Source organism: Rattus norvegicus, chromosome 8 (assembly GCF_021556685.1).
Source record: "Rattus norvegicus strain SHRSP/BbbUtx chromosome 8, alternate assembly SHRSP_T2T, whole genome shotgun sequence".
Lineage (NCBI taxonomy): Eukaryota > Metazoa > Chordata > Mammalia > Rodentia > Muridae > Rattus > Rattus norvegicus.
Window position 1 is genome coordinate 77,975,824 of NC_141541.1, and position 72,089 is coordinate 78,047,912.

Here is a 72,089-nt window from a genome sequence, read left to right on the forward strand (position 1 = left end):
TGTTCAGCAGCTAAAGTTCCATCATCAGGAGCCTGTGGCGGGGGCACTGAGCACTCCCTGTGCGTGCGGTCCAGCAGGAAATTTCCATCTGACTTTCTTTCTTCTTCACCAAAAATCTCTGCTACCACCTCATTTGCCATATGGAGATTGTGATTTAAAACTCCTTCAGAGGCTTTGGGAGAGAAGCAACATGGTCTCCCATGAATCTGGACTGTTTTCTTCTTCTTCTTCTTCTTCTTCTTCTTCTTCTTCTTCTTCTTCTTCTTCTTCTTCTTCTTCTTCTTCTTCTTCTTCTTCTTCTTCCTCCTCCTTCTCCTCCTCCTCCTCCTCCCCCTCCTCCTTCTCCTCCTCCTCCCCCTCTTCCCCTTTCCCCCCTCTTCCCCCTCTTCCTCCTCCTCCCTTCCTCTTCCTCCTCTTCCCCTCCTCCTCTTTCCCCTCTTCCCCCTCTTCCCCTCTTCCCCCTCTTCCCCCTCTTCCCCCTCTTCCCCCTCTTCCCCCTCTTCCTCCTCCTCTTCCTCCTCTTCCTCCTCCTCGTTCTCCTCCTCTTCCTCCTCCTCCTCTTCCCCCTCTTCCTCCTCTTCCTCCTTCTCATCCTCCTCATCCTCATCCTCCTCTTCCTCTTCCTCCTCCTCCTCCCCCTTTTCTTCTTCTTCTTCTTCTTCTTCTTCTTCTTCTTCTTCTTCTTCTTCTTCTTCTTCTTCTTCTTCTTCTTCTTCTTCTTCTTCTTCTTCTTCTTCTTCTTCTTCTTCTTCAAGTTCATGTACATGGGACCCATATGAGATATGATTCCAGTTGTAGAGTACATGCCTAGGATGCATTGGTTCCATTCCCAGAGCTGCAAAAAACCAGGGATAGTGTTCCAGGCCTGTAATCCTATCACTCAAGAGTTGGAGGGAGAAGGATAAGAGACACAACGCCATCCTCCATTATATAGCAAGTTGATGCCAGTGTAGACTATGTGAGAGTCTGTGTCAATTAGTTATGTAATAAAATGGGAAAATATACTTATCCTAGGTCCCATGTAAAGATCCCCTCACATGGTTTTGTTGTAGGACTCTCCCAAGTGCCTCACTTCACCACTTCCTTTTAGCTGTTTCTAATGGATGCCAGCAGGACGAGGCAGCAGGAGTAGAATATGTCCTCCTGTCAATCACCAGCTCATGACTCAGCCCCTGCTTCATGCAAACATGGTTGTCAAATTTATGAATTGAAAAGACCTCATGATTTCAGTGCTAAAGTTTTCTGATTAAAATTGTGGCATTTGGGGGTTGGCGAGATGGGGCATGGAGAATGGTTAAGTGCATAGCTGTTCTTGCAAAGGACCCAAGGTCAGTTCCCAGCATCCACATGGCAGCTCATAATTGTCTGCAACTCCAGTTCCAGGGAACCTGGAGCCCTCTTTTGCCCTGTGTAGTAATCACACACACACATGGGACACACACACACACACACACACACACACACACACACACACACACACACATATATATAGGCAAAACACTCACACCTAAAATATAAATAAATAAATATTTAAAGTGAAGCATTTTATAATGCTTTATGTAAATGAATCCACAGATGGATATGAAAGTGGACCTTCTGAGTTCTAATTTTAGAAGACGCAGCATGCAATCTGAATTGAAATTTAAGTTAGAGGCTACAAGTCTGTATGCGGTGGTCCATGTTGTTCCCCTCAAATCAAGATTAGTCATGGCAGGAAATTTCTGAAAAATTGGAATGTTCCTTTAATAATTGTTAGTAGCAGTCTCAGCTACCGCTGTCATTGCAACATTGTATACCTGGACTCTTGGTGTTTCAGTGAACAGAGAAAGGCGTCCGACACATTATAGACAGGTCTCTGAGTTCAAGGCGAGCCTGGTCTGCATAGCAAGTTCCAGAACAGACAGGGCCTCATCATGAGACCCTGTCTCAAAAAGTCCCATATTTAATCATCTATGCAAAGTGATAACAATACCTTGATTAAATCTTTACAGGAAGTTTTAAATGAGATAAAACCAGAGAAGACCTGATGCATACTGAGCACCCAGTAATGTTAGGAAATAGTATTGACATTCTGAGTCCTGGTGATTAAATGCAGGCCGCCAGTCTGTAAGCTGTACAGCACGTCTTACTGTTTTACAGTGTACAAAGCTCTCTAACCTGTGATCTCAGCTTAACTGCGTCTCTTTCATAAAAATAGATCTGCATCCAGCTTTTCAGAAAAGGCAGATGTCATCCCAACTACTGTCATTGTAGGTGTTTTCTGCCCGCTCTTTGCAATGCTGGGATTTAAACTCAGGGCCACGAGGACCAGGCAAGCACTGTACTGATGATCAGCATTAACCCCTCATTCATTTTCTTTAAAACATAGTGCCATTAAAGAGGTCATAGCTTAGATCTGCGTGCTGCTCACCCGTGCCAGTATCCACAGTCATTTTCTTTGTGACAATCACGTCCACTTGTTAACTGTCTTGCACAGGCTGGGTGAGTGCTCTCCCACTGAGACCCATCTGTAGCTCTGTATGTTCATTTTGTATCCGCTCTGTGCCTTCTAAGAATTTCCTTCTTATTGGTTGGGCCTTTTCATTTTGCTGATGATATTTCTACTACACAGAAGTTTACCTATACTCAAATTTATCAATCTCTGTCAAAATAATTCATTTTCTTTCATTATTAAACAATTCCTTCTATACCTTTAGATCCTAAAAAGGGCTTTTCTACTATGTGTTTCCCCCCTAAATATCTGGAAGTTTTCCTATCTGTCTCCTCCTCCTCCTCTTCTTCCTCCTCTTCTTCCTCTTCCTCCTCCTCCTCCTCCTCCTCCTCCTCCTCCTCTTTCTCTTCCTCCTCCTCCTCCCCCCCTTTCCAAGACAGCATCTCAGTATGTAGTTACTGGCTGTCTTGGAACTCACTCTGTAGATCAGACTGACCTTGAATGCATAGAGATCCATCTGCCTCTGCCTCTGCCTCTGCCTCTGCCTCTGCCTCTGCCTCTGCCTCTGCCTCTGCCTCTGCCTCTGCCTCTGCCTCTGCCTCTGCCTCTGCCTCTGCCTCTGCCTCTGCCTCTGCCTCTGCCTCTGCCTCTGCCTCGTACTGGGATTAAAGGCATGTTCTACTGTATCCGGCCTGAAAGCTTGATTTTTATATTTAGTTTTTAATGAACTTAATTTCATGCATAGCACTACTCATGATATAAACAAATATTTTGTTTCCCATGTGTCTGGCTGTGTGTGCTAACCATTCAGTGTCTAGTCTTTCTCAGCTCTTATTTATACCTCAGGTTCTCAGCTGTGTGGCTGCCATACTTCATTGCACTATTTATTTCTCCCTGAGCCACATCACATTTTTATTTATTGCAGAGTTACAGAAATCCTCCAAGCCTCAACTTCTAATAAGTTTCCGAATTGGTAAGGTAAATTGCCCAGACTTCAGTCTTTGAGATCTCTTTACCTGATTCATACTTCTCACATCCATGTAGAGTCAACCTCTGAGATCATACACACATGCATGCACATACATCACACATAGACACATGAACAAACATATACACACATGATCATGCATACTTGCACATGCAGACACACAAACACACATAGACGTACACACACACATATAGGTACACATTTGTTGGGACTTTGAGATTAAAGAAATTTGCAAAAAGTGGCACAGTTATGATATTGAATTTCCCCCTTATCCATTTACTATCTTTTGATTTTTATTCTTTCATTGTCTTTTAATAGCTTCATGATTTCATCTGTACAATTATTGCACATATATAATATTTTTGATTTTTCTAACTTTGACCTTTAATCTACTTTCTGATGTTATTTTTGTGGATGGTTTTTCCACTTCTCTAGTTTTCTCTTTTGCTATGTCTAATATTATGGTGACCCATTCATTAAAATCTCCATTTCAATTCTTGAGGCTTTGAGTCTGAAATTTGTATTTAAATCTTAAGAAGAGGCACACCTTGAAGCCCTGTGACAACATTCTCAGTTGTCCATCTACCTGTTAAGTGCATTAGTCAATCTCTTCTCGGCTTTTTGGCTAAGATCAAGTGTAGTATCTGTTCTTATCAGCTTAAATGCATTAGTCCTTTTAAAGGAGCACTCGTAAGCATATGGGCTGCTGGAAAGGAATCAGGAGACTAGGTAGGTGCTTCTAAAAGCAGCCGCGTGCATCTGGCTATCGTCAGAGGTATCCACATAGGGGATTCCTTAGAAAGCAACAGGTCCCATTAATCAGAAAGACCTCGCAATCCACCATGCTTATGTGTGAAACTAAACCCTCAAATTGCAGCTAATCAGACTATGGCACATTCTATTCCAATTAAGATTTATGAGGTATTTGCTAAACCACATCCTTTTACACTGTGAGGGTGAGACCACAGAGCTGGTGTCACTGAATGTGGGTTTGCTGGTGTGAGTGTGTGACTCTGTAGGGTGGGGTGTGAGGTTTGTTAGGGTGTGACTCTGTAGGGTAGAATGTGGGGCATGATGGTTTGTATATGCTTGGCCCAGGGAGTGGCACTATTAGAAAGTGTGGCCCTGTTGGAGTAGGTGTGGCTTTGTTGGAGTAGGTGTATCACTGTGGGTGTGGGCTTTAAGACTCTCATCCTAGCTGTCTGGAAGCCAGTATTCTCCTAGCAGCCTTCAGATGAAGATGTAGAACTCTCAGCTCTGCCTGCACATGGACGCTGCCATGTTCCTGCCTTGATGATACTGGACTGAACCTCTGAACCTGTAAGCCAGCCCCAGTTAAATGTTGTCCTTATAATATTGCCTCTGTCATGGTGTCTCTTCACAGCAGTAAAACCCTAACTAAGACATGGGGTTTGTTAGGATCTGACTCTGTAGGGCGGGATGTGGGACTTGGGAGAGTATTGACCCATGGGTGGAGTAAGTTATGTGGGGTTAGCGGGAAATTTGCCAACAGTAGGAAGTATCTAAACAGTCTGTGGGTGTAACCGAAGAAGCCAACAGGGAGTGACTCTGAGGTGCTTCTGGCAGCGCCAGTGCAGCTTGCATTTTGCATTGTTACCGCAGCCTCGCTTCTAAAAGCACAGCACACACATCACAAATGATATCCACCATTCCAGGCAAACCGACGCTGCCTGAAACCGCTCTGCTCAGATTCAGATCTTCATTATGTTATGCACTGTATGCCCCCACCACACACACATCCATATGTTTCTTCTCTTTACAGAAACATGGTGGTTTAATGACAGAAGACAAATTTCCAATATTCCTACACAGTCAAATTCTTCTCCACACAAACAAGTATGTCTCTGGATTGTGTCATGTAGAATGCTTGACTGCAAAAGTTGATGTTTGAGTTGCGGGAAAGTTTCATTTCAAATGTTAAATGAACCTTGACTTGGGATTAGGACAGAATTTCCAGTTTCTGAAATAGTCCTAAACGTGCACCTTTCATCTTGTACTACGTGTTTATTAAAGTGGCACTTCCCAGCAGTGACTATTATAAACCAAAGTATCTGTCAACTTCGAAAAATGAAAGGTGGGCCGAGTACTGCAATATCAAACATTCGCCCAAGATTTAATTTTTAAATATGTTTTTATTCGTGTGTCAGAAGGGTGTGGGTTTATGCACATGGGAGGGTGATGCCAACAGAGGCCAGAAAGGGGTATCAAGTCTCCCAGAGTTGGAGTTACATGTGAGTCACGTGACATGGGTGCTGAAAGCTGAACCGAGTCCTCCAGAAAAGCAACTGCTGAACCGAGTCCTCCAGAAAAGCAACTGCTGAACCGAGTCCTCCAGAAAAGCAGTTAGTTCTCTAAGCTGCCGAGCTGCAAGGTTTAATTTTTTTATGCAAGAATAAACAAGCATATCCATCTTACTCATATGCTAATTTGCTTTAACTTTTTTGCACACTAAATGGCTTTTTATTAAATAGGCAAATGAAATAGGAAACAGCTTAGTAGTTGAGGGGAAGGTACTGACAGGCAACCATTTCAAGGTTTTCAGTTAGTAGATGCAAGACTTAAAAAAATCTGCCTATGTGGGTATTACTCTTTCTAACAAAGCACTGCAAAGTTTATTCTAAGCTATACTGTTGCTTAATTAGGATCAACTGTAAAGAATTCCTTCCCCCTAAGGGCAGGTTTATCCTATATCCACAGCTCCTGGATGAACAGAGCTTAGACCTATAGGCTTCTGTACAGTAGTTCCCCGGTAAATGCTAATTCAATGAAGCTAGACATGGTCACTTTTACACAGCTTAGTTAAGTGGTTGTCAACAGTCTGTTTCCCTGCTTGACTGCTTTAATAAACCTTTTCCGCATGTTGAAACACACCCCTCCCAGCAGGGCTTATCAGACAGGGCCGGTTAACGTTAATGGGTAATCCTTGGGACAATCTACGTATAAATTAAGATGTCTACAAGAACTTTACTTTTTTTTTTTTTTTTCCGGAGCTGGGGACCAAACCCAGGGCCTTGTGCTTGCTAGGCAAGCGCTCTACCACTGAGCCAAATCCCCAGCCCCAAGAACTTTACTTTTATCTGCATTTACTTTTTGCGGAATTTCTTCCCATGCCATAAGCTTTTGTTTCTTCAGTTTCTTCTGGGTTATCTTTTTCTTCTGTACGACCTCCTCTTCTGGCTTTGGAACAGTCTGTTCCTTTTCGGTGAGGATCATCTCGATGTGGCAGGGGGAGTCGTGTACGGATTAATCCAGCCATGAGCTCTGTTTGTCGGGCAGTTTAGGTGCCTTGTTCACCTGGATATGCTCGACCACTAGAGACTCTACATCCAATCCCTTAGGTTTGCCACTATTCTCCACATCTTTAATTATGTGCAGCAAAAAATTCAGCACCAGTGTCCAGCCCCACTGTTTGGCCAGAATGGCACACACATGGCTTTTTGAAAGTGACATCTTTCAGGCATTTAGTGGATTTTCAGATATGCATACCCTTTGAGTGTTCTTAAAGTGAATATGAATAGTTGAACCTCTTGATTTGCATGATTTTTGTAGGGTTTTCTGAGTCAAGAGAGTAGTGAACCAACTTCATAGGTGTCTTAGGGTTACTGCTGTGAACAGACATCATGACCAAGGCAACTCTTATTAAGGACAACATTTGATTGGGGCTGGCTTACAGGTTCAGAGGTTCAGTTCATAATCATCAAGGCAGGATCATGGCAGCATCCAGGCAGGCCTGGTGCAGGAGGAACTGAGAGTTCTACATCTTCACCTGAAGGATGCTAGCAGAATACTGGCTTCCAGGCAGCTAGGATAATAGCTCACACCCACAGTGATACACCTACTGTAACGGGGCCACACCTTTTAATCGTGCTACTTCCTGGGCCAAGCATATATAAACCATCACAATAGGTCACCTCAGGATGCTTAAAGGAAGAACTTGCTTTCTTCTGCAAAAAATGGTAAAAGTACGTGTATACCAAATAATTATTTTAAAATAAATTTCTTTGTCATGGTTTTTATTGACAAGGACTGTGTGGCACCTGGTCTAGGCATGACTGTGAGAGGGTCTAACTCTGGGCATTCCCAAGGATCATAGCTCTTGACCACAGTTTTGCATTGATAACTGGAGCAGGGTTAGTTTGCAATTAAAGGTGCACAGACTCTGTCTTTTTCTAACCAGGGATGAGTTTCTTTCTTTCTTTCTTTCTTTCTTTCTTTCTTTCTTTCTTTCTTTCTTTCTTTCTTTCTTCCTTCCTTCCTTTCTTTCTTCCTTTCTTTCTTTCTTTTTCTTTCTTTCTCTCTCTCCTTTCTTTCTTTTCTTCCTTCTTCCCTCCCTCCCTCTCTTTCTTCTTCTTCTTCTCATTATTATTATTATTATTATTATTATTATTATTATTTCTGATTGCTACTAGAAACAGGAAAGTTGAGAGATTCATCATTTCCAATTGGCTGTGTTGATGTATAAACAATATAGAATATAATGTACTGTGTGCTGATGTGGCATGACCATGTGGAATGCTGATTCTGTACCTGTGGCCAGTCTTCCATCACCTGGAATCTCTCAGGATAGAAGATGGAAGGAGAGGGTCCCAGGACCTCTGGGGCATCACCCATCACTTGACCAAACAACTGCTTCTGACTGCGTAATCAAGAACATTATTTACTGATAGAAATGGTTGGAAAGAAACAATTTTGAGACTGTCAAAAGTGCAGCTTTGGATTTAAATTATTTAATGCTGAGAACTCATGGAAAAATTGATCAATCTGTATCTATCATCTATCATTGATTATTTGTTAATATCTACTATCATCTATCAATAGATCATTTGTCTAATTATCATCTATCAAACTGTTTACTATTTATTTTTATCTGTTTACTATTTACATATAATCTATCATCTATTGGGCTACCTATTTATCGTCATCAGGTTTATAATTTGCATCTTCTATTTATGATCTATCAATCTATCATCTATTATCTACTATCTTTAAATCAATTTTTTGCTTGATTTTTTTCTTTTGAGACAGGGTTTCTCTCTGTATCCTGGATGTCATCTTGAACTCAGAGATCTGCCTGCCTCCACACCCAGCTTTGGAAATCAGTTTTCTATCCATTTTGTTCATTATTCAAAAGTGGACCTTAAAAACGCATAGAATTGCATACACACACACACACACACACACACACACACACACACACACTTTTTTTTTGGAAAATATTGAAAGATGACAGGTATCAAACTAATAGAAAAACCACAGACCAAAATGTTAACTAATATCCCCTCACCACATTGGGACTACGCATTGTTTTTATTTTCTTTGAGCTTGCCTGTGTTTCACAAAATTTCTGCAATGAGTGTGAATCATGGTTTAAATAAATGTTAAATTACTTAAATAATAAATAACTCATTATAATAACTTCCTGGAGTATCCTAGCAAGTGTCAAGCAGCATCACTTAATGTCAAAACTCACGCTTACTCTCTGAAACAGACGTGTCGAAAGGAAGAGAGGGTGGGGAGAGGGAGGCTATGCTGAGAGGAGGGCTCTGTTTAGCTGTGATGAGGGGGACACAGTGTGCTTGTGAAAGACGTTTCTCCACCAGCATAAGGGAATCATAACTGCTGACAGCATCGCAAAGTGCTGGCTAAAGTGGGGCTAAAATAGGTCTTTGACCTCAATATCCCAAACTGCTATATCCTTGGGAATCTTCATTCATAAAGCGTCTCTCCATAGTCACTGGCATTTTGTAGGGAGACCTCCTCCAGGACACAGAGAGAATGGGCAAGCCGGCTCCTACGCCACAGTGGGCTGGCCCCTTCTACCCTCCTTCCTATGGATGAGACACCTGCCAATAAACTCACGCCTCTGTGACCTCCCTCTACTCACTCTCCCATGGTAGCCAGTGGTTTGAAAGACTACACATGAGGCAGTGTTCCCACTGGCCTTGCCACACCCATGCTTACATTTCCCTCCATAGTCAGACTAGTCTGAAAATTCAATTAGGCCCTGAACATGGCTAATTACAGGGTTTCCATGGCTTCACATTTGCCTTAAGAATAAGATCTCTAAAATGGCCAGCAAGGCCGGTCCTGCTTGGTTAGGGTCCTGCCCATTAACCCTTGATGTTCTGAAACAAAAGAGCTGCCCTTGGTACCATCCCTCATCCCTGCACCCTCATCCCTGGGCCTATCTTTCTTTTTATCCTTTCGTTTTGAGCCCTTCACAACATCTGCTCTCTTTTACAGTATCTCTTTTGGGTTTCTACCCCTCCTTCCAAGCAGTCATCAGTCTCTGATTGTCTGATTTGGGTAATTGCCTTGTATCATGCTGATCTTTTATTCTTAGGCAGCTTACTTGGAAATGGAAATCACTTGTTCCCCAACATATCTCCTATGGACCCAGAAACTGACTGCTTAACAGGAGCCCAGTAATTGTTTGTTGAATGAATGAATGAATGTCTTAAAGTTTCTTTGAAGGGTCCTTTGTTCACTTCTCTCACTCTTCTACTGGCAACCACTAGTTTGAAAATAAGAGGGAAGAGAAAATTGGACGCCTGCTTGTCAACTAGGAAGGCCCTAGAATACTCTGGGTGATGGGCCTGGAGCCTGCCTATGGAGGACCATCTTAATTACATTAGCTGTGGTGGAAAGTGCCTCCCACTGTGGATAGTATCCATTACCTGGTGGAGATCCTGGGCTGTATATATGCAGAAGGGAAGCCAAGCAGCAGGATGAGGTCATGGCTCTCCTATTCTTGACCATAGAGGCAGTGTGACCAGGGCTTCAAGCTCCTGCTGCCTTGATGCCTCACAGAACAGACTGTCCCTTGAACTGTGATCCAGAAGGAACCTTCCTACCTTAGGTTATTCTGTCAAGTATTGCATTGCAACAAGAAGAATAGAAAACAGGACATCCTTTGGGCTGACCTATGGTGTTGCTCTTAGTAATAAGTGAGGGTTGGGAGTTCCTGGGAAGTAGACTAGCTCCAGAAAACAGCCAGTGGTATACTTTAGTCAGACTTTTGCATTTTTTAACTGATACTTTGTTTTCTGCTTCTTTCTTTTTTAATTAAAAAATATATATTTGAGACTGTTATGCAAGAGTAAAGTATTTACATCGTGTATTTATACCTTCCTTCTCACCCCAACTCCTCTGGGTTTCCCTTCTCTCTCAAATTCATGGCCTCTAATTATCCTCACATACACATATGAAATGCATACATTATCACAACATGCTTAACCCAGTTAGTGTGGCCCATTTGTATGTGTGTGTTTAGGGCTGACTATCTGAGATTGGATAACCTATTGGGGGCATATTCCTGGAGAAGTCTGATTCTCCCTTTCTCAGAAGCCATTAAATGCCTGCAGCTCTTCATCCAGAGGTGGTGCCTTGTAAGATTCCCCTACACATGCTCACATGTCAACTGGTGCTGTCATTGTGCATGTCTTGTTTAAGCATCCAGAGTGTTGAGATTTTACCCATGCAGATTTCCTGTCATATATAGAAGACACAACAGACGTCCTGGTCCTCTGGCTCTTAAAATCTTCCCACCCTTTCTTCTCTGATGTTCCCTGAGTCTTGAGTGTAGGGGTTGGGTCATAGATCTGTTGTTTGAGGCTGGGCGCCCCACAGCCAGCTCTTCTCTGCATTTTGCACCATCTCTTTCTTAGTTTGGCCATAGCAACTGTGAAAAAGAAGAGGAAGTTTTCCAACTGAGTTTGAGGCTCATCTGGGTCCTCGTAGGAAAAGGAATGTGGGTGGCAGTTGAATGGCGTTATGAAGTGATGGGGAAAGAAACTGGAAAAGCATGCCTTAGGACATGTATTAGAGCCATGTGTGGTGGTGTGTGCCTATCATCCCAGCTTTTCCTGAGGCGGAGACAGAGGGTTGGGGGTTCAAGCCCATCCTGGGCCATGAAGCAAGTTGAAAGCCAGTTGAGCTTCATAATAGACCCTGTATCAAAACTGTAACTTCGAAAGAATTTTAAAAAGAAAAGGAAGGAAGAAAGGGAGGGCAAGAGGGAGGGTGGGAGGGCAGGAGGGAGGGGAGGAGGGCAGGAGGGAGGGCAGGCTTAAGGAAAAGAAAACCATTCGGTTCTTTAAAGAATCTTTCAGAGTGATGACTGAACTCTGAGCGCAGGATTTCAGTGGGGCGATGAGCCACCACTTGCCTGTACCCACCCCCACCCCAGCACAAATAAAAGATACAATTTCCTCCTGGAGGAGAGGTGTGACTGTTGGGAATCTCATTCCTCTTTGTCAACCTTCACTCCCCACACCTTTCCTATATGGAGACCGGGGGTCAGTTACCAACACTAACTAAGGTGAGGCCCGGCTTATGAAAGAAAGGAAATGTCACGGTCTGTTTAAAAGGAAACTCACATTGAAATCTCTTCTGCCTGAGAACTTTAAATTGTTTTTTCCACTTGATTCATGGCAAATTGAACACGTGCAATAATGTATCCTTTCTTCTCCCTTTCCTCCGCTATGTTTAAATGAGGTCTCTGAAAGAAGAAACAATAATGACAATTTCCTTTAACTTTCCATTCAGGGCTGGATGGAGTCCTGCCTTACAGTTTCACTTGTTGTGAAGGAAGGGTGTGAATTCTCGAGTTGCACATTGCCTCTGTGTGGTTGGAAAGATTGCCTCAGGCCCCGCCACTCACAAAGTCACCGAGATCCATCGCTTCCTATTGTGTGGTAGAGGGTTAACATTAACGGTTTGTGATCAGTGATTTTTCTAAAAGAAGTAACATCTGCATTTTAAACGTGAATTTTAAGCAGAAAGACCTAGATGCATGAGGCGAGCCCTCAGAAGCCAGCTAACTGTGTTTTATATCATTAATTACTGCTGCTTATCAAAGTGCCGTCTCCAAGCTAATTGCTGAGTCCCAGGGGGTCTCACTAAGATGAGCTATGGCCAAGAATAAACAATAAAACCCAAAATCAGCAGAGGTGGCTGCTTTAACGCATCGAAGAGCTACTGAATGTCTGCAGTCATCTCTGCGTCAAGTTGGTCGAGGCAGAAACTGGTCATAGGTGGATGATTGATTTGAGCGCAGTTCCTACCAGGATGAAAGAAACGGACTCGTCTCCACCTGAGGTCACGGCTAATCCCAGCACACCCAGGTTCTACCTTTAGATTGCTGTGGGCAAAATTAAGCCGGAAAGTTAGCAATTCAGACTTTTAAAGACCATTTTCTTTCCAGCAGGACAGGATGGAAACAGAGCTACCTGTCTTCCCCACGCACCAACCTTTCCTAGCCCAGGGTGAGCTCTTGGTGCCTCTAGCTGCCAGTACTAGTGGGCAGACTTCCTGTCACTACAGAACTTTCAATCTGCTGCATTCCTTTAACAGCCATCACTCGACCTCCGGTCCTACTGTCTCCTGACATTATTTACATTAATTTTTTAAAACTCACACACAAGAGCTGAGCATGTGACTGTTGGAAGAGTGCTAGCCTTGTGTGTTTTAAGTGTCAAACTCTGGGACAAATGGCTGAGATGCCCATTGGGCATATCAAAGTGAACCTGGCCTCCAGGTCCTCCCATACCCTCTCCTCCACAGTCTGTGACAACTACCCACCAGGCACGCCTGGCTTTTCCAGAACTAACTTGTAAAGTTTCCTGTGTCTGACCCGGAAGTTCTCTCCAATTGATAACTACTGGCAAATGAAAAGGTTGGCTCTCTAATGGAGTATCAATGCAAACCATTCTTTATGGTTCAGTTTTGTTTTTTTAAGTAGAATAATAGTAATTTTTATTAGAAAATTTGTGTTAAATTTATTTTTCTCCAGGGACTAAGCCACTACCCAAAGACTGACCATGGGCTCCAACCTCATAGGTAGCAATGAATAGCCTAGTAAGATCACCAATGGAAGGAGAAGCCCTTGGTCCTGCCAAGACTGAACCCCCAGTGAACATGATTGTTGGGGGGAGGGTGGTAATGGGGGGAGGATGGGGAGGGGAACACCCATAAAGAAGGGGAGGGGGAGGGGATAGGGGAGTGTTGGCCGGGAAACCAGGAAAGGGTATAACAATCGAAATGTAAATAAGAAATACCCAAGTTAATAAAGATAAAAAATATTTTTCTTTCTATACTAGGTATTTATTAGATTTAGCTTTGTCTGACAATCACAGGTTCACTTCTCTTATACTGTCATCTCCACACAGCAGAATATCCAGTCCTTTTCCATTCAAGCTGCTTGTCTGTATATTAATAAAATGATTACCTCCTTCTTTCTATATGTCACATGGTTTTTAAAGGACAGCAACTTTTTTTTTTATTTAAGGGCAGGCCCCATACCCAGCAGTAGGTGGCCAACACAGAAGTTCTTTGTCTTGTAATGGTTGGTCAGAGCATTTTTTCTAAGTCTCTCATATATAATATGGGATTCCTATTTGTACACGTGTGTTGTTTCTGTATCTATGTGTTTCTTTGTTTTGTCCTATTACAGTTTGTTTGTTATTTATTTTTTTAAATATTTATTTATATTATTTATATGAGTATACTGTAACTATCTTCAGACACACCAGAAGAGGGCATCAGATCCCATCACAGATGGTTGTGAGCCACCATGTGGTTGCTGGGAATTGAACTCAGGACCTCTGGAAGAGCAGCCAGTGCTCTTAACCGCTAAGCCATTTTTCCAGCCCTGTTATTTATTTTACTATTTATTATTCTTTTTAAATTATATTTTTATATTTATAAAATATTTTTATTTATTATTTTATTCTTTAGATGTCTGTTTGTTTTCTAAGTGGAGACAGAGACGATGTGGATTTAGGTGGGAGAGAAAGAAGGAGGATCTCAGAGGAGCTGATGAAAGGAGAAGTCATAGTCAGAATATATTGTATTTAAAAACCTACTTTTTATAAAAGAAAAATAAAGGGAGATTTTTTTCATGTGTTAGTGGGACCATAAGATCGATATTTTTCTTGGCCTGGCTATATTTATAGAAACAAAATGATTTCCCATTCTTCCCATGATATTACAGATGAAAAATTTTGTTTTCTGGGTCCAGCAAGATGGCTCAGTGCGTAAAAGTGCTTGCCACCAAGCCTGAAAATCTGAGCTCTGTCTCCAGGACACTCAGGTGGAGGAGAGAATTGATTCCTACAGTTGTACCTGATCTGAACATGCAGCCTGTGTCATGGGTGCAAATTTGTACACGCACACATGCACAAAGAAGAATTAATGTGTGATAAATGATTTTTTAAATAAAGAATGAAAAATATCTTTACTGTATGTCCTCACATGGTAACACTGGTTCATTTCATGCCTCTGCTTCCTTCAGGTGATTTATTTATTTGTTTAGTCATTCATTCATTCATTCATTTAGTGTGTGTGTGTGTGTGTGTGTGTGTGTGTGTGTGTTCTGCTTTTGTGTGATACATGTGAAGGGACATAGGGATTAGGCATGCATGTTCAAACTGAAGTCTTTATGCTTACATGGTAAGCTCTCTTACCTAAGGTAAGCCATCTCCCTGCTCCTCATTTTGAAGTTCAAAAATGATGTTGAGTTTGTAAATCTATTGGGAAAATATTTCCCAAGGGGTCCTCCTTTCTGTAGTTGGTGGACAGGGAAGGCCAGCTTTTAGGTTCATGATTCAGTTCTCTCCTTCTACCATGTGGGTCACAAGGATTGGGTTGTCAGGCCCTTGGTAGCAAGCCCCTCTGCCTACAGAGCCTTCCCATCACCTCCAGTAAGGGAGCTCTCCTCCACTTCCTTCATTCAGGTCTATGGATTGCAGAGAATTGGAGCCCTAGGAACACTGCTTCCCAGAGCAAGTCCTGGCTAATATAAATGACTCCAGACAGAAAACCAATGAGACAGGAAGAGACTGAGAAAGGCAAGAGCAGGAAGAGAGGACTAGCATGAAGAAGAGAGGGGAGATGGGAGAAGAGACATGATTAGAAAAACGGAAAGAAACAGAGAGAAAGAGATGGGAACGTCCATGTTGATGGTCTTCAGAGTGGAACGGACTGTGAGAACCATCCAGACATCCTTGCTGTGAAAGAGGGCCCCAAACAGACAAAGATCTTCCCTGGAAGCCAATAGCTGGAGGATTCCCCACCCCACGCCAAATTTCTCCTAGAGAGTAAGAGAACAGCCGTTGATGCCCGTAGCCACTAGATGATCGTCCTGTTGGATGTTTGGAGTCACCTTCGAAGGCATCAAGCCCTGCCCAGGACCTGCTCCTTCTGAGCAAGTGTCATCTTGGCAAGTGAGTTTGTAAAACGGGGTGCGATTCTCGCATTTGGCTTTGGGGAAATGAGTCCATATCCTGATAAGAATCCATTCCCATTCCCTGCTCCTCAGATGAGGAGGCCACCGCATCATGGACCGAGTGCTCCCTTCCCAGCTTAGCTGAAAACACAAGGGCAGAGATGGCCTCACTGTCAAAAACGAACCACTTCAAAGGATGGCCCTTCGGTGGAAATGTGGAGCAGGCCCGGTGTGTTCCCGGGGTGCACGCTGGCTCCCTGAGCTTTGTCCAAGGTCGGGCTTATGTACTAGGCAAATAGGAACAGTGAAAGCTCAGGTTCTCTCTAAGACCTCATCTAGATGTGGGTATTACAGGTAGAGTCAGGGAGGCTGATAGCACAAGTATTCCTTTAGGATTCTGGTGTCAGAGGAAGGAACTCCTCGGCTCCGAAGCTGTCAGATCTCCCTTAATTATGATTAATAACACACACATACTTGAGAAAGCTTTTTTCCTCTCTCTTTCTCCTCATGCTGACTTTCTTAAAATGTCCCTTTGCTAAATGTGAGCTCAGTAATCAGTGCAGCCACAGCTATAGGAACAGACTGGGGCGATGTCTCTGTGCAGTGGGGCCCAAAGCATTGTGCTCGGCTGTGTTTGATGGTTCGGACACTCTGTAGAGAGCACGCTGGTTCCAATGCTGTGCATTTTGTGTAGCCTTTATTTCTCTTTTCCTCCCTTTTTCTTTCCCTCCCTTTTTCTTTCTTTTTCTACATTGTTTCTCACTTGTTTTATTTGTTTTCTTTTCTGGAACAGGGTCTACATATTGTACCCCAGGCTGGCCTACAACTCACGATGTAGCCTGTGCTAGCCTCAGACTCACAACAATCCTCCTGCTTCAGCCTCCCAAGTACTGAAATCACGGGCATAAAGTGCACACACATCCTCTTTTCTGCAAGATTTATGGTTACACAGTGCAGAAAGAGTGTTTGGGGGTAAGTGAGTTTTAATGTGGTCAGAAATGAGCTCCCTGGTCTTAAAGAAAATCAGTACATGATTCTGTCATTGTTCCCTCAGGAGAATGGCTACTATGGGCTTCAGAGGGGAGAAGCTGTGTTGTCTATAAAGAAGGAAACAAATGGGGTTGAGTATGGTGTTTCTGTAAGAGTGCCGAGAAGACTTGGAGAAGCTGTAAATTGCCTAAACCGGGACACCTGAGCTGCACCAGCATCTGTGGTGTAGTCTGCAAACCTGGTGTTTCTCTTGCTGTGACAAAATACCACGACCAAAGCAACTTGTGGAGGAAAGGGGTTACTTGGTTTACATGTCCCAGGTATAGTCTGTCACTGAGGGTGCAAACTCAAGCAAGGCAGGAGGTGAAGCAGAGGCCGTGGAGGAACTCTTACTTACTGGCTCCCCCTGCATGGCTTATCCAGCTACCTTTCGTAAACACCTTGGGAGGCCAGGTGTGGCACCAGCTTCACCCTCCCATCTCAATCTTTAGTCAGGAAAATGTCCCCCAGACTTGTCACAGGCCAATCTGATGGAGGTGTCTTCTCACCTGAGATTCTCTCTCCTGGATGACTCATGCTTATAGCAGAGTAACAAAAACCCAATGAGCATCTGATGTGATCCATCCTCCTTCCTTCCCTCCCTGCCATTCTCTCTCTCTCTCTCTCTCTCTCTCTCTCTCTCTCACACACACACACACACACACACACACACACACACACTCCTACATAAAACAACAATGTGCTTCTCGTGAGCGCTCTGTGTGACACAGGCTTAGCTCTGTCACTGACACAGAGAGGGATATTCTGAGTGTACACGTGAGACTGTGTGGAGAGGCTGCGTGCTAATGTGGACAGGTCTTGCCTTTCCTCCTTGCAGACACATCCTTTGCTTACTCTTGTTAGTATTCCCTGAGCTGCTGTATTGGCTCTGTGCTTCACTCGCTGTTAGTAGTTACTCTGGGGCAGATGTGCGCCTGACCTCATTTTGTTGTCTAGGTAAAGTTAGCAGGCCTTGGAATTCAGGGAGTCAATGGCTCCTTCTTGGGCTTTAATTAGACACCTTAAGCTCTGATTGGCCACTATGAAGCCAATCACTCAACAAGAGTGCTCTTTGGCTCTCTGGGAATTGTAGGTGCAGTTGATCTTCTCAGCAGAAGTAGACACTCGCAGAACTACTCATTCAGCTTGGCCAGCACACTATGTAGGGCTGGGGTGGTGAGCATGTCTAAAGACTTTTGAACAAGTGCAGTAGGCGTTTTCTGTACGCAGTGTAAGAAAAAGTAGATTGTCCTTGTGTTTCGGACAGAAATGTATTTGAATTCCATGTGCTTGCTAGTCAAGATGGATACAGGTCATGTCAACTAAAACAAAAGTTGCCTTGCAGAGGGAAGCAGGGGTTCATGGGAACACAGAAGAACAACAATATGGCTGCCGGGCAACCAACCCCCCTGGACATGTGAGTGGCAGGTCAGTTCCAAACCTGTTCAGCTAAAAAATCCCTAAGGAAGGAACAGGGTCTCCCTCACTCCTGCATCAAGAGATCCGGCTCTTGTATGCCACATTTACTGAACAAATAAATAAAACACTTCTTCTAACAGAGGACCGACATTGCTCAAAGCATATATTTACCCAGAACTTAATATTTGTTATATGAATATTCATTTCCCTTATTCTCTAACTTTCACCCCCTTTAACTTACTTTTTGTGTAGCAGGTAGGGGCGGGCGTGGGTGTATGTATACATACATGGTTGCATGTAGGAATCAGAAGACAGCCTTGGGCTGTCTTGGGTGTCTTCTACCTTCTGTTTGAGGGAGGGTCTCTCCTTGTCCTGCACTTTTGCCATGTGGGCCAAGTCAGTTAGCCTTTGAGTTTTCAGGGGTCTACACCCCATCTTGCTGTTGCTAGAATTCCAGTGAGCTTGGGTTTTCTATTTGGGATCTGAACTCGGGTCTTCACACTTGTAAGGCAAGGGCATTAGCAGCTGAACCATCTCCCAAGCCCATAATCTTCATTCTTAATGATGTCCTCAGGCAAACGCAACCCAGCTGGGAACAAACCCAATGTACAGATAGCATCATGGTGCACACAGATAGTCTTATGGCAGCCACCTTGGCAATTCTGTTGTATAAATTTTGGAATGTGTTTAAACATGATGATGATGATGATGATGATGATGATGATGATGATGACGACGACGACAATGATGATGATGATGATATTAATAGGGCTGGAGAGGTGGCTCACAAATTAAGGGCAATGGACATGGTTTTATTCCCAGCACTTGTGGAATATATGAATGTGAAGGCTTTTTCAATATGCAGAGACTTCTACTGGGGCTGCAAGCACAAGGCAGGAGTCACCCCTTCCCCAGAGGAGTGTACAGGTTAGAGGCAAAGACGGGCTATAATAAAGCACGAAGGACCATCTAGCTTGGACCTGGATGATCAGCTTTTGCAGAGAAAACAGCACACTGCTTAAACTTGAAGGATGAGGGACTCGATCTGCAGAGTGGAGGCCAACAGTGCCCCTCCTACGGCACCTTGGCTTCTATGGTGGGCCAACCCAGCTGTCTTCATAACTCAGGGTTTCTTCTGTTCTAGCTAGGCACATGTTGCCTTTTAGGATCAGCTCACAAGCAATGACCAGGGAGAGTGAACAGATAAAGACCCAGACTCCCATCTCCCCCTCTCACAGATTCCCAGAGGCTTGACCATCAGCTGGCAAAACAAGCGGCTCAACAGCTCAGTCCCTTCGCCTGACCTTCCTTCACCCTGACTCCCATCCACTCCCTCTTCTGTGTTTGAAAATTACTTTAGAAATCCTTGGTTCGGTTCCCTTGTATAAGGACCTAACTTAAGACATCCTGGGTATAGTGGGGGGCAGTGAAAACATTGTAGACAAAACCAGCCATTTTTAATAAACACCCAGAGTTGCTAAAGAATAAAAAAAAAATTGTGGCACACAGCACTAGCTGAGGTGAGAAGGGTCTTGTTTGCCCCGGGAGGATTGTAGTGGTTTGTATTATGCATCCACATTCACAGTTCCCTAGGAACACATGCGCGTGTGCATGTACATACACACACACACACACACACACACACACACACACACACACACAGAGAGAGAGAGAGAGAGAGAGAGAGAGAGAGAGAGAGAGAGAGAGGGAAAGAGAGAGAGGATTTGCATAAGTGTTGAAATCTTATAATTTTGTACACAGCAAGAGTAGCTTATGGTGGGAATTACGTCCTTAGTCCTAATGCCCCTTTAGATCATCTTCCCATCTGATGTACTAATTAGATGCCAAACACTAATTCAGGGGGAAAAAATCACAATTTCATTTTTGAAATCAAATGTCTAAAAATAGGTCACTCAATAGAAACAAACAGGTACTTTGGCCTGGTGTTCGAGAGAAAAGCCTCGAACGGCCTCTCAGGAAGGAAACAACCTTGTCTTGGCCTTGCTTGACTGGACAGGAAGAAACCATGGGTGCCTTCCAAATCGGTTTTGGTCCCCACATTGTTGACCTGGAGCCTTTTCTTAAAGGAGAGAGTCTTCAGGAAAACCCGTACTGCGTAAACTTTGAGAGCTCTCTCATGGGCTGGTGTCTTCCTAGGCACAGACTATCTGAATATTTCCTGCATGCTAAGCAGACAATTGTCAGGCACTTCCTCTAGGCGAGATAGTTATAAATGCCGTTTATGGTCCTGCTATGACAACTGTGAAGGACATGCCAAAGAATTTATCACAGGATTACCCATCCACCAGCAGAATACCTAATAAGATTCTAAATGACCCAAGATGATAATAAGATCTAGCTTGTAGCAATAAGGTATTAATAAACGGCTCTTTTCAATAAGGGAGACTCCCAGCATCATTACCCTGACATATTTGTTTTGCTTATATTTTGTGAACAAAGTAGGGCTGCTGGATTGAATAGTGAATTTATAAAAACCCATGATGTATGAAAAGCACAACCCACAGGAAGTGGAACCTGCAGGTTAAAGTCAAGAGCACAGTGTTTGCGTATGGCTTCCCGGTGCTGGGGTCCCCAAGCCATCAATTCTAATTTTTCCATGCCATTTGCCTTTGTATTTAAAATTTATATAAGAAAAATATATCGCCCGCTGTTGACCACAAGGCCATCATTCAAATGAAGAAGTTTAGTAAAATCATAAACTGAGAGTGTGTGGATAAAGAATGAATTGAGAATACAGAATTCAAAATGAGATCTGGGATCTGGCTGGTGCCCCTGCTTTGAAACTAAAACCATTTAGTGTTGAGTTAATTAAAAATATGGACCCTGCTTGTTATCATTTAACTATTCCTATCGAGGGCAAGTGGCGAGACTCGGGACTGCCTAGTAGTCATTTCTCAAATGTCGTGTCCCTCCCTTATCTTGTGACTGCCCCCACCTTGATTTTTGTCTTGCTGTTCTACAGTGTCTGAGGACACAGTACAGGGATAAGACCACCCCTTTAAAGACCTTCACTTCCTTTCTAGATTAGCCTTGTGCCTGGAAGTTGTTTTTCAGTGGGTTACATTTTTCCTGGCATGCCTGATGAGGTGGCTTAGTATGCAAAAGTGACCTGAGGGTGACCCGCCAAAGGCCAGATGTGATGGCTAACATCTGTAACCTCCGGACTCCTGCAGTGAGATGGGAGACGGAGCCAGAGATTCCCTGGGAGGCACACAGGTTGGCAGTACAACAAAAAGAGAGACCTGCCTCGAGCTGGAAGGTTGAGAGCCCATTCCTGAAAAACTGCTCTCTCTCTCTCTCTCTCTCTCTCTCTCTCTCTCTCTCTCTCTCTCTCTCTCTCTGTCTCCACCCCCTCTCTCTTTCTCTCTGTCTGTCTGTCTGTCTATCTCTCTGTCTCTGTCTCTCTCTCCATCTCTCTCTTTCTCTCTGTCTATTTCTCTGTCTCTGTCTCTGTCTGTCTGTCTGTCTGTCTGTCTCTCTCTCTCTCTCACACACACACACACACACACACACACACACACACAAGCTGTGGAGTGCACACTCCCACACTGACATGATAATTTAAAAAAAACCAAATGTTTATCACGGCAAACTTGAGAGCTGGAATTAGCAGTTGCTCCTGGTCTGAGGCGTGCTTTACAAAGGGGCATGGAGTATGTAGAGCCGCTACAGGAGAAGTTCTGTGTGACCAGCCCTGGTCGTACATTTTCATCTTCTCAGCTGCTGTCTGAACTCACTCTGGTGTGAAGCCCCGTTCTCAGCCCTAGTCCCCAACCTTCATGCGTCTGCCACTGCACCTACCTCTTAAACTTTAGATGAGTGGAACAGTGTACTGGGTTTTACTTTTTTAAAAAACCTTTTATTTATTCCTTGACAATTTCATCCATGCAGACAATCTTATCCAGTTTATCTAAACCCCAACTCCTTTGTGCCTCTCATATTGGACATCTCTCCAACACACCCCCCTTTTCAAAACTCTCCCCACCCCAATCCTTTCCGTAGCTCACTGACCTCATGCTCCCTGCTGGAATGTTGACGGCCCTTGCTGACTTGTGTGCCACTAGTGCGGGAGGCTATGACTGCAGCACGCCCGTGGGTGCCGTGCACACCGACCTCTGGCCCTTACAGCGTATTACCCTCTGTTCCAAGACGTTCCCTAGGTAAGTGTTTTGTTGTGGGGACCTTTTTATTTTTCTTGACGAGTGCTCAGAAGTGAGCTTACCAGGTCGTAGGGTAAGTGTTTAAGAAACTTCCAGATGGTCCTACAAGCAGTTGTGAGTTCAGAAGCTCCGTACACTTGTCAACACTCAGTGGAGCACATTCCTTCAAATTTGGACTCTGATAGGTTGGAGCAGGTGGCTCACATTGGTTTCAGGTATCAATGATATTAAAAACAGAAACAGAAACAAAAACACTACAACAGCCTAATTGGTAGAGGGATGGCGGCTTTGACTTGTGCTGAGCTGTGAATGACCATCCACAACTTCCCTTTTGTGAAAGTAGCAAGAAATGTAAGGTCCGTGCGTTTCGGACCACCGAGTCATCTCCAGGAGGCTTGGTTCACATTCTCTCACTGTCTCCCCCAACTCCAGTTCCTTAGTTTAGTCATAATTCTCCAGAAAGGAGATGCCATCTCTCTAGTTAAGCATTCCTGATTGGTGGCCTAAAAGCCACACAATTGTGTCACAAAATCAAAGTGGAAACAGCCCCCGCCTACACACCGTGGTAATTCATGTACAAGCTAAGATATGCAAGGTCCTGCAACTGCCATTCTATAAAGAGACTGAGTGGTGATCACCCGCGGTTCTACCTCAAGTTGAGATTCAAGCTCGGACAGTGAATGCCAAGCCTTCTCAGCAAGTTCAGTTTGAGACACAAACTTTTAAAACCTAGAAATAGTAAAATTGCTTCATGACCCCTATAGATGATAATACTCAATTTAAGAGAACCCCTGATGATGAAATCAGGCTTGAGCTTGTTTTTAATATGAAAGCGCGCACGCACACACACACGTGCTATCACTGTACCTGAGACAGGTGGCCATGTGGCTGTCCCATTGAGTTCTCGGTGGGTACCCATGGCTATTCTCCAGGGCATCACTATTGAGCTCCAAGGTGTTCTTTGTGCAGTGCGCTAGCAAGGCCAGGAAGACAGTGGCTAAGTGTCCCACTGTCTCCTGAGAAAAGTGACTGAAGACTGTTCCTTAGATAAGCATTGTCCTTCCTGTATGGTCTGACCTTCAACCTGGAAAGAGCTACCCATCACAGAGACACTTAGCTATTGCTTGAGCATAATACAAATGATAATGATGGGGTGACATTAATAACGGACACTGGCCGGACACTTACACAATCATCAACTCTGTAGCCTATATTTTAAGCTTTTGTTAGGAAAATGACCCATGGTTCCGAAAACTTTTCCTCCAGGTCATGTTAGGTTTCTGGGGACTGCCACTAGGGGGCAGCATTGCCGCTATCGTCTTATGGGAGTCAAAGCAAGTTCTATTTATGTACGATTCTTAATCTTTTTAGGTGCATTTCCCCCCTCATTTAGGATGAATATAAGTAATCTTCCAGTTATCTTACACAGTAAGTTAATAATTTAAGAAATGGATCTGGCCTCTCATAAATACTGCAGAGGAAGGACAGTGACATAGTTTTCTTTTTCTGTTTTTCTCAATCCATTATTTTATGTCTTCATTAATTATTCTATTTGTAATAGTTGTGCTTGTTAAAAGGGAAGTCTCCACTATCTGTAATGAATTATTAGCACATGCTTTCTGGGCTGTGGACTTGCCCGGAGCACTTAGCTTCCCATCCATTTAGCTGAATATTGGTATTTTTCTGGAAGGGGTCATACATCTTATCTAATGTTCAGATTGGCAAAGGACGGACATCTGTGGGTCGTACACTTCGTTTGTCGAGACAAAGTATGGACCCTGGTTACCTGTACCCGTCTAAAACGGAATGTTTAACCCCTCCTGGCATTGTGATGAGTTTATCTGTTTCCTACATGATTTGCCTTGTGCTTTGCCTTGTGCAGGGTGAGGAAATGTCCTTTGGTTCATCCCATCTCTGAACACGAATGACCCTTCTCAACTCCCCCAAAGAGCTGTCCCCAACAGCTTTAATAATTTTTAAATTAAATTAAGTTCTGAAACAAGGTTTCACGATGCGCCTCAGGATGGTCTGAAACTGCTATGTAGACCAGGCTGGCCTTGAACTCACAGAGATCTGCCTGACTCTGGCTCCCGAGTGCTGGGATTAAAGGCATGAGCCACCACAGTCAGCACCTCCAGCTATAGATTAATACTTTTAAGCTTTCTTTGGGCTTCTATTTGACAGTAAACCGTCTTTTCACCCTTTCATCTTAACTTTATATTTCAATACTTGACTCTTCTGATGGGCACATAAACTGAATTATTAAAACCTTCTGAATATTTGCCTTTAATTGACTTCTTTAGTTCAATTGAATTCTATGACTTAAAATGTGATTGATATTGATTGATGATTGATTAATTGATTGGAGACAAGGTCTGTGTAGTTCTGGCTGTCCCAGAACTCATTATGTAGCCAAATTGGTCTCAAACTCACAAAGATCTGCCTGCTTCTGTCTCCCCAGTGCCCGAATCAAAGGTGTGAGCCACCATGCTGGCCCATTATTTCTCGCCACCCACCATCATCCCGGTTTTTGGCTTCATTTCAAAGAGCTGCTTGTTATAGTCTGTGACCCTTCTCCCCATTTACGGTAAAGTTATACATTCTATCACTTATCTCTGAAAGATCATTACATTTTAATATAGCATCTCTAAGACAAAATTTCATCTTACCAGAGATGGCTCAGGGTTAAGGGTAGTGGCTGCTCTTCCAGAGGACCCATCTGCTTGTCACAGATGACAAGATGTCATTCTTTTCATGACTGAATAATAGTTTGTTCAAAATGCCACATTTTTTTTTCCCTACAGCATGGGTTATGGATCAAGTTGTATCTTTCAAAAGAAGACATAATGAAGACCTAACCCTCGGTCCCTCAGAACGTGGCCTCACTCGGAAATGGGGTCTTCATAGAGGTAATCAAATTAAAGTGAGGTTGTTGGCGTGGGCCTTCACCAACTGTGACTGCTGTCCTTATCACCAAGAGAAGTTTAAACATAGACACCCAGTGAGGGGGCCACAGGGGATGTCAGCTGCCACTACCTCAATTTCGATTAGTAGCCTCTAGAGCTAGATGGTACCCTCCCTGCTTGTGGTATTTTGTTATAGCAACTTGGATCTTTTTTTTTTCCATTTCGGTTTTGTTTTTCCAGAATTTTCCAGAAGCAGGACTGCCCTCAGAGGCCAGAAGTTATGTCAGGTCCTCCTAGGGCTGTAAGCCATCTGCCATTGGTGCTGGAAACTAAACTCGGATCCTTTGGGAGAGCGGTAGGCACCCTTCTGGTCCGTCGTCAGACGCATTATCCATTGTGCCACTGGCCCACTCTAACATCAGGCACGCTTACTGCAGAGTTGTCTTTCCAGACTTAGACAAGCACTCCTTCACTGCCTTCTTCAGACCTTTCTACTAGCTTCTGTTCTTAGCCTCTCTGGTTTCTAAGATTTATTTATCTTTACATGCATTGGTGTTTTGCCTGCATGTGTGCCTGTGTGAGGGAGCCAGATCTCCTGGAATTGGAGTCACAGAGAGTTGTGAGGTACCATGTGGGTTTGGGAATTGAACCAGAAAATTTGGGATTGGGTTTCCCGTAGCATATTTTTTACCACCCGGAGCTGGAGGAGGCTGAGGTTACTTATGTCTTCCTGTATTAGGTAGTGCTCTATTGCTATGAAGAGAAACCACGACCAAGCAACTCTTATTTTTTGTTTTTAAAGCATTTCATTGGGGCCGGCTTACAGTTTCAGAGGTTTAGTCCAGTATCATCATGGTGGGGAGCATGGCAGCACGCAGGCAGACTGTGTGCTGAGGAAGTAGTGAACAGTACTGGATCTGGACCTGCAGGCAGTAAGAGAGAGCAGCTGGGCTGGGCCTGTGCTCCGGAAACGTCAAAGCCCGCCCCCAGTGACACACTATTTCCAACAAGGCCACGCCCCTTAATCCTTTCAAATAGTGCTGCCCCTCAGGGACCAAGCATTCAAATCTATGAGCTTATGGGGGCATTCTCCTTCAAACCATCATACCTCCCTTCCGTGTATCTTCTAGAATCTTCACTTCCTGTTGGTCGGCAACTTCCCCTTGCAGGCCCTGCCCCATCTTCTTTGGCCCAGCCTTTTCCCATCAGAATCTCTATCTTCCCACCTTGTTTGTCGGACAAGATGGTGGCCACGTGCGCCTCTTCATTTCTAGCATCTGGGGCCGGGGAAGCACCTTTCTTTGTTATTTCTTACAAGATTGGCTGCGTCTCAGAAAAGTTTGAGTAGTTTGGTGCCATTTTAGAAGTGGTCTGGGTTGCCTGATTTCTCTGGGACAGTTAGCTAGGACTAGTACCCAAAACTCGGTTGTGGAGGATGACAGGGGCCGTAAGGAGGGACACCTTCACTATGAATTAGCAACAGCTGGTCAAACCCTGGAGAATGAGGTAGACTTCAGAGAAAGATGTTCAAAAATTGACATTATTTTACATGTTAGTCAGATTTAGAGCACTGTGGAAGGATGAGGCATTGCATCCAATGTCTGGCATAGTCACATGCACACTGCACTTTTATTCTCTGCAGATGGATGTTCAACTTTCCTTCCCACTCTTCCCTCCATGCCTTTTTCTTTGTAGAAGCAAAACTCTGCTCTGTGAACCACGGGAGGCCAGGTGTCTGCAGGAAATGGCACGTGGCTTCAAAACACGTCCACGCTGGCTTCACCCTCAAGGCAGCGGACTGTTGTGAAGAAAGGATCAGACATGCTCCCAGGGAGTTCCAAACTGTGGTGAACAGAGGGAAGAGGCTCGAGTCAGAATTGTGGCTTTTAATTTTTAATTTTATCAACTGTGATTTCATTGTCTGAACAGCTCAGAAGGTAAGTCTCTTGTTCCACATTGGAAATGCCCTTGACACCCACCAAAGAACAAGATACCCTTTCTTAAGTCCTGGGAGCTAGTTACAGGATTAAACAAAAAGCCAGGACCAAATGTGCTTTAAAGTAAAAACATTGCTGAACAAAAAGACTACTTTCACCTCAAAGGGAGTAAAACATAGTTTATTCTCGAGTCAAATATGAGTAGTCATAGCAAGGGAACACAGATTTAGGCTATCCCTAATGCCATGTCCCAGTGTGGTAACAGTTCATGAAGTCTGTATAGTAATGGTACAAGAAAACTATCAACCAAAGTTTTTAAAATTTTTATTACATACATGTATCTATCTGTCTGTCTGTCTCTATCTGTCTGTCTGTCTGTCTGTCTATCTATCTATCTATCTAGGGGTGGGTTCAAGGGAGTACTGAGGATTGAACTTAGGCTGTCAAGCTTGGTGGCTGGCTCCTTCATCTGGTAAACTGTCACAGTGACCCTCAAGGTACTTTAAAACTATATTGGTGGAAACATCAGGTAGGGAGGTAGGGAGGCCAAGTGGGAAGTCTCTGCTATAGGGCTCAGTTGCTAGCTGTTTCCATTCTCAGCCTTGGTGATGGTGGAAGCCGAGAGGTCTATGCATACATTCCAAGAAATAACCAAGTGGGCATGAGAATAGATGCTGGGTCTCACTCAGAGGTGGGCAACGAATGGGGCTAAGCGAAGCTGTAGCCAAGCCAGCTCCGGATACGCTGCATTCTAATTCTACAGAAGCACAGAAGACAAACTCAATCACTCGTGTAGAATCTTTACACGGGTGTGACCGTTTTTCTGGGAATCTGTTTATAATGTGTCATATCCAGTAGTCGGAGCAATGTCCTGGGTCAGAGCAGAGATTCCACAGCCACACTGTGTTTGGAGGTCTAGTCCAACCATCCTTCGCTACCGGGACTGTGTGTTCCCTCCTTTATTGAGGGAAGTAACAACAGATGCACTTGTGGTCCAAGGCCTTGAATGAGACAGAAGCACATCCACCACTCACACCCTCAGTGAGACCGGACACCATATGTGAACACCGGTTTTACATTCAGGGACCCCAGAGAAAGTCCAAAATAAGATTGGAGTATTTGAGAATTATGTGAGATTGTATCCCAAATTGTGTGTATGTGTGAAACAATATTTGTTTAAATTAAGATTCTTTTGGAATTCAGCGCAGTCCAAATAGGTCTCAGAGCTCAGGTACAGTTCAAACGGTGTTCCTCAGGAGCTGGCATTTGTCCCTGGCTGTAACTCAGCCATACTGGAGTGGCACTTCCACATTTGTACGGAAGAAACCGTGCTCATTAAGAAAATCCAGAAGGTCGCGTGATAATTTCTACCAAAGGCCACTAATGCCATTCTTCTTCCCTGGGTGACATCATTGCCAGGTGAGCCTCCTGACTTCTATGATGACCTGTGGAAAGACTAGGGATCCAGTTTCTATCCGAGAGTGTAGACTGTCCTCTTCCCGGGAGATCAGGGGGTCTTGGTGAAACCTGTGGATGCTTGTTTGGGAATCATGACTCTCTTTCCTTCTCTCCTTCCCCTCTTGCCTTAGTCTGGGCATCTGGAATATGGAAGGACTGTGGATGTGTAAATGTTAACCCCATTTCTGTGTCATCTGCATCACAATGACATTGACGAAGAAAGCTATTTCCTTGTTCCCTCACCTTTCATCTCCGAGGCCTCCTGACATATGCAAACATGTTTATCCAGCCCTGGGTCCACAGCATTTGCACACAAAGCTGTTTGGGACTCTCCCTTTTGGTAATATATTTAACTCAAAGGAAAGCCTAGTCAGATGGTGGGCAGACAGTAGATAGGAACCTGAGGAAAGGCTAATGAGCTCTCCTGTGATTCCCAGAGAGGACTGAGACTCATTAAGTCTCATTTCCTGGGCAAGTCCACACAGGGAGAAGAAAATAACCACAGTGAAAGCCTGAGAACTTATTGCCTTCAGATTTCGGAAAGTCTGTAAGTGCAGCAACATGGTAATCAGGGCAAACATCGGAAGCGTCTAATTAGATTCTCTGAAATATTTAATTAGGCACTGTATCCATGTTTTGTTATGTTCTGTAAGGAACTGACTCCATACCAGGGAGGGTCCATACACCAAGAGAGGCTGGGTTTTGGTTAGATTCAATTCCTATCACCCACCTCCAGCCTTGTCTCTAAAGCTCATGCTTTGACTATAACCATGGTTAGAAGAATCACCTGCAGTTATGATTTAAGTCTAGAGGTCCATGGACAGGATGCTGAGAGACCAAATTTTGGGGTTCAAACACCGTCTTAGAGAACCTGACATAAGTTTGAACTCAGGTAAACTAACAGGCCAGTATCTAGCATCAGTTTCCAAGTTACCCTGTCCCCCAACCTCCAAACAAAACTGGAGCCTAACTTCAGTTTCTAGGGTAACTTCAACAAGACCTATATCTCCGGGTTAGTCTCCACCAATGTTTCCAGGTTAATCCCCAACAAGCCTGTCCCCTGCCTAACAACCACCAATGCAGAGGGAAGCAGATATTACGTTTACGGTTTGGCTCCCAGCACCAGCCAATGATGCTAAAGGCCACAGTAGCCCTCCAATTAGATGCTTGCTAGGCTAGAGACACTCACCCCGCCCCCACCCCGCCCCCACCCCGCCCCCACCCCACCCCCACCCGCGCCTGTTGCTTTCTATAAAACCTTGCTGGGATAGATGTTCGAGACTCCTTTCCACCAAACCCTCCGTACTTGTTGGCGGTGGGCTGAGCCTGAACTAGTTTGAATAAAGACCTCGGTGCGATTGCATCGGATCCGCTCCTGACTGGTCTTTTGGGGTTCATTAATATTTCCTTGGCACTATAATGCCTCATGAAAAAGGTACCCCAGACAGACTCGTTGTGGCTAAGGAGTGTATGTGCTGGAGAAACACATCCGGGTGAGTAAGGCCAATCCACATCTTACACCATGCATGTGTTAAGTATGTAATATTTGAAGCTGTTCGTCTCTTAAGGTCACAGCTATTTAATACAATATAGTGGGCAGGCTGCACCAAAAGGAAGGGATGAGAATCTTAGTTCACTTCAGCAAAAGTAAGTGAGGGACACTGGTATATTTTCCTAATTTAAAAAAAATGAACATTAAGACAAGCTAGACATGGAGACATAGGCGTGCAACCCCAACACTTTGGATACTGAGGTTAGGAAGACCATTAAGTTTAAAGTCAACCTCGGTTACTTAGCAAACATTGTCTTATACAACAAAGTAAAATGATTCAATTTTTTTAAAAAAATTAAAAACATTATTTTATTTTATTTTATTTTATGTTCTTTGCCTGCATGTCTGTGCACTGCTTGTGTTCCTGGTACATGAGGAGGCCAGGAGAGGGCGTCAGATCCCCGGAGCTGAAGTTACAGATGGTCGGGAGTCATCAGGTGGGTGTTGGGAATCAAACATGGGTCCTCTGGAAGAGTAGCCAATCCCTTGACAACTGACCATCTCTCCAGCCCCAATTTCAGCGTCTTAAATTAATCAATAAGTTAATTAATTATAGGTATGATGTAATGTACCCCAGGCTAGCCTCGTATTTACTGAGTAGCTCAGAATTACCTTAGACTTCTGATCCTGAGTACTGGGAAAGCAGACGTGCATTTCCATGCCTGATTTATGTGTTCTGGGGATCCAACTCATGGCTGAAAGCATGCTAGACAGGCATTTTATCAACTGAGCTGCAGCCCCAGTCCCTAGATGTCCTTAATATTCATAAAATTCATGCTTAATATAATCAATGTAGTATCTTGCTTTCTCTCTAAATAGATGTTCCTGAGTCAGTAATTAGCATGTCGTGCAAAGGCAGGAGCTCCTCTTCACTCCCTTAAGGTTGGAAGGTCTTTCCTCAAACTTGTTTGCATTTTGGTTCATAAATTCACCATGGCTAAATTTCTAATACTGGTTGGGAAGGGGGGAGACAATGTTTTAATTGCTCAAGCTGCAGAAAACTTAAACTTGATCCATGGCTGGGCTAGCCCAGAGCTGGGGCAAACCCCCAAAGAAATTGTTGCAGGTGGGAGGAACTCCAAACCAATGCCAGGGCAGATGAGAAGTTGGAGGTCTGGCCAAGGCCAAAGGTCAAGTCAGAAAAGGAAGCAGTTCCACTCAGAGGGAGGTGGATCTCAGAGGCAGAGACCAGAGAGAATACCAAGAATAAAACCTTCTGGTAGGGCAGGAGAGAGAGATATAGCTCAGTAGGTAAGACCTCTTGTCATGTAAGGCTGATGAACTGGAGTTCCATGCTTCCACCCCCCATAAAAAGTCAGAGGCAGTGGCATGTACCTGTAATTTCAACACTCTAATAGCAAGATGGGAACAGAGACAGGAGAACCAGCTGCTTGCTTTGAGTATGCCGTGCACTAGCAAGAAACAAGAGAGCTTGCTTCAAGCAAGAAGAGCCAACTCCTGAAAATTGTCCTGTAAGCCGTGGCACATGCATGAGTGCACACACACACACACACACACACACACACACTCACATACATGTGTACACACTTGCACATACACACACATAAATGCATGTGCACACACATGCACACACTCTCACACAAACTTGCACACACATTTACAACATCTGCACACATGCTCACACACACTTGCACACACATATGCACACAGGTGTACACACTCGGAGTTGAAAAGAGCTTTTTGTTCCTTCACAGTGTGAGAACAGGGCAACCAGAGACAAGGCACCATCCCTGGAGCCGAGAACAGTCCTCACCAGGCACCAGATCCTTCCAGCACCTGCATCTTGGACCTCACAGACTTTAGAAGTACAAAAAAGAAAAAGGTCTTCAACCCACTCTGTCTCTCACACCTTTGCCCAGCCTATACCAAAGCTTTAGGCCGCTGTCAGGTCTTTCTTCCTAGCGAGCTGTCTTGCTTTCCCTCCCAAGGGACCACGTCAAGGCAAACCAAGGTAGAAAAATATCTTCCCTTTCCCATCTTTCTCAAGTGCGTGACAAGAGAAAATGAAGGTACGCTGAGGCCCACATGGGACTGTGAGTGGACGGAGCTTCCCATAAATCTTCATTCATGACTTCAATGGAAGGGGAGACGGTATGCCACTGGATCTACCAACACCATCCATTACTTTTTCAGAAGATGCGGGCCGCTGTCCAGCCTTTCACCCTCTCTGAATTTCTTCTTTTAGAGTCACCTCCGTTGTCCTTGCTGTACCTGTCTGTGTACAGCTGTCCTCTCCCTATGCACCCTGCATTCTTATTTGAAACTCCTACAACTTTGAAAACTTTGTTCTGAAAACAAGTGTCTGGGTGTACACACGTCCTTTTAATCAAGTAGGTCCTGGTCCTGAGTTGAAACTGGTCTTTAGTTCCAAAGGAACATTAGTAACTATTTTGAATGGTTTTTTTGTTTGTTTGTTTGTTTGTTTTTTGTTAAGCAGAGGTTCTCTGTTTTAGCCCTGGTTGTCCTGGTATTTTAAAGTTTTACATTTTGGTTATGGGTATATGTGTTGATGTGATGATGATTTTTTTTTTTTTTTTTTTTGCATCTTCTCCGCTGAGCAAAGGTAGGCTTGCTGCATGGAATTGCTCAGCCTTACATGTTCTTAGGCACAGCAGAATGTCTTTGGTAGTCGGTACTTGGAGCAGTCCCAGAGAATCCAGATGTGTATGTCATCGGCTCTGGAAGTTCAAGGGAAGGAAATGCTGGAAATGCTAAACCAGACTCTAAAAGCACAGACTTTGTAGGTTGTATCTTAGACGACCGAGAGTCTGCTCACATTCTGCCGGGATGACAGATTGTGGTCCGTCACTTCCTGCAGGTTCAGAACATAGTGGAATTCTTATTGGGAAGGAGCACGGCGACACTCCCTCTGTAGCCAAGCCTTGCAGATCTGGAAGGTCTCGGATATTTCTGCCCCCCGCCCCAACCCCAAGTTTGACATTCCCACGTGAATTTCTGCAATATAGAGTTGTGTCTCTTTTTCTCAACTCAGAATCAAGTCCTGTGTTTTAAACCAGCGCTCTGGAGCTCTGCACTGGGGTTCCATTTGCCATTAAGGACTCTAATGAGGAGGGACAGGCAATTATTATTATTTATTTCACTAATTAGCCAGATAATCATTCATTCTGAAACTATGCGGGGCTGGAGAGCTGTTCGGGTGCCCTTTGTCTGGTGTGGAATCGTTTTATTAACACCCCTCCCCAATTTTCCTTTTACTTAAAAAAATGAGCAGAGGCAGGGGCTGAGGAGGGGACGTTTTAAAGAGATGGAAAGATCAGTTCTGAGCCACCGAGACAATGCATCCAGGAGCCCCGAGTTCATAAAAACATCAGCCTTCAGTCTCTGAAGACATCATGCTTGATGATAACCATAAAACACGTTAGTGTGAAATAAATTGCTGTTCTATTCAAATCCTTAAACGTACCACTGTGGATGTCACCCGGAGAAATGTGAGTCTTTCCCCCAGTGCCGAGGCGTATTTTATCATAATTTGTGGGCTGGGTGACAACCTTATACACATGATCGCCTTTTCCTGCTCAGTTAGCTTGGCAAGGTCGGAGTCCTTTGGCCTCTTTTGAATGTAGGACTATTAAGAAAGGGAAGGATAACTGAACGGCGCAGAGAGGAAGCTGATTTTTCTTTACCAATGAAGAATTTTTCTTTCGAGGTGTTCGTTCTTAGGAAATTACCCTTTTAAAATTCTGAGTTAGTTTTCTTGGGGCCAATGTGACCATTACTGTTTTTTTTTTTTCTTGTTGATGTTGCTTTCCCCCAAGACTTCTGAGACGTTGGGGTTTCTTCTCAATATCATATAAGTGTAGCATTTGGTGGGAGTTTTACCATCAGAAAATTTAACGTAGATAATTACAATGAGAAATCGTTGGATATTTAATATAGTGGTTCTGTAGAGCAGTTGAAGGTATGGTTTTTGTTTTTTTGTGTTTGTGTTTTTGTTTTTGTTGTTGTTTGTTGTTTTTTGTTTGTTTGTTTGTTTGTTTGTTTTTTGCTGAGCTGAGTCTCTGGCCTGCTAGATTAGACCTACAAGTTCCATTGTTCCTTTGAATGAAGATGTCTATAACGCAGGTTTTACTCCTCCAGGGATGACAGAAGCCGGAGCCAAGGATCCAATGGAATGGAGGTAAAAGTGCAGCTCTTAGATGAAAAGCAGGCCTACCTGCCTGTGTTGATTACCTCCTCTCACATTACCCAAGGGGATTAACTCACAGAGAGAGCAGGTTTCTTGTGGCTCATAGATTCAGGTCTAGCCCCCATGACTGACCATGCTGCTTCAGGCACACAGCAGGAAGAAGCTCACAAAGGAGCCCATGGTCAGGAAGCAAAATCAGGAGTTTCAGGCTCCTCTAGTTCCCTTTAAAGGAAAGCTCTCAACGCCCTGAAGACCTGTCCCAAATCTCAGCTCTTCTTCAGGTAGTGTCGTCCTAGCAACCTGCTTTTGGCCCTCAGGCCTTTAGGGGACATTTATGATCCAAGCATACATAGCTCTTAGCTAGTGACCAAAACTGAAGGACAACCTTTCTGATCTCGACGCTCAGCAGATCAGCGTGAGGAACTTTCATGAGTCTCTCCCATTTGCGGACTCTTGCTTGTCTAGTAGTTTGGAAAAATGGCTTGGGAACTTCTTAAAAGTCATCAACATGGAACTCTCAAGTCTTGGGTAGCAAGTTCCAGGAACCTTTGTTTCTAGCTCTTTGCTCGTTACTGCAAACTTTCAGAAACTCTGTGACAGAGAAGTTGTTATACCCCAGGATCTTGGGGACACCGCAGATACTTCTGGTAGAGACAGAAGCAGGAACAACTTCCTCAGATATGTTATATTCATCTCCACGGTGATGAAATATTATCTGGACTGATAACTTTAAAAAATTCAGGAACCTGTAGAGCATTGAATATATAGACACTAATGCATTAATACTACAGTTAATATTTCTATTTTATACCAAAGGAAATCATGCAAACTTGGCTTGGGGCTGTGACTCAGTTGGTAGAGTGCTTGCCCGGGTTTCGTCCTGAGTAGAAAAACGGGCGTGGTGTTGTGCATCTGTGGCTCCAGCGTTCAGGAGGCGGAGGCAAAGGGGTCAGGACAACTTGACTACATAGTAAATTCAAAGTCATCCTTAGCTATGTAATGAGTTCAAAGCCAGCCTGGGGGTTGTCAGAATCTGTCAGAAGGAAGGAAGGAGGGAAGGAAGGGAGAGAGAGAGAAAGAGATAGACAGGAAAGGGGGAGAGAGAGAGATAAATTAAGAGATGTTACCCTACCTAAAAGTGTGATACAGTTACCAAGTACTGCTATAATATTGTGCTGGCCTATGAACAAATAATTCAAAAAACAAACAAAAAAAAAAAAGTCTGCTGTATTCCTGAGATCACTTTCAGGAGGTCCATGGGAAGGAAATTTTAAAAGAAAATCAGTGAAGCTGCATTTTAAACACATTTTCAACAACTGCCACTTCTCTTCAAGGTCATCTTATCAAGTTACAGGAGCTGCCTGGTGACAGGAAATACAGATCTGTGCCTGCGATCGGCTCCTACCTAGCCACTTGGAGGGAATTCTGTGGTGGCTGTTTACTACAGGCCAGAGCAGGAGCTAAACCTGACTGAGAGACCCAGAAGCCTATGAAGCAGCAGAGTTGGAGCAAATGAGCTGGGCCGTGCTGGGAGTGACTCTCATACTCCACCCTCTCCCCTTTCTCTTCCCACCACACGTACACTGAACGTTCTTGTTAGTCATCACCTAGTTCCAGTTCTGTGGCTGTGACTGACTGTCTTGACAATACACAGCTTAGGGGACCAAAGGACTCATTTTAGCTCTCAATTCCAATCCGTAGTACATCATTGTAGGGAAGTCATAGTTGCAGGAGCCTGAGACCATGGCTCACATCAGACCCTCAGTCAGGAGGAGATTGAATAAATATATGCATGTTTAGTGCTCAGCTAGCTTCTCTACTCTCACACAGTCCAGGACTCCAAACCAATGGTGCTGCCCACCTCAGGCTAGGGCCTCCCACATCAGTTAAGGCAAGGAACACAATCCCACACAGATGACAAGCCCATGGGCCAACCTGATCTAGATAAACCTTCCCCGAGACTCTCTTCACAGGTGAATCTAGGTTGTAGCCAGATGACAGTCAAAGCTGTCTGTCACAAGGAGAATACTCGTTTGTGGCTGATGCTCAGTTAACACTGGATTTCAACTAAGCAACAAGGACTATTAGTGTATGTATGTCCCAATGTATAGAATATACGCTTAAAATTACTTATTTATCAGCGAAATATAAGTGACAAAAATCTATTTCTGATGTCTGTATATGAATGTATGTGTGTGTATGTATGAATACGTATGTTTGTGTAGATGTTTGTGTGTGTGTGTGTGTGTGTGTGTGTGTGTGTGTGTGTGTGTATTTGGAGATCAGAATTCAACCTTTGGTGTCATTCCTCAGGGACCATCTACCTTTTATTATTTTATTAGATGCCATGGCACACGTGTGGAGGTCAAAGGACAACTTTGGGGAGTCTGCCCTCCATGCCCAGAATGTGGGTCTTGGGGATTGAACTCAGGTTGTCAGGCTTGACTGCAACTGCCTTTACTCAGTGAGCTGGCCCCGCCTTGCTTTTATGGAATGGGGTCTCTCATGGCTGAGGCTTAGACGAGGCTGCCCGGATAGTGAGCCCCTTGGATCCTCTTGTCTCTATTTTCCCAGTCTGAGGATTACAGGCTCGCCCCATTGTGCACAGCTTTCCCCCTCTTCCTCCTGTGGGTGTGGGGGATCGAACTCAGATCCTCAGGCCTGCCTGGCAAGCACTTTACCAACTGAGCCTCTGCCCCAGGCCTAAAACACTTACTGGTTTTACCAGAAATGTAAGTAGGAATCCTTTACTCTATATGCCAACTCTCAACTTGCTCATTTTATTTCTTTAAAGAAAAACGTAGAGCGGAAAATGACAATGAAATAAAGAATGAAAAAATTGTTACAGTTGGCCCGTTGATTGTGGCTTATGCCGTGACGTGAATCCCAGCACTTAGGAGGTAGCAGTAGGCAGATCTCTGTGAGTTCCAGGACAGCCAGGGCTGTTACACAGAAAAACCCAGTCTTGAACCCCTCATCACCCCAAAGGTTACAGTTGTGTTCTCTGCCCTCAGGAACCGGGTGTCATTTGCACACATTCTTAGTAGCTGCATCCTGCCCTCTCTTGTTCACTGAGTTTGAAGAGGGAGACCCCAACATCAGGATTAGCGAGACTTAAATTCACAGCTCTAAAGCCCATGCTTCTTCCACAGCCTTGTCAACATCTGGCAGAAACTATTTTAAAACTTTAAACCTTCCTATTCTGGTTAATTCCAACCCTTCTATTCAACACAGCCCAGAACAATGGTTTCCAACCTGTTGGTAGCAACTCCTTTTGAGGGGAAGGGGGTCAAACAACTCCTTCACATGGCTCACCCATCAGACACACTGCATATAAGCTATTTACATTATGATTCATAACAGTAGCCAAAGGACAGTTAGAAAGTAGCAACAAGAAAGAATTTTATGGTTGAGAGTCACCACAGCATGCAGAACTATATTAAGTGGTCACAGCATTAGGAAGGATGAGAACCACTATTTTAGAATTATCTAAGAGAGGAATTGTCTAGATCAAATTGGCCTGTGGACATGTCTCCTTGTGGGATAATTATCTTGATTGTCAACTGATGTGTGTGGCAGGCGATTCCAGGGAGGGGCATGCGGGGGGTGGGGTGGGGGGAATCCCACTGTGGGCAGCACCATTCCCTGAGCAGGGGTTCCTGACATGTCTTTGAGAGCTAGCTCAGCATGGGTCCGTGGGCCAGCAAACATGGTCCCTCCATGGTTTCTGCTTCAAATTTCTGCTTGAGTTCCTTGCCCTGACTTCTTCCGGTGATGGACTGTGTGACCTGTAAGCTCACCCACACCCTTTCCCCCGCCTCATTTGCTTTCCATCTTGGTAAAATGATGGAACTACAGCATCTCCCCAACAAAAAAATCTAGACGTTAAGTCCCAGGGAAGCTCCAGATGCCTGGGGCTTCTTGGTTTCACAACTAGAGTTTTCATCGGAGTTGCCATCTCCGAGGTATTAAATTCAAGCTCACATACTGATAAACAGAGCCCTGAAGGGGTTGCCATGGAGTTACAAGCTCATCTCAGCTTTCCTGAGCCCCAGGGTCCACACGGCTTTGCTCCCAAGGTGCCCACGGGGGTCCCAGGGAGTTTCCCTATCCCTCCCACTCTTCTTTCACTTGAAAAATAACGAGGGATCAACAGAAAACAGCAGCGGCCTGGACAGTTTCAGTTCCAGGGTCCCAGGCATTTTGTTCTAAACGACAATATTTAACAACAAAATTGCTTCGTTTCGACCTCGTTGCGTTTCTTCAAGTGGGAGCCCTATAATTTAAAAATAATAAACGCAGCGGGCTGAGCATATTGCTTTCATTAATCCCGATGCTGCTTATTTTCAGTGCTTTTAAATTATTTGGGTGTGCTCAATAGATTTAGTTGAAGTGGAAGAAGAATCATTCAAATCTCACACCATTTGCAGCCATCAATTTATCTGCAGTTTTCCAGCCAAGTAACCGGACTTCAAAGTAGCATTGAGTTTGAATGATTTCCTACCCCCACCCCCACCCCCACCTCAGGCTGGTTTGAAACAGTGAATCACTCAAGTAAAAATGTCGGTGGAGGTGAAGGAGCCATAAACAAGAGCATCATAACCCCTGAATTATCAGCTGATGCGGGTGGCACAGATGTCATGTCACAGCATCTCAAGGGCACCCAGAGCGAGAGCGCAAACTTTCTGTCTCTCTCCAAAGTGAAGGGCAACAGTGAGACCGGCACTTTAACATTCCACTCCAGATCTTCCCGTGGTGTGAATTCCGGAAGACTTTGAAAAAGATCGGGGCCGGAAGGTCCAGCCTAACACAGCACTAAACAGTGAGTTCCCATACGTTTGAATTTCAGATGGTAGCTGAGTCATCAGGCTGGGAGACACCTCAGCGGGTGCTAGTGCCTGCTTTCCAAGCATGACTACCTGAATTTGAATCTCCTGTCCCTGTCAAAAAGCTGAGCTGCCTAGGTGCCCCTTAACCACAGCACTGTGGGAGGTAGAAACGGGATGGTCACTGGGCTTGATGGACACCAGTCAAGCTCCAGATTTATCAAGAGACTCTGTCTCTGGGGCACAAGGATAGAGTGGGACACCCAAGGTCCTCCTTTGTGCGCACTTACAGGTATGAGCGCTAGACCACACATGTCTGCATGCCACGCACCACACCATACCCCACCACACACACACACACACACACACACACACACACACACACACACACAATCTTTGTAGTACAAGTTATGGCTTATACACTTGTATCCTACATATTTAACCCTTTGAGGAGCACCTTTGGGGAGCACCTCTGCATTCCTGTTGAGCCTCATGCTATTCTTCATACTTCTAAGACCATGACCAAATGGGACACGAATGTGCCAAGTGATCCCGTGAACTGGCCATTGTTCTACACGATTCCCATTTACAATCATTCAAGCTTCACGACAACCTGTCCCTTGGGTGTTCTATCTGCTCACCTCGCAAACGCAGGGAAGTGACGTTTCAAGGGCCCTTATCAGCCATCATACGCTGATGAGTGTTGGTGCGTACAAAAGTTTTTGCGATTCTATCACAGTTATGATTTCTAAGGAAGTGTGAAGAGACAGCCAGCTGCAGAAAAAGGTTATGCATGGTTATCGTCCTTGGCTGTAGGGTGACCTCAAGGCCAGCCTGGGCTACACTAGGCTCTGCCTCTAATGAGTGAATGAATGAATGATCCACATGTAGACATGAAATCATGGTGAGGTTTGGCAGCATGTGCCTAGGTAGACGCAGCGCTCATAGTTTCAAAAGGACTTGTTATGAAAAGGAAACTCTCAACTACATTAGAAATACAAATGAATGCAAGGTGTGGGCCACAAAATGAATAGCTCAACAACACATAGAATGAGCGACAGCCCATCCCAGGCACTTGGTAGTTTCAAATTCATTACAACTGACATTTAAAGTTCATCATGGGTTGCCTAGGTTTCAGACTCAACTGTGGTTTGTTTGGGTTTTGGAATTGTGGATTTGCTGAAGAGTCTAGGCTGTTCCTAGTTGGGTAATGAGCAAACTGTGGGTAGCACAGGGCCCAGGAAGGGGATCTCACTGGAAACACTTTTTTAAAAGACCAGTGTATTTAAGGATTGAAAGATGATGGCACAGCATTTTGAGAAGACTCAAAAGCAGAGCACCCACCCGTCATGCTGCTTGCACATTTCTTTCCTGTTACTGATCTCTGAAGTGGCCAGAACTGGCAGACATTCCACAAGGCTTGTTAGAAATGAATTCATGGTTTCTGTCAGGGAGAAACTGCCTACCCTGAAGAAAAGGCAGCTGAGGGAAGGACACCCATCTTGCAATTCAAAGTAATTCCACCTTTTGTTTTCTTCTTAACTCAATAAGCAAGGTGTTACAGTGGGGTGCCTAGTGACCTTGTCTTATGCTATAATTACTCTCTTTGGTTCCCAAACCACTGGGGAATAGGGAATTGATTCATCCCATTCTGGAGTTAGGAGAACTTAAACTTGTCCTGAAAATCTATTATTATTGTTGTTGTTGTTGTTTAAGTTAATTTACTTTACATCCCAATTGTACTCCCTCCTCCCCGTTCCACCCTCTCACACTCTCTCCCCACATCCATCCCTCTTCCCCCTCTCGGCAGAAAAGGGAAGGTCTCCATGGATATCAAACAACCTTGGGATATCAAGTTGCTGTAAGACTAGGCACATCTTCTTCTATTGAAGATAGAAAAAGTAGCCCAGTTAGAAGAAAGGGATTCAAAGGCAGGCAATGTAGTCAGAGACAGCCCCTGTTCCCTGCTTTAGGAGTCCCACGTGAAGATCAAGCTGCACAAATGTTACATACGAACAAAAGGCTAGGTCTATCCCACGCATGCCCTCTGGTCGGCAGTTCCATCTCTGAGTCCCTATGGGCTCAGGTCAGTTGATTCTATAGGGTTTCTTATGGTAGATATACTGTGGTGGCAGTAAACTAAAAAACAACTGGCATGATAAGACTTGAGATCAAAGCCTTGTGATCCCTCTAAGAGGATGGTTGTCATATGGAAGGACTGTTGGCCACTCCTTCCACATTCAGTCAGGTAACAGCACTTCCCAAAAGGAAAACTAAGACTACTGAAATAAGAAAATGGTGTGTGTTGGCGATGTGGCTGAGTTGGTAGAATGCTTACCTTGAATGCACAAGGATCATGGGTTTGAAGCCCAGCACCAGATAAATCTCACCTATAAACCCAGTGCTTGGGAGGCTGGGGCAAGCAGATCAGGAGTTCAAGATCATCATCAACTACATATTGAGTTCTAGATAAGACTATATGAGACCCTATATCAAAATACACAAACATGTTGGGTGTGGTCTGCCTTTAATCCCAGTTCTTGGGAGGTAGAGACAAGGGTTCTCTATATGATTGAGGCTAGCCTGGTCTACATAGCTAGTTCCAAGGTAGACAGGGATACCTAGTAAAACCTTGTCTCAACACACACACACACACACACACACACACACACACACACACACACACACACCAATGCTAAGATTGAAGAGAATTCAACCTCAGCCTGAAAGCTGCCTTTGTAATTGTGCATAGGCTCAGGCTGGGCTGTGGAAAAGCTAGACACCCTAGCAAAGGGAAATGATTTACACTTGAAAGCCACAGCCGGTATGAAAATAAACATTGAATCAGTTTCTTCCTTTGAGTCCATGTTCCATTAGAATAACTACAGTAGGTGACATTTTTCACATTTTAATTGGTGTTTTGCTGATTTTATCAGAATTTCTGCTGATCAAAGCAAATTGGCTATTTATTTATTTTGTAACGAAGCTAACTGTTCCCTGCAAGTTTAATGTACTGTAATGAATTTTAAATATCCTCCTAGTTAGATTACAAAGTGTTTGAATCTAGGCATCTTTGTTACACTTAAATTATTAATTACTCAAATGGACAAAAGGTAACATTCGGAGAAAATGTCACATTTTAAGTGGATCTGGATTAGATGAAAGTGTTTTAAGAACCTTAAACTGTTTTAAGAAGAGCATATTTCCCTGCTTAACCCACTCGTACCTGCTTGGTTCTTAGACATATGATAAATACATTCATTATTAGTTTATTCTCAGTAGCTTACAGAACAATAAGTTTTTATGTTATTTACACTCCAGTGACTTTGGTTTAATTGGCTTCTTTTATGTTATTTATATAAATATAAATCATACTGGGTCTTAAGGTATTAATGATGCATTTTATGTTGTAGTGCTGTTTTTGTTCAGACCAACACTCCATAAATTCACATCGTCCATGGACGACAGCTGAGGAATGAATGATACAGGATCTCCTCCCAAAGTCGAAGGAAGCTAATTCTTCTGAATCTTACAGAACTCATGCCCGAAATGAAGGGCTCCACAGAATTACAATGCACTTACAGTTGAGTTAGCAAGTTAATTTATTCAGATATATCTGGGGAGCAATTCTCCAGTTCATGTGCTTGGGAAATGACAGACATTTTCTCCCACTGAAAGTTTATATGTTTTGTCAATTTGGCAAGATCTAGAATCACCTTGGAGCTGAATCTCTGCACATGGATGGATTTTCTAGGTTAGGTAAACTGAGATAGGAAGACCCACCACTTGTGTGAGAACACCCTTCCGTTGGCCCCGAATTTTATTCTACATACTAAGGAGAACAATGGTATTCATCCTTGTCTGGGTCCTGACCACATTCACACTGTGCCAGCTGCTTCTCCTGACGTCGTGACTTCCCCCACCATAATGGACTCTACCCCTGAACTGTGAGGCAGGTATCTTGTGGCAACCATGGGGGCAGTAGCTGGTGTCTATCTCCACCTCCCATGGGCACATCCATACATACTTCAAAACACTATGATGAGACAAAATAAAAATACCCACTTACAGAAGACTGGGCTTCGAGTCTTGGTCCTTCTGGTTGGCCCACTGTCTGCAAATCTCCCACAGCCTCTAGAGAGGATACCAAGTTCAGGAGGTTTGTTAAAATGCCTGACTCCACATAAGTTTATCCAGTTCTAGATTTCTCATTTATACTCACATTGGTTATTTTTCTCTCTGTTCCTGGGGTGTTTGTGCCACTTGCTTGTTTGGTCTTTTTGTCACTCCAACAAAATACCTGAGCAAAAGAATTTAGGGAAGAAGGACTTTGTTCATCTCCCTGCTTCAGAGTCTTTGTCCATCAGGGTGGAAATGCTGGCAGAGCCAAGTTCCCACCTCATGGAAGACAGAATGTAGAAAGGAAACGGAAAAAGGACCTAGCAAAAGATGGAGGCTTGTAGGTCATTCACCCAGTGACAGACCCCTTCCCTTAGGCCTTGTTTCCCAAAGTTTCTAGAAGCTCTCCAAATTTCACCAGCACAACTGCCAGTCCTTGAGCTCTTTGGACTCTTCATGGTCAAACCATAACTGAATGACAGTTGTCCTGTTGAGGAGCTCCTGAGGTGTTCTAATGGATTCATTTCCATTTCTATCTTTATAGGGTCAGTTTTCAAAGTGCTAGAAAAGTACTCCTGGCACAACGAGTATGCTTTCATGCAAAGTGCAAAGAATAAAGAAATGACTCCACATGGAACATCTTTACATTACAATTACTTTTATTGCTGGAAAGCTTAGGTCAAATCCCTTAGCCCCTCATACCTGCCTTCCCTATTTGTAAGATTGACATATGAAGTTCTTGCTCGGTGGGTAATTCCGAGAAACCAGTGAAGTGAGATTATGTGGAGTCTTTTCAGAGTCTTTTGTTCTCAAGAGTTTCTGGATGAATAGCTATTATTGTTGTCTATCTTTAGTGTAATCAGTCTACAGACTGTAGGGCAACCACAAGGCAGATAACTGGCATATTTTTAACTCAGATGGAAACCACTGTGAAAACAAAACAAAACAAAACAAGTATTTAGTGAGAATGATATCTCCATTAAGGAAAAGAATATTTGATATTGAAAGCAGTACTACCCAAGACACTAAAATGATAACCAGTGGGACACTGACCGATGCTTTCAGTATGAATTGGGTGCTCTTTACGGAACAGATTGGAGAAGCTGCTGGTGGAAGGAACGTCAAAGACATGGTTCATTGTGTCCACATCACAATTAATGGGGGAGCCTCATGCCACCAAGCCCATGAGTGTGGCTAGCTGCCTTGTTCTTAAATATATTTACATTTTTCCCTGCCCCAGCTCAGTGGTATAAATTGTTTGGGTATAGTGATCCACTTCACAGGTGAGATTACAGAGGTTCAGAATGGTGAAGAGGGTTTGCTTCAGGCAGACTTAGGCTTGGGTCTTCCCTTTGGAGGAGCTGTTTCCTGGGTAGTGAGTGGAACCTAACAACAGCAGCGAAGGATCATTGAAAGAGTTCATTGCGTCCCCTCAAGCGTCCTATGGGCAGGTGTTCTAGATCACAAGGGCTTGAATCACCAGCGGGCTCTGACCACTGTTCAGGTGTAATTCGTTAGCTCATCACAGGAAGTCTGGACATGGGCAGAGAAGAGCAGATGGATGAGAGGGTCAGGACAGCATAGTTTAGTCTTCCTGGTGGGGATTGGGGCGGTGCCACAGGAGGGCTATCTGCATGGAAAGATCCAGACCTATTACTACGAGTCTGGAATGTTTTTCAAAGTTATTCTGTTAATGAGCAAGAGAGCAGTTTGATTCTATCCACCTGCTTTGAGGTATCCAAAGCTTGTTTATTTGGTGATGAAGTGCAATGAGGATAACATAGCAAAAAAAGAGTACCATAAAGCTTTATGGTATTCTCGGCTGTGTAGAATTTCATAGAGTTGCCCAAACAGCTTCCTTTGGTTGATGCATTTATGAAGCTTCATACAAACACTCACACGTTGGGGCTGGAGAGATGGTTCAGCGGTTGAGAGCAGATACTGCTCTTGCCGAAGACTTGCATTCAGTTCCAAGAACCCATTAAGGTGAGCTTACAACCTATAACTCCAGCCCAAGGGGATCTGACACTTTCTTCTGGGCAATTCAGGAGGAAAGGAGCCTGCATCCCATATGGCCACACACAAACACATCATTTAAAGAAAACCGACCGTGAGTTTAAGCGAGGATTGATTAAATTTCTTGTTTGAGAGAGAGATGAGATCTGAATGTTATCTTATTTCAGACCTGATGGGGCTCCGTGGTCCTCTGGGAGTACATTCCAGCCACCGCACCTAACAGGTAAAGTTAGTGCTTGATAAGGCACAAAACTGGTAAAGCCAAGGCTGTGGCTCACCAAGGGCTCCACTGGGAAGAAACACATCCGGGGAGGGTGTTCTTTGCTGTCTGATGAGGTTTGACAGCCAGAGGCAGACATTCCTGCTGTAGCACATGTATACACTGAGCTGCATTTCATTCAGTCACTTCCCCCTTTCTTCCACTGAGTGGTGTTAAAAACAAGGTGGCATGTATATAATATATACATACAATATATATTATATAAAGTTGAAACCCATTGTTCTTTATATATGTAAATAATTTTATTTATATTTATAAAAAAGTCAGAGATAAGTAAAATAACAGACTCCAAAGCATACCATTGGTTATGTCTGCTTTATAGTTGGAAATCAAATATTATAAATATAGTTTAATGGCCCTTACAACCTATTCCCATATCTAGAGGTATCCACCATCCCAGAACTTGAATATATCTTCCTTGTCCACATTTTATTCTGTTGTAAGGTAAGTTCAAGCATCTACAATATGAAATGTTTCTTGGGAAGTTTTCAAGGTTCCCATAAAGTTGTCCTGTGTAGCTTTAACTGACAACTTGATACCTAAAATCATTTGGGAAGAGAATCACAAGGAGTTGCCTAGATCAGATTGGCTGGTGGGCAGGTGTAGGGGGGCTTGTCTTCATTATTAAGGACCAGTCCACCATGGGAAGCCACATTCCCTAGGCAGATGGCCTTAGACTGTATCAGAGAGGTAGTTGAGCATAAGCCTGCCTGCCAACAAGCAAGTGGTATTCCTCGTGATTTCTATCCCACTTGCATGACTTCCTTCAGTGACATAATCAGGAATTGTGAGCCTGTATCTTCCAAATGTGGCTTTGGCCAGGATAGTTGTCACAGTAACAGAAGTGAACCCCAGTGGCTGGCTCCCCACTCCAGAAGTTGTTTGCAGTAGTGGAAAAGCATTGGGATTGGGAACTGATGAGCACACATCAGGATAATTTTGTATTTCAGAAGTTTTGCATGGCAAAGGGATCAGAAGCCTGGGGAAGTCATTAGCAGTTTAAGAATTTAGCATTTGCTGGTTCCACTCATAAGAATGCTAATTGCATCTACAAAGAAAAGCATAGAAATAACGGGTTTTAAAATTAGATCTCCTAGCTGTATGGGACACACTGGGCAAAGTGTAATACCCGAACATCAGAACATGAGGTTGAACCCTTGGTGCTTCTGCTCAGTTCCCCTCCAACTTAAGCACAGCTCTGGAATTTTCCCCAAAGGCAGTCATTCTGAACCATCTGAACTCGTTTCCTTGGAGTTGTCATGGTCACCTTGACCTACTCAGACAGCCAAGTGATCTCCCAACTTCAGGGAGGAGATAGGAAGTGACATTATTTCAGTGTAAAACAGCATGCTCAGATTTAATTAGAGGCCAGGAAAATATTTGATCAAATAGGGGTAAATGTTTTTGCAAAATATGTAGAGAGTATTTATGATATATTATTGAAAATAAATTACAGAGGTGAATCTTAATACTTCATTCATTTTCATCTATGTTCAACTAAGAATTTCCACAGAATGTGATAATTCAAATATCTACTACAGATTATTACATAATAAATGATAAGATTTTGTTAATCCACTAATTATAAGCACCATCATTCTTTGAGTCTTCTAGTTTGAGGATCCCTGATTTTTTTAAAAGGGATTATTTATTTAATGTAAATAACTTCAGATATACCAGAAAAGGGCATCAGATCCCATTATAGATTGTGAGCCACCATGTGGTTGCTGGGAATTGAACTCAGGGCCTCTGGAAGAGCAGTCAGTGCTCTTAATCACTGAGCCATCTCTCCAGCCTGAGGATCCCTGAATTTTAAAGGCATTCCTCCTATCTCAAAGAGAAAGTTAAGCAGGAAGAAAGCAAGCCCAGTCTTTGAGAGATTTCCCCAAATACTGCCAATGTAGACTTCTATAGCCAACAAAAATATCCTTTAAAAGGAAGATGAGACTAAAATGAAAATATTTTCAAGTAAAACATAAGCCGATAATTTGAACCTAACGGAAACACTGGGAGTTGTTTTTCGTATACCAGATTCATACGGAATGAAGGTGAGGTGATAGTTCAGCGGTCAAAAATGTAATAAGTAAAGGGTTCCAAAGTCTTGTCTACTGTAGCATGTACCTTTTTAAAAAAACTAAGCTGTTTTGGAATTTGAAAAGTCACGAATTCACTGCACACACTTAGGGAAACGAGTAAAAAAGAATAATGAAAGACCATGAATACCGTTAGGTGAAGAGAAATTGTTAATAACCACAGGAAAAAAATCCATCCAGCAAATGACAGGAGACAGAAAGAGCCACACAATCAGGTGGTTAAACCATTAAAACAATGAGAAAAGTTAAAGCCCAAAACACCAGAAATTATATTATAGGAAAATAAAATAAATATTTTAATTAAAAGCAGAGCCATGATGTACCCAGCCCCAGTTGATAGAACTAAAATCCCTGTACCTAATCGTCAGGGTGCATTGAGGAAGAAGAAGCAGAAAGAATGTAAGAACCAGAGGACCAGGAGTCTGCTGTGTGATCGTGTTTTCTATATACAAGAGGTAAGCTGCAGGGGTTGGGGATTTGGCTCAGTGGTAGTGGTAGAGCACTTGCCCAGCAAGCGCAAAGCCCTGGGTTCGGTCCCCAGCTCCAAAAAAAAAGAAAAGGAAAAAAAAAAAAAAAAGAGGTAAGCTGCACCCACAACATCTCGACAATATGGCTGCCTAAAACAATATGGCTGCCTAAAACGAGCCGTCTATACTGACAACAGGTTGACATGCTCATGGATGAGGCCACCTACATTCACTCCTTCACCTTAACACTTTAACACGTTTACCTCACTGACACACGCCCTATGGTGCTAGCTCCTATAAGATTCTAAATCTAGTCAAGGTGAAATGAAGATTTACTATATGGTAGGGCAGCTTCCTCCAATTGGAGACATTCTCTCCAGGGAGGAGGGATTGGCTCATGACACTCGGAAGGTCAACAAAATTGATGTGTCTGGTAAAAGGAGAAATGTGGAAGTTTCTTGAAGTCTCTTCCCTAGTTTTATAGAAGGAGCAAGCAACTGACGAGGGTGCAGGGTTGAGGGAGACTCTGACCATTTTAACAGTTCAAGATCTCAAACCTGAGGAGCTGCCTGCAAGCTACACAGAGAGCACTGGGGGTTGCAGCTTTGCTAGATCCTCCTTGCCCATTTTTGGGGTGTGTGTGTGTGTGTGTGTGTGTGTGTGTGTGTGTGTGTTTGAGTCATCTCTAAGTGATACCTTGCCCGTATATCTGTTAGTAACCCCAGTAAAAACTCAACAATTCATTAAGTTGTAATTTTGGTAAAGTCACTACTTTGGCCTGTCATGGGTTCCCTGTCTGGAGTGAGTAGACATGGACTGTACAGTGGGGAGCGGTAGACAAGACCTGGTCCAAGAATGGAGTCATGCGAGGAGAATTCTCAGTGCTTTCAAGAATACTCTAAAAAACCAAGACAAGCGTCTTGTGCCCTCCGTTTCTTCAAAATACAGAATTGCTCTTGGAATGTGTTTTTATAATTTAGCAGATAGGGAGTGAGTTTACTTCAGATTACTCATTATTACTTACTGCTCTTATTCAATTAAACGTTTTAACTACCCTTTATATACCTTTATGGACACACATGTTCTTGCCATGTGTGGCTTGTCCTTGTGATTGTAGACAGCTTGAAGTCATGAGAACTTTACTCAGATGATCTTTCTTAACCCTCAGAATATAAATTGTCTGATGCTCTGAATAAAGTTGGCTGTTGTATGAGACTTTAGTCCACCTTATATATCAGCTTCATCCTCCCAGGTCCCACTGCCTCTAAAGTGATAATGTATGTGTTTCATCTCCTTAGGAAGAAAATCTCTCCTATAGAAAACCATCGCAACTAATTCACAATATTTAGGTTTCTTTTTGCCTAGAAATAACGTATAGGCCTGTCTTGTCTTTATATCAGTCAGATAAAGTTTACAGATTTTCTTTCATATTTGTCTTGTACACCTTGGACTATGAATTGGGATTTTTTTATATTACTTTTCTTAAGTTGATGATATGTGTTAATATCTTTGATTTTCTTATAGTCTTATGTCTGGTCACCTTGAAAGCTCATACGATAATAGAATTTTTATGCACAGAGTACTCAACAGTTAACTATAGTAAATTTGCTCAATGGAACATTTTGTAACTTTTAAAAATATTATGTAGACCAGGAGGCAGGGCAAGTAAACTTTAAAAAAGAAAATTGTGGGACTTTAATAGTATCATAAATTTAATATGTAAAACAAAATTTTGATGCACTTCTTTCCCGTTTAGTTTATTCATCTGTAGTTTTGATAAAGTGTGCTCTTTTATGTATACGACTAAGAAGACTATTTTTCATCTTCTTCCCTTGTGCTGGTTGGTTTTATGTCAACTTGACACCAGCTAGAGTCATCTGAGAGGAAGGGACCTCAATTGAGAAATTGACTTCATAACATCGGGCTGCAGGCAAGCCTGTAGGGCATTTTTAAATTAGTTATTGATGGGGGGAGCCCAGCCCATTGTGAGTAGTGCCAGCCCTGGGGGAGTGGTCCTGGGTGAAATGAGAAAGCAAGCTGAGCAAGCCATGAGGAGAAAGCCAGCCAGCAGTACTTCATGGCCTCTGCCTCAGTTCCTGCTTCCAGGTTCCTACCCTGTTTGAGTTCATGTCCTGACTTCATTTGATGATGAAAAGTGATGTGAATACAAAAGCAAAATAGACCCTTTCTTCCCCAACTTGCTTTTGGCCAGTGTGTTTCATCGTAGTAATGGAAACCCTAACTAAAAACTTTCCCACTAAGAACTTTCTGCCATGTTTCCTTGGTTGTCATGAATTTTCTTGATTTGTGTTTGTGTTAAAATACTGTTACTTTCCCATCTATTTTTGAATGAAAGTGTTTCAGGGTATAGTGTTCTTGATTCTCCTCTTTGGTGAAGAGAGGGGTTAAAATTTCTCTTTTTCTCCTCAAACTGATTGTTTGACTTCTTTGCCCTTTTTCATTGTAGACCTACATAGGAATGACGACTAATAACCACACAACAGTCAGTATTAGGCTCTATTCAAATCTCTTCTGTCAACAAAATTAGTCCCAAACTCTTCAATTTAGCCTTAGGCAGAGTCTTAGGAGAAGGACAAAAAAAAAAAAGCAGCCAAACTCTTTGCTAAAATATCCCAAGAATGGTCTCTAGCCCGGTTGCTAATATTGTTCTCTGAACCCTCATGAGCTGGGCCTCTACAATCCACAGAGCTCTCAGCACTGTTGGTGGCCATGCTCCTGCTGCAATGGCTCATTACACTTTGCTTACCACCATTACCACTTTGCAACCAACCACTTTCCTAAACCACACTCTTCTACATTCCAAAACAAAACAAAACCAAACAAACAAAACACCCCCAAACCAGAACCTGCTGGTCAGGTCTGTCAGCCAATATCCCTTTCCCCTGGTGCCAGCTCTATCTTCATTACTTTTCTATGACTGTGATAATGAACCATGACCAAAGGTGTTCTATTTGGCTGACAGGCTCAGGGGGTTATAGTCCATGACAGTAGAGTAAGGGGACAGCTGAGAGCTCATATCTTGATCTAGAACCTTGAGGCAAAGAGAGACAGCACTGGCAATTGCATGAACCCTTTAAAACTTCAAAGGCTGCTTCTAGTGACACACCCCCTCCAACAAGGCCATGCTTAGAATTATTTCTATACATTTCTACCAGCCGATGACCAAGTATTCGAGTATATGAACCTATGGGAGTCACTCTCATTCAAACTACTGCAGTTGACCTGCAGCCTTTTCATTTGACTGACCAGGCCTCCAACTTCTGTAGGATCAGAGGGCACCTGCAACCAACTCCAGCCAAATGGTTTCAGAGGTGAATGCAGGACCCAAGCTTTGTTCTAATGTGCTCTGTGCCTCTGAGAGACTGGAGTTTTTGATCTAAGGCCTCTATGGGTGGGGAGTTCTGATCCCTGGTGATCCAGTTGTCACAATTTAATGTGACAATAAGACATGGGAAATAGACATGTTGATAAAGATTGACCTGAAAGAAACTTGAGGGAGGCTAGTAAAAGTTCACAGAACACAGAGTCCACACTGCTGTGGTGTCAGAGGTTATTTTGAGCCTTTTGAGGAGCCTATGGTCCTAACCACAGATTCAGACAGTAGATAGACTTCACTGGATCTGAAGTTGCGTATCATGCCTCTAACAGGTCTATACAATTCAAAGAGCGACCAAGTTCTTACTCCATTCGACCATCTTGGTGCCTAGTGGGCAGCCTGACTCTTGGTGTACTTCTATACAGTATATATAATTCATAAAACACAGTTTGGAAAAACACATCCCAATGTTGGCAGTGATTAATAAATAGAGAAAAAGAGAAATTTTCACTTCTTCATACATTTTATGCTATTTGAATTTTAAATGCAATTCAAAACAATTTAATGTGACAATAGGATTCAGGGAAATAGATACATTAATAAAGACTGACCCAAAAGAAGCTCCAGGGAGGCTAGGTAAAAGTTCACAGACCAAGGCACATGGCTCATTGATTTCTACAATATCTTTAAAGACGCTTCCATTTGGCTTTGGGAAATCTGTGGCTCTCACAACCAATCAAGGGGTATCGCCAGCATCTATCAGAGCAGAAAATGAAGATAAAATGTTGGACAATGGTTCAGTGACATCAGTGGAGACATCCCATCCCCGATGTTGATCTGTCTTGTGTGATGTCTCTTATGCAAAGGGACTCTCACCAGAAAGACCTAAATAAATTAGGGAGCTAAATGAATTGGATAATTTTCCTTTTAACCCCTCTCTTCACCAGGTGCAAGTCAGTTAAGAACGGCTGCATTTGCTGGAGGTTGTTCAAGAAATCTTTAAGAACCTAAATTTAAACAGGAGATCTCTGTTAGTGAAAGAAACACCCTTGGTTGCTTTGAAGGAAGGCTTTATGTCAGCTTGGCCCACGGGGACTTTATGGAAATAACCCATGTCTGGTTCACATCACTGTAATTGCTTGTGTAGTGTACTTTGGAACGAGTGTAGGAGTGTATTTTAAATTGTAGCATGACAACTTACATACCCCAGGCTAGCCTCAAACTCATATCTTGAATTTCTGATCATCCTGCCTCCGCCTCCTGAGTTCTGGGGTTACCCGGTTTATGCTGGGGCTTCCAACACAGGTTTTTGTGTATGCTAGGCAAACTCTCTATCTACCGAGCTGCATTCCCAACTCTAGATACTTACATTCATAAGTCACAAAATGAAGACTAAATGTGAACACCTAGCACACTATCCCACAGAACTCTCCTCGAACGGCAGTGTAGGAATTGCTTCACAAACCAATCTACTATACCTGTAGTAGATTTCAATTTTTGTTTATTTCAAGATAGAATTTCTCTGTGTGGCCTTGGCTATCTTGGAACTTGATCTGTAAACCAGGCTGGTTTCTAACTCAGAGATCTGCCTGTTTCTGCCTCCTGAGTGCTAGGATTAAAGGTCAGCTGACTGTCCCAATTTTTAAGACACTCCCAGGCTCTGAAAATATGGCTGGCTTGGGAACAGAGCATTGAGGGTAGTACATGCTTGATAATGTCTGCTGAGTTTATCTTCTTCTTTCCAATGACCAGTGACTTGCACCCCTGTGAAGTCACATCCTCTTCATTTCTGGGTAAGAAAAGACTGAGGAATTTCTGCTCTCTATTAAAACGTTGTGGGCTGGAGAGATGGCTCAGAGGTTAAGATCACTGACTGCTCTTCCAGAGGTCCTGAGTTCAATTCCCAGCAACCACATGGTGACTCACAACCATCTGTAATGGGATCCGATGCCCTCTTCTGTGTGTCAGAAGACAGCTACAGTGTACTCATATAAATAAAATAAATCTTAAAAAAAACTTACTTAAAACATTGTGCCTACCTCTTGGCTTCCTAGAAGCTTAACCCACATTGCCCCTATTCATGGACAAAGCCCAGGGTTCTTGATTCCCATCATCCGAGCATGCATCCTAGCCACCTTTGCCTAACACAGTCTTTCATGATTTGCATCTTCTGCCCAGAAGAGGTGCCCTTAACTACAGCTGCACCTCAGCCCCATAAGTCATAGCACAAGGGAAGCCAATGGCCCCTCCACAAGGCCAGCTTCTCCCAAGAGCCAGCAGCCTCTCTCCAGAGCCAGTGGCCTCTCCCCTCTTCTGAGTGTGACTTGCTCAAGCACTAAATTGGTTCACAAAACTTAACAAACCAAAAAGTAAAAAAATCAAGCAGTTCACCATCTCTGGCAGTGGTCTCCTAAACAGAACAAGGGCTGGAAGTCAACAAGTTGGATGCCTCGTGAAATATGTTACCTAATTAGTTTTCCCCTCTACTAAAGAGAAGACAGGAGAAAAAATATTCACTGAGGTATGGTAAAATAGCCATACATTAAAATCTCTGGCTTGAATGGTTTAGGATGGACCTCATTCTTACAGTACGGCTGAAATGATTGAATGCGCGTGGAGAAAACACTTCTCAGGGAGTAAGATGGGTGTGTTAGTTTCTAGCCTATGAAATCATGTTTAAAATTGTAAGGCTTGTTCAAGATCACTGGTTATATAGACGGCAGGGAAAATGTTGCCTTGTTATCAATTTAACAATGATTCTTCTTTATTGGCTGCCCAGCTGGGAGCTCTGAGCAGTGTAAAGCCAACAGAATCCACTTGGGGTTACGGCAGGTAGACATTAGCAGGATAGATTGGGCTGTGATTTGTATTGCCAGCCTCGTTGTACAAAGAGTATTTCCCATCCACCCGCAGCTTCCTGATAATGTCGGATCTGTCTAGTCTGTTGAGGACCAGTAGCTTAAGGAGTTAATGAATATTCATTTCTTTTTCCCTGGGTACAAAGTAAAATAACCAGTAATTAGTATAATATTTAATACTTCTATTCAAAATAAATAAATCTTTTGTAAAAAAAAGGCCCTAATTATTATAATGTAACAAATTCTGCATATGTAACTAGAGTTAGATGTAGTGTTTTGAAAATGCTTCTAAGCCTTAATTTGCATGTTTTGAGATTAGTTAATTATTCCCCTTTATGCATAAAACAAAACTCTAAATTCCTTATTCACTTTCTTGTCTCCCAAGTTTAGCTGATCCTGATATTTAAACCTTATATTTTTCTTTATGCTCAAGCTATTTGTATTTTGAAGCAGCGCTCAGAGTTTGGATGAGCCCCCATCCCTTCCCCTTCTCTCAGGCCTCACAGACAGGCAGGAGACACACAGTTTACTAAGATCCCCAGGTGATGTTAATCCTTTTAAGTGGCAAGGTTTGCTATTTCCATTTTTAAAAATGTGTTCTTTTATGCATTTCATCCACCAAAGGTACTCACCAAGTTTTTGTTTTAAGATTTACTTGTTTAATATATATAAGTACATGGTAACTGTCTTCAGACACACCAGAAGAGGGCATCAAATCTCATTATAGATGGTTATGAGCCACCTGGTTGCTGGGGATTGAACTTAGGACTTATGGAAGAGCAGTCAGTGCTCTTAACCACTGAATCATCTCTCCAGCCCCGCCCCCTAGGTTTTTTTTTTAATTCCACCAAAATTCTACAGAAAAAAAAATTTTTTTACCACCAGATATAGATAAGGGAACTAGACTCAAAGAAGTTCACTCACTGAAGCAAAGATAGGATTCTAAATTATTCATCAGTTTGAGTCCAAACCTAGTCTATACCACAACTACTCAGAAGTCCGCACCTCCCAATCACTGAAGGGAGAGGCATTCGTAGGAGGTAGTTGTGTGTTGTGTGCTGGTTGTTAGGGTTTAGATCTTAAGTGACCACAAGGACCCTTGTTTCTAACGGTTTGGTAGCTAGCCTATGGTGCTATTAGGAGATTATAGAACATTCTGGAAGGATAACTGTTGGAACTTGTCATTAGCAGTGTATCCTTGAAGGAGATTATAGGACCTTGGCACTCTACTCTCTCTCTCTCTTTACTTTATAGTCGCCATAATGTAAGCCGCTTTGCTCCACTTGGCACACCCTGACAATGATGCTCTGCCTTTCCACAGGCTCCAAACTATGGGCCAACGGCTCTGGAAACATAAATGTTCCCACCTCAAGTCAATCATCTTATGGTCACAGTAGCAGAAGCTAAATTCCACTTGGCAGGCAATCAGAACTCACCAAGTGTCTTTGTGGGTTTGGAACCTTCTGGGAGCTGACCTCTGTTAGGTCAGAGAGGTAGCCTGGGATCTATGGTCTTACAGTTAAATACCTCTTGGACCTGTGAGAAACAGGAGCCTTCTTATCTACAGCCTGGCAGCTTCCCAATGATGTTGGCTATCACCTGCCACAGAGAACTCACATGCTTGCCCAGATGCAAATGGACAGATGTGTGTTGGATGCAGCCATGGTCTATGAAGACTAGAGAATTCGTGGAGTTACAATCCTTTCTTTTTAAGCATGAAAAAGCAGAAAGCAGTGGAATTGTCTAAAAAACATGGTGTGAGGAGCACAGCCAACAGGTTTTTGTTGTTGTTGTTTATTTGGTTGGTTGGTTTTGTTTTGAATTTGTACTTTTGAGAGACTCCCAGGACATCTAGAATAAGATTCAGATTTCTGAACACAGCCTACTGTTGCTTGCCTCTCCTGACAAGCTCTGTGTGCTCTCTTCATCTTAGAGTCATACCCTTCATTGGTAGAAGTCTTTCTGTTCCTCTCAGTTGTCCTTTCATCTACATATGGCTGCCTTGTCCTCACCTTGGCCTTGGTTCCTATATCTCTGCTCACAAAGCTTTCCCAACCTCCTTATGTAAAGGAATCTTCATTACTTCCTGTGGCCTCCCAGAATCTTATCATAACGTTGTTTAGTCCATCCTTATTTTCTTTCTTGACTGACATATTTACCTCTCTGTCCCTGTGGCCAACTGCAGCGCATAATAGGTCACTGTGCAGCTGTGTTCACTAAATTTAAACATTCCCTCTGGAGGGTGGGTCCTTTAGGACGAAGGAAGTAAATGAAAGACATCTCAGGATGTAATCAAACAAATCTGGGGATGTTCTGGAAACTTACAGGATCCACAAGGTGCCTTCCCAAGGACATGTAAACAATAACCACTGCTGGAGAGATTCTTTGACTGTGTATGAGTTGTGCAGATGCTGCAGGGATGCAGCTCTTGTGATTTGTCACCTGAGCTGGGTGGGTTTCTTCAGTGAGGCAGCTGCCTTTGAGTCACCCATGTTCCTATAAGTAACACCAATAAACCTATGGGTTCACTAAGCTGGACTTGGGTGAAGACATTTCACTGGTCTATCCTCAATGCCCTATCTGAGGTAAATAGGCATTTGTTGCTTCTCCTCAAACAACATCAATCACACAACATAGGTACTCAATCAATGTGTGTTATGATGAATAAGTGACTAAATGGATGATAGTGTAACTGACAGAATCACACAGTTAGATCTATCACATACGATTCCCCTTAGATCCCCAATTGACAATCACACGTAGTGGATACTTGAGTAGCCAATCTGCCCTTGCATTTTTTTAAAGATTTATTTTGTTTATTTCAATATCTGAGTTACTGTCACTGTCTTCAGACACACCAGAAGAGAACATCAGATCCCATTACAGATGGTTGTGAGCCACCATGTGGTTGCTGGGAATTGAACTCAGGACCTCTGGAAGAGCAGTCAGTGCTCTTAATATCTGAGCCATTTCTCCAGCCCTGCCCTTGCATTTATATTTGATTATTTTCAGCAAAAACCAGGTCATTGTTACCATAATTGAACATCCAGTTTTTGCATTGTGAGGTGGAATGGAACCATAGAGATCAAGTACCACTCACCTTACTTGGTATAAATTCACTGAGGCTCTTGGTGGAATCAGCTGACTTGGAGAGTCCTGTTTCCTCCTCTGCAAAGTGGTGGATCATATCTACCCCACAGAGAGATGAATGCCACCATTGTCAGCTGTGTCAGATATGCTTGCATATTTATGAGATATTAAGAGTGCACATAGGAGGGGGGGTCAAAGAAGGGTTCATTTTCTCCCCATCTTCCTGTTCCGTTTGTGTTGTGTGGTGCAGGCCACACCCATTTGCATTTAATTCCACCCATGATAGGGATATTCCGCTCACGGTTTGCTCATGAGGGAACATGAGTAACACTGCGAAAGTGCTTCGTTCAACATGCTTCTCTGTGTGATCAGTTTCACTTCCTATGCCATCATCTGTTCCTTCCACCTACCAAATAGTAGACAGGGTGGTGATGGAGAAGGCAATGAACCCACCAGATTGACTAATCTAGCTCAGAGTAACAAGAGAACACTGACTAGCCTAGGAGATCGCTGGGCACGTAAGCCAGTCTCAGTCCCCTGCCAACAGAACACCGTGATCTCTCCATCTGTGGATTCTGGCTTGAGTTCTGGACTGAAGGCAAGACATACCAGACCTGAATTTACTCCCTGCTGTGCAAAGCCTGGAAACTCCGGCAAGATGGCCTTGGGGACCATAATGCTCCATTTGAAGCTTCCAGTGTCATGTAATTGATAGATGTACACAGAAATAATCCCTGGATTTAGAGTCATACTTGAGTTCAGACTCCTGTCCCATCATGCATCTGATCTGTGACTCTGGGCAAGTTATGTTCTGGGTTTCCATTTGTTCCTTCTGCATAATGGGTATAACTCCATCTAACTGGCAAAGCTGATTTGGAAAGCAACATACACCTAGCACAGGCTTGTAATGCATAAGACCACCAGCTCCTTTTCTGATGGCTAGCGTTGTTCCCTGGATGGGAAGTCGACAGAAATGTTTGGGAATATCTGTGGATTCCTGTCATGATCCTGTGGGAAGGGGCCAAAGCTCCCTCCTTGTTTTCACCTTGTCTTATATTTTCCCAAGTGTTCCCGGTGAATTCTGGGAGGATTTGACAGTTCCCTTCTGAATACTTCTTAGTTAGGGTGGAAGTAATGTGAGCAATAAATTATCATCTCTTCCCCACGATCTTCCTGGTCATTATTCTTGAATATAATTAGAATGCCAAATGCAGACCCATCCATCTTCATCCAGCAGCGATGGTGAGCTGGGGAAAATGCTTACTGCAAAGGAATGTTGGCAGAAGGAAGAATGGATACCCCATGGAACAGCGGAGGATCAAACTTAAAAATTTGAACCAAGGGACTGAGGAGTGGCCCCCATATAACTGTGGTTCTCACCCTTCCTAATGCCGAGACCCTTTAATTCAGTTCCTCATGTTGTGGTGAGCTCTCACCATAAAATTACTTTTGTTGCTACTTTATAACTGCCATTTTGCTATGGTTATATAAATCTGTGTTCCGATGGTCTTAGGTGACCCCTGTGAAAAGGTCACCGTGACCCACGCATTGAGAACTATAGTCATACAAGCATGTGGACCTGGGTTCAGAGCTATGAGTACACATCTGGAACCTCACTAAGGGAAAGGGACAAACAGATTTCTGGCAGCTATTGGCCAATCAGCCTAGCCAAATCAGAAACTCTGTTTCAAAAAGGCCAACAAACCAAAGACTCAACACCAAACAAACTAAAAATCAACTAGATGAAAGGGATAGGAATGTCTGAGATTGACCTCTGGTCTCCACATGTACACATCATACACATGTGCATATACAAATTTTCACACATATGTACATATATACATGTAAATGTACCCACACACACACACACACACACACACATCTTGAGCTAATATCCACAGTGAGTCATGACTTCTGAGTATTCATATATACATATATGATTTGCTTGTTTTTTCTTTTTGTTTTTTACTTTTTATTGATTCTCTGTGAACATCATATCCTGCATCCCAATCCCGCTCATCTCCCCAACCTTTCATATCTACCCTACACCCCTGGAACCTCCCCCACAAAAGACAATAAAAAACAAACAAAAATCTCGTTGTGGAAGCTGTACTACGTTACCGTGTGTCACACAGTACACCCTTTTGTCCATACATCTTTACTTACAAATGTTCCTTGCAATGAGTCATTAGTCTGGTATGAGGCTTCTGGCTTCTGCTACTCTATCAGTTACTGGGTCCTCACAGGGACTCCTCTCAGCTGCCCTGTTGTTGCTCTGTGTCATGGAGATCCTGCCCCTTCGGATCTGCAGGATTGGCCCCTTCAAATGCTCCAGCAGTTCATAGATGGGGCAGATGTTAGGGTGGGCCAAGTCAAGGCCCTGTGTCTAGTCCTGGGTGGTAGTTGAATTGGTCAGCCTGCTAGCTCTCCCATACCCACACTATTTGGACTAGCTCTCCAGCACAGCCCTGGCTAATTCACCCAATGGCCAGCCAGCCAGGGACAGGGCTAGTTCTCCCCTTCTCATGACCTTAGGACCAGCTTTCCCACTGCTGCAGGTGGCAAGAGGCAAGAGGGGAAGGACATCTCCTCCATGCCCATGCCACCACACAGCAGACAAATGGGCTCAGCTCTCCTGTGCTTGTGTCTTCTGGGCCTGCTTCCCAGCACCCACACTACCAGACCCAACTCGACTGAGCTGCCCAGGCGAGATGCAGGGCCTGCACTCCTAAGTGCTGCAGCTGGTGAGGGGCTGAGCCGTACGCTTTGTTTTTAATGGGCAATCAACTGAAATTTCTGTTGGAAACCTTACCAAGGGTCTTTAGGATACATTTATGCTGCCGTGGCTCTCTCTCTTCCAGGTCTCTTTGGAGACCATCCCATCCCATACCCAAAAATTTACAAGATCTGTGGTCGGTTCATGGCATCTTTTTGGGTATTTTGTGTGTGTGAGGCCATCAGATATTATAGTGAAGGTGTCTATTACATAAATCTGGATACTGCCAAAGAGGACATACACTGATAGAAAGATCCAGCCCTGCTGAACCTTTTTTAAAAAAGGCAAATTAGCTGGCCTAGATGCTTCTATCCATAAGAAGCATCATCAGATCTTGTTATCTGAGGCCCCATTAGAGACTATTCATCTCAAAAAATTTTCTTTTCTACTCTAATATATTCACTAAAATCCTTGTACTGGGGCTGGAGAGATGACTCAGCACTTAAGAGTGCTTACTCCACAATCATGAGGAACAGAATTTGGATCCCAGCACCCACATATCAAACCAGGTAACCTGCCCACATACCTGTAACCCTAGCTTCAAGGAGAGTGGAGACAGAAGGATTACTGGGGCTTCCTGGACTTCCAGCCCAGTTGAGAAATGCAAGCCCTTGATTTGTGGAGCGTCCCTGCCTCAGGAATGAATAGAGAGTGATATAAAAAGGATACCAGCATCCTCTCCTGGCCTCTATAAACAAGGTGTGTACACTCCCAGACACACACGTACACACACACACATAAATAAATGTACTTTTAATTCCCATATTCCAATGTTCCTCCCTCCCTTTCTTCTTTGTCCATTGTTACTCCCCTACTACTTGGCTGTGAGTGACTCCTATTTGGTGAGAGCAGAGGTCACTTACTCTAATCAACATCTTTTTTCTGGCACATGGTAAGGACTAAACACATTTTTTGCCAAGGGGACCATGCAAGGAGCTGGAAACACTCCATCCTTAGAATGTTTCCCCAACCTAAATTATTTATTGTAAGGGGGGAAAAGATTTCTTTCCTTCAGCCATTGTAAGATTTAGCGTCAAGACACCTCCATGGAACAAATGCGGGTTAGTCAGAGGAAAGCAGATATATTATTTGAATAGAAATTTTGTGTGCAGAAGCTTAAGCTATAGGAACAGCTGTTCGTGTTTATAAAAGCCAGAGTCACACAGAAGTATAATCAGAGGAGAACAAAAGGTATGATTTAATCGTCACAAGCTGAAAAGGGCTCACCATGACCTGCTTGCCCGACTCTCTGACAATCCCTGTGTGACATCCTTTCCCCTGCAAAGCCAGGAGACCCCTTGTCACATAACAGCTGTGTTGGTTATTTTTAAACATAAATTTACCACAAACTAAAATCTGGAAAGATGCCTCAGCGGTTCAGACTACTGGCTACTCTTCTAGAGGACCCAGGTTTGGTTCCCAGCACTCACATGACAACTCACAACTGTCTGTAACTCTACCTCTAAGGGATACAAATCCCTCTTCAGGTTTCCAAGGGCAATGAAAACACACGCTGAGCAGACATATATCACACAGACCACTCATGGACATGAAATAAAATTAAATAAATCTTGAGAAAGCAGTCTCAGTTGAGGAATTACCTAATTCCTCAATCTGGCCAGCCCGTAGGCATGTCTGTGAGGGATTGTCTTGATTGATAATCTTGATTGATGGATCAAGACCCAGCCCACTGTAAGCAGCACCATTTCTTGGGCTGGGCCCCGAACTAAATAGGAAAAAGGGAGATGAGAGGCCATAGGCAACGTGCATGAGTTTGTTTCTCTCTGACCTTGGATGTGATGGAATCAGCTGTCGGACTTCATGCCTTGACTTCCCTACACTGATAGACTGAGCTAAAGTAACCCTACCCCCAGCATGTTGCTCTCAAACTGGGTATTTTATCCCAGTAACAGAAACCAAACCAGAACTGACTATCAGATAGATCTAGATCTCCCTACACATCTTCCTGTGTTCTATGTGCCATGGTATAGCAGGGCATAGATGCATAACTTTGATCCTACCACTTCTGGTCAGTTCTTTATAACTGATCATTTTGAACTAGAAATATGTATTTGCTTTGGACAAAGCAAATGCAATCTAATAAAAGAAAAATTAAAGAATGATTGCCCATTATATTACTACTAAGAAAATATTAACAGTCAGAAGTGTTTGGGGTTACATAGATATGGGTACTAGTAGAAAAGAAGTAAGGTGTGATAATGTGGTGGCTTAAATAACAATGGTCCCCATAGAGTCTTAAGTTTGAATATTTGGTCCTGGTTGGTGAAACTGTTTGGGAAGGATTAGAAGGTGTGGCCTTGTTGGAGGTATGTCGCTGGGAGGCTTTGAGCTTCCAAAAACCTACATCATTCCCAGTGTGCTTTCTCTGCCTCACGCGTGTGGATCATATTTCTGCTCCAGCGTCATGCTTACCTCCAGCTGCCAAGTTCCACACCACGATGGTCATGGTCTCTAACCCTACGGAACCAAAAGACTTAAATTAAATACTTTCTTTGTTAAGTTGCCTTGGTCATGGTGTTTTGCCTCAGTACCAGATAGTGGTGATCTGGGTAATCAGATATTTTTTAGATTTCTCTATTTTTATTTTATGTGTTCGAGTGTCTAATGCATGCTTATGTATGTACTGCATGCGTGCAGTGCCTTGGAAGCCCATGGCCCTTCAGAGCAGATGGCTGGTATGGAAGAAGTGATGCCACCTGGTGAAAGAGAAATTAGTTTATGAAAATAATTGACTATGTATTCGAGGAGGGGATGGCTGTGTGGCTCACCCAGGACTACATGATGGTTTTAGTGCAGGGCGGTATTGATAAGCAAATGGGGGATGGCTGTCCCTTGGAGGTGGGAGGGGATGGGTGGGGGTAGGAGGAAGAGGAAGAAGGAGGAGGAAAAGAAGAGGAAGTAAGAAGAAAACATCTGTGTTATAGAACTGCTCTGCCCTTCCGTGTAAGTTTTGCTCAAAATTTCTTTTGTGACTGCAATATCCACACAACCTGGAAAAAAAGAAGTATGTATGATTATCTGATCTCTCTAAAACAACATCAAGTACAAGCAGCTTCCTGTCGAGGTCAAGCTCTTGTCTTCTGAGGCCTGACTTCATTCATGAGACAAAAGGGCCAGCCACATTTCCCCATCTAATGCCGAGCTTTGCCTTCTCCGCTGTATTTGGGAAGCTGCAGGAAGAGGGCGCTCTCTCCTCCTCCATCTTGCCCTGTTCCCCTAACCCTTGGCATTAAAAAGCAGCTGACTTCCAGAAGGATTCTTGTAAGAGTCAGATTAAGGACAAACTCATCCTATCGTCAAGAGTGGAGCATACACCTACTAGCTACAGAGATCAGATAGGACATGGGGAAACAAACCACACACCCATTTGCATCCTCACACGTCAACACAAACTAAAGGACTCAGCCCCACAGCCTTTAACCGTCTAATGTTCTCACATTCAAATACTCTCACACACCCAAGCACACACAGAGGCACACACTCAAGCTCACAGACATTCACTACACACATTTAAACAAGCTCACACACACTCCTCACACAAACACTCAAACTCACATTCTCATCATAGTCACATTGCATGCACGCTCAATACCACTCGTCTGAAAATATCTATCACTCCTCATCCCATGCTGTTTTTTACCCCCATGTTTGTTAGATAATAGAAGAGAGAAATCCTTCCATGTTATTGAAGAACTGAGCAGATCCCAACCACTTCCATACAACCTAGAGTTGACCAGATACCCACATTCTTCTAGGTCCATGTGCTAAGAGAAGCTGAGTTGCTAGCCTTGTCTGGTGGCTTCTTAGAATCATATTTAGATGTGACACAGAATGCTTTAAGTCAAGCACTATTTCCCGTCAGACGTTTTTTAATCAACAGAAGCTAAAGGCTCCTCTAGCTTGAAACTTTCCTATCTTCTGCACTGCCTCATGTGACTCCTCTGTGTGGATCATCACAGGGAACAGAGTCCTGCATGCTAAGAACCCACCCTGTATGTTGGCACACACTTTGATGTGAGGCAAATGGACTGTCTTAAAGACTGTTAAGAAAAAAGTTTCCTCTACGGGAGTCACCCTCATAAACTCTTGCTTGGAAATGGTTCCCCTCTATGACTGTATCCTGACGAGGCAAAACTACTTAGTTACCTTGTAGAGAAATGAAAGCATTCTGGGCTCTTTTTCAAGCTGAGTACCTCTCTTTCTATCTTATTTACACGAAAATTTCAAAAGAAAATAATCCAGTTAACACTCATTCTGATTTTCTACAATTAGCAGTTACTGACCTGATCCTTCAAATGGTTTACTAAATTCTTCATACTGGAACACTTAAAAAGACATTGCTAATGTGAGTTTTTCTTTCTAAAAATGGCAGACAAAACAATGGGAATCCTTACCCCCATAAACAAATCTCCATCATCTCACTTGATGACGGGCAGGCATGGAGGTCATCTCTGAAGCCAGTAGCTGGTCAACTTCATGGTGCTCTTAAAATGTCTTACAGCTGATTTAATGGTACCATGATACATCCAGGAATGACACATGAGATTTGATTAGTACATCTTGTATGGCTTCTTCAAATATAGACCAAAATTATACACACCACTTAGCAAAGGTCTGGCTGGTGAGACAGTTCAGCAGGTGAAGGTGCTTACTATGCCAGCCTGGAGTTCTGAGTTCAGTCAGTCCCTGGAAGCCATAAAGGTAGAACTCCTGTGCTGACTCCACAAAGCTGACCTCTGACCTTCATGTGCATGTCTGTGCTGCACATTGCACTTCTATACACACCATGCACGTGTACAAACAATAATTGAAAACACTTAAAACAAAAGTAGCAACAACAAATGCTTAAACTAACCAGAAACTGGTTGAGGGATTAGAGAATAAATATCCAGATTCCATGGCGAGCTTTACTCCTGGCTCCATCAACCCCCTGCTACCAACCTGGATCTTCTAATGTGGCCAGCTTCTTACATAGACCACACTGTTTCCTGTCAGCTCTCAAAGTAACAGAATTGCAAGTTTACCATTCTAGTGGGTTATGTACACCAGGCGCCAACGTGTGGTTTCTTCCTCACTTTCTTGACTTCATCTGTCAAGGATACAGGGTCAGTTGTTCTAAAGACTGTATCACAGTACTTGAGTATCCAACAGGTATCTGCCATGACATTATGGTATGTCGGTGCTGATTCAAATGCAGTGTCTTGTGCAAACTATAAATAGGTAGATAGGTAGATAGATGACAGATGATAAATAATGATGGATAGATAGATGATAGGTAGGTAGAGAGATAATAAGATAGATACATACATACTACATAGATAATAGGTAGGTAGATAGATTGCTAGATTGTATAGACAGACAGACAGACAGATAGACAGATAGATTGTATAGTAAGATAGGTAAGTACTGGATCAACTGAGCTACAGTCCCAGCCCCATAATCTGTGTGCTCCTTATAAAGGCATGATGAATGGACAGTTGCACAGAGGGATTAGACAACATGGTGAAATAGAAGAGCTTACTAAGGCTTATGGCCTCCCTGATATCCTGTCTCTTCCTTTCTTCCAGCATAAAGCAGGACACCTGCCACACGGGGGTCTCTGGACTGATTCACTGTCAGGCAAGGAGGGTCAGAGCTTTCTTTAACAGCCAGCCCTTACGCAGCAAGGTGAGAGAAAGAATTGCCTGTTTCTGCTTCTGTGGGTGTCTGGATTTTTCTAGATGCTGTATCTGGGGGACACATGTTGAGAGCCCTGACAGTTCCTCCAACATTAGATATTCACTAATATTCTCAAAAGAAGGCTTTGCCTCACCCACAAAGGCTTAACCATTACTTCAAGGCAGTTCTGACAGGAAAGTACAATAATTCTTTTTTAAGTCTATTTTTTCCATTTATTTATTTATTTATTTATTTATTTATTTATTTATTCATTTTATATCCCAGTTGATTCTCCCTCCTGTCCCCCCCCACAGTTCCTCCCTTATCTTTCCTCCCCTTCTCCTCTGAGAGGATTGGGGGTCCCCTGGGTATCCCTCCACCCTGGCTCATTAAGTTAGGCACATCCACTCCCGGTGAGGCCAGACAAGGTTTTTTTTAAGTCTCTCTCTCTCTCTCTCTCTCTCTCTCTCTCTCTCTCTCTCCCTATCTATCTTATTTATGTGTGTGAGAGAGTATTTTGCCTACATGTATATAAGTACACTGCCTGTGTTCTTGGTGCCCATGAAGGCCAGAAGAAGACATCAGATACCCTGGAACTGGAGTTATGGGTACTCACGAGTCACCATGCTGGGAACCGAATGTGAGCCTTCTACAAGCAGCAAGTGCTCTTAATGGCTGAGCCATCTCCCCGGCCCTTAGAAACCAGCTTAATTCTTTGCATTTATTTCCCAACTTCTAGAGTGTTGGCCTATTCCAGTAGCCTTCAATAGGGATGCCTTCGGCTTTGGTGAGTATCTTTATGGGCAGGAGAGCTTTTACTTTTTTAATAAATTTAATGAACTTTAATTACAATTATTCATGTGTGTGTGTGTGTGTGTGTGTGTGTGTGTGTGTGTAAGCCAGAGGTCAACCTTGATTATTCCTCATGTACCATCTACCTTGTGTTTTTCTTTAAAAAAAAAACAATTTCATTTTATTTTTATTATGTGTGTTGGGAGGCATGTGCTTATGAGAATTTGGGTGCTCACGGAAGCTAGGAAAGTCCTCGGATCCTCTAGAGGTGGAGTTACAGGGAGTTGTAAGCTGCCTAACATGGGTCCTAGGAACCAAACTCAGGCCCTCTGCCAAAGCAGCAAGGACTCCTAAGGCAGGTCCTCATACTGGCACGGCAATCTCTTCACTCTCTTCCCAGCTCCAGCCTTCTCCATTTTGATGGTTAAATTATCCCAACCTGGTAAGTGTCCCAGCCAGCTGCATCTCTAAGTGAGGATGGGTGGCGGTGAGACACTCCTCTCTCTTTGGCTATATTTGATGTTGGGCTGGATGCAGGATGAAAAGAAGCCGTGAATGGTTGAGGTTGAGTCCTGAAAGTCTCTGTGACCCGAGAACAGGACTGGCTGAGTAGGCGTGCTTTTGACTGTGCTCCCCTGCTCCAGACTAGATGGGCAGATTGAGTCAGCCGTGTGCCCAGAGATGCTGCCAGGCTCAGCAGGTGGCAGCCAGTGAGTCAAATCTTCAAAAGTAAGTCAGAACAGAGATCTTGGGTGGGTTTCTTTTTTTCTGTGTTTATTCTAGTTTATCTGTTCCTCTAACTGCAGTTACAAAAGCCAACCGAGTGTGATCTCAGCACTTTCCACACAGTAGCTGAGGGCAGGGTGGAGGTAGAGGGTGTTGAGAGAAGCAGGTGTTGGCAAAAGAACAGGTTCGTTTGTTTGTTAGTTTGTTTCTATATTATGAGCTGTGCGGCCAAGGCAAGGCAGGCAATTCGTCTTCCACAGAAGGGGCCTCAGCTGGCCTAGAGGGGCTGGTGCCCAGCAATGGCAACATCACGCTCGTGGAAAACTAGACCAGTCAGAATGATTGGCTCACTTAGGATGATGACTGACAGGAGGCTGTTAATCAGGTGTCCAGTTGTTCGCTAGTTGTTCTCTTGTGGTATCTTGCCATTGTTCTTCCCAGAACTCTGCGAGTAAGACCAAAGCTTGACTTAGTTCTGGTGAAATAATACACCTATTTTATATTTCCAATTGCAACAATAACTGTGGGTTGTGTGCATCAGAACCTAGGGTAACACTTTCAACTATTTGAAGTAGGTACTTGTTTGGGGGTGCCTAAGGGTGGGGCATGTGCATCCAGGTAGAGATCAGGGGTCAGCATCGAGTGTCTTCATCAACCATTCTCAACCTTGTTTTCTGAGACAGAGTCTTTCTCTGAACCTGGAGTTCACTGTCCCTGCCTCCCTGGTGCTGAGATTAGACATGAATGTGTACCACCTTTTCACATGGGTGCTGGGGGCCTGACGGGTCCTCGTGTTTGCTCAGCAAGGTACACATTATCTGAATTGAGTCATTTTCTTAATCCGGGACGTAATCTTCACTTTATCGAAGAGGATACTGAGATTCGGAACTGTGAAGAAATTTGCTGAAGCTCACAGAGCCACAGGACTTGGGCGTGGGTCTGAAGTAAGCTGATCGTTTAGTTCTCCTTCATTCTTTGAGGAATAAATACTTCCTGATACAATTTATCATAGATGTCTGGTCTCTCAATCGTAGACCACATTTGCCGGTTTAACTTCAGCTTTTGGGGAATAGGGAGATCTTTGTTGATGTTTTAGGCAACAAGACTAGCAATGCAAATATTTCTATCTAAGGCAATTACCCAGAAGGGTTGGACTACTTTATCCTAGAAAAGCCACATAGGTGGTTTCTGTCATTTCTCGAGGTCCAACCAGAGAAGGGCATCTCACTGGGGGCAACGTAGTCTCCACAGTTGCAGGTGTGTGGGCTTCCCACTGGAGAAATGGGGATGAAGGACGCAGTGCAGCCTCGTGGACAATAATATCTGAGGAGTGTTTACCTAGGGTAGCGCTGAGTGTGTGAACTTGAGAATCAGGCTGCCTGAATTTGCAAATGACCCTAAGCTGGGTGTGCGTTAATCACCCAATAAAAGCCAGCTATTGTCCCTGGAATGAATGTCTTTCTCAGCTCCTAAGTGGGTTATGAAGATAATCTTTAGACTCTTCTCTAGAGATTAGTAAAACCAAGAAACACCAGGCCAGAAAGGCTCCCAGAGGGTTCTAATGCCACCCGCTGGGTCCAGCCTGGTCCAACCTCGGTACACCACACTCATAACAATGGAAAGGAATTCCCTCTTCTCAGCCTCCTCACAAGTGTTACACCTGTGTCTTGGAGCAAGCTGGTGTTAATCCGAGCTCCCCCAGTCAAATAGCAAGTATCTTTGAAGTAACACTTCCTGTGGCTCCTTCCTGCTGTGCAGCTCAGCGGCCTCAAAGGGGCTTTGAAGTCTCACTCTCTAACCCGGCTTGAATCCCTTTCTCCCCACAGAGAAGCTGTGTGACTTTGGGCGAGCTACCCAGCTTTCCTGACCTTCATCTTCCCACCTGTGTAAGGCAGACGTCCTCATGGGTCGTCGTAAGCACTTAAAACTGACAGAATGTAAAAGTACAATGCCTGGGCCACCACACCCTGCCTTCTGTGGTCACCTCACCAGAGGTCCCCAGGAACAAAGATGTCATTTTTAGTGGGTGACACTCCCCCCATGCAGAGTTGAGATCAAACAGTTTATTTTTTAAGTGTGCCATTTGATCCTACTATGCTCCTCCCACAAGCACCTCCGATAGAAATAACTGAGATAATGGAAGCACAGTGGGTTGTTCACCTCGATGGTCCTCTCGAAAGCGTGCTTTATTAGTAAAAACTTGATTATTTCCTTGCACATTTAAAGATGGTTCATTTGTGTGTCCGCTTAATTTAGACTCGTAGAATTCACAGGGACAGAAAGTAGGATGGTGTCTGCCAGCGACTGGGAGGAGGAAAAAAAGAATGCTCTGTGTTGAAAGGTTGTGGGTTTCTTGGCTGTTTGATGGAGAGCTCTGGGAGCAGACAGTACCGATGGCTGCGCAGCAGTGTGGAGATTCTTCATGCCAACAAACTGTCTGATTTAAGAGGTCGAGAGGTTTGTGAAGTGATCGCAACTCCACCGCAGCCATGAAAAATAAAATAAAATATCGCAAAAGAAAGTGAGCAGAATTCCCACTTTCCTCCTCCTTTCAGAGAGTCCCGAGAAAGAGGCCAGAAAGGACTTCATCTGGCAGTGTGTTCTAGATTCTAAAAGTGGGAGCTTTTCCTCAGGGGCATCCCCGTGTGTGGTCCCGAGCCGCCCACAGTGGCCAGCGCCTGGGGCATTCCCAGGATCCCTGCACTTTTGTTTCATTTCTAAACTCGAACCGCGGCCACTGGAGACCCAGGGACCTATTTGCTGGAAACTGTTAAAAATCAGGTTGGGAAGAATTTGCAGGGAAAGGGCACCATAAATTGCGTGGAAATCCAAAACTAACAGGCCCGTGAAAGATTTGTATTTTGAAAAGCAAACCCCAGTGGGATTCTCTCAGCAGAAATTGAAAAGGTCTTGGTAACATTCACTTGAACTATTGGAGCCGTTTTTGCTGTGGCAAGCACTAACGCAGGTACTGCCACCGCCACAGCCCCAGCTCTCCACCGCAAATTAGCACGGTTTTAACTGGGCTGCAAATACCAAGCTGGCTGCTAGTCATTATGCAAAAGGGGACTCCGGGCGGGAGGGGGAACCTGCACCTAGCGGCAAAGCACATTATAATTGTTTAAGCAGACCCCACAAGTCATGCATTTCAATTATTTGTTCAAAGCAGCCGGCAATTAGGAGTCGCAAACAAGGCTTTTGAATGCGAAGTCAGACAATTAAAATGTTTCATGAGTGCATTAGAGAAAGAAGTCTGAATTAGCATTTTGAATACACAAGACCTCTTTTTCTAATCTCTGGTCCCTCTCAGGAAAAAAAAAATCAAGAGAAAGAAAGTGAAAGGGGGGATGTTTTGGGGTCTAGTGGGGGTGACTTGGGTGTTTACTTATTTATATGGAATGCCTGACTAATCCAGGGAAGATGGACCATCCTAATAGGGTACATTTCAATGTCTCTTGTTACTGGTCAGATAGTCCGAGCTTCGGCATAATGGCCCAGGTGCCAAAACCGCTCTCCGAGGGGGGTCTTAAATCGCTTTCAGCTTGTCCCCGCCCTCTTCCCCCACCACCCCCAAGCGCTTCTTTGAAGAAGCGGGTCTATTTGAACCAGTGATTTGTGACTTTTCAGGGTTTCGGCCGAGCCCCCTGGCTGGCTGCTTCACACCCGGGCAGGAGGAAACCAACCCGGCGCACTGGACAGGGGAGGAGAGCATCCCTATTCTGGGGGTGCTAGAGAACAGATGCTGCCTGCCTGAGAAACACGAAAACGACACTCTCTTGTGCCTCACGCCTCTGAGGGAGGATGGGTTGCCAAACCTCCCCTCCCCCATTCGCAGCCCCACCCACACATCTCCTTCCTCAATCCCAAAACACCCTACTGACATGCAAATTATATTTTATGATTGATTGTATTTTAAGATCCCTTTAATATTGTTCTCGGAGGAGACACTTGCTGAAGAGAGGAGGGTTATGTGGAACTTTAGACCTTGGGCCGGAGAGTGAGAGTTCTTTAATCTTTCTCCATTCCCCCCACCCCCACCCCATCCCCGAGTCTTTCTAGGAATCAAACATTACCATCTACATGCCATCTAAAGCACTTCGTGTTTTTTATTTAATATGTGAGATTAACCAGGCAAACGCAGACAATTTAAGGCGAAAATTGCCAGCCTGTCAGTTCAACCTGTGCAAATGTGTGTGTGCGCTCGCCTAATTTGAGAGTGGCTAGTAGCCTTAATTTATCATTTCCTGAGTGTGGCTGATTTATAAAACGCTATTTAAATAATCCTTTTGTAAGAAAACTCTTCTAAAATGTTTTACCTTGTTCAGTTAGGGAGAAGTCTAAAATGAAGCAAAAGGAAAGAGAAAAGTAAAAGCAAACAAAACCCTCCTAATGTCTAATTCGAATATGACTTCTGTTATTCCTTTTAAAATCAATTCATCTTCAGGTGGTCCTAGGGGGCTGGGAGCACTGTTAAGGATCTGATGGGATGGGTGAGTCTTTGTATGATCAATACATACAATTAACTGGAAATGTTTTAACGTTTTCCCACCGGGAGCATAGGTCCGTGTGAAAAAAAGAAGTTTCTGTTTTCAGTTAGGGAGGGAAGAGCTAAGGATTTGAAATGGTACATACTGACATGGCACCATTTCAGGGATGAGAGGAAGCACAATTTAGAGGCTTTAATGTCGTTGGGCTTATGGGTTTGTCTTCCTAC

General features: G+C 43.7%; 1 protein-coding gene and 2 pseudogenes across 1 annotated transcript; 1 reads left to right on the top strand and 2 right to left on the bottom strand.

The window, feature by feature from the left end:
* The first annotated feature begins 4,024 nt into the window (after positions 1–4,024).
* On the top strand, positions 4,025–4,119 carry LOC120094527 (U2 spliceosomal RNA; annotated as a pseudogene).
* Positions 4,120–6,473: 2,354 nt separating this feature from the next.
* LOC148004226 (large ribosomal subunit protein uL22 pseudogene) lies at positions 6,474–7,059 on the bottom strand (annotated as a pseudogene).
* Positions 7,060–26,802: 19,743 nt separating this feature from the next.
* On the bottom strand, positions 26,803–57,528 carry LOC148004227 (uncharacterized). The gene is made up of 4 exons (XM_087564291.1): positions 57,413–57,528; positions 43,365–43,442; positions 43,212–43,276; positions 26,803–27,043 (listed from the first exon to the last, which is right to left on the bottom strand). The coding sequence occupies exons 1-4, from the start codon at positions 57,497–57,499 to the stop codon at positions 26,959–26,961; spliced, it is 315 nt and encodes a 104-aa protein (XP_087420417.1). The 5' UTR covers positions 57,500–57,528; the 3' UTR covers positions 26,803–26,958.
* Between the last annotated feature and the right edge of the window lie 14,561 nt (positions 57,529–72,089).

Bases quoted from the DNA above. Each gene is read 5' to 3' on its own strand.
- LOC148004227 (XM_087564291.1), bottom strand. From the start codon at position 57,499: ATGATCCACCACTTTGCAGAGGAGGAAACAGGACTCTCCAAGTCAGCT. The intron at 43,277-43,364 runs GTGAGTATAAAT...TATCCTCTCTAG, and splicing joins CAGAGAGAAAAATAACCAAT to AGGCTGTGGGAGATTTGCAG. The intron at 27,044-43,211 runs GTAAGTGGGTAT...TGTTCACCACAG, and splicing joins GACTCGAAGCCCAGTCTTCT to TTTGGAACTCCCTGGGAGCA.